At 48.0% G+C, this 68,795-nt stretch overlaps 3 protein-coding genes and 1 pseudogene across 3 annotated transcripts; 1 reads left to right on the top strand and 3 right to left on the bottom strand.

Annotated features, from left to right (window-relative positions):
- Positions 1 to 11,145: 11,145 nt before the first annotated feature.
- Positions 11,146 to 29,732, bottom strand: LOC128349840 (zinc finger protein OZF-like). Its single transcript, XM_053306909.1, has 2 exons — positions 29,571 to 29,732; positions 11,146 to 17,663 (listed from the first exon to the last, which is right to left on the bottom strand). The coding sequence occupies exon 2, from the start codon at positions 17,644 to 17,646 to the stop codon at positions 16,231 to 16,233; it is 1,416 nt and encodes a 471-aa protein (XP_053162884.1). The 5' UTR covers positions 17,647 to 17,663; positions 29,571 to 29,732; the 3' UTR covers positions 11,146 to 16,230.
- Positions 29,733 to 34,013: 4,281 nt separating this feature from the next.
- LOC128349837 (zinc finger protein 260-like) lies at positions 34,014 to 42,136 on the bottom strand (annotated as a pseudogene).
- Positions 42,137 to 43,847: 1,711 nt separating this feature from the next.
- Positions 43,848 to 50,101, bottom strand: LOC128349841 (zinc finger protein 570-like). Its single transcript, XM_053306910.1, has 2 exons — positions 49,802 to 50,101; positions 43,848 to 46,615 (listed from the first exon to the last, which is right to left on the bottom strand). The coding sequence occupies exons 1-2, from the start codon at positions 50,034 to 50,036 to the stop codon at positions 46,047 to 46,049; spliced, it is 804 nt and encodes a 267-aa protein (XP_053162885.1). The 5' UTR covers positions 50,037 to 50,101; the 3' UTR covers positions 43,848 to 46,046.
- Positions 49,901 to 66,805, top strand: LOC128349838 (zinc finger protein 420-like). The gene is made up of 2 exons (XM_053306906.1): positions 49,901 to 50,362; positions 64,375 to 66,805. The coding sequence occupies exon 2, from the start codon at positions 64,533 to 64,535 to the stop codon at positions 66,225 to 66,227; it is 1,695 nt and encodes a 564-aa protein (XP_053162881.1). The 5' UTR covers positions 49,901 to 50,362; positions 64,375 to 64,532; the 3' UTR covers positions 66,228 to 66,805.
- The last annotated feature ends 1,990 nt before the right edge of the window (positions 66,806 to 68,795 follow it).

Raw genomic sequence — 68,795 nt, 5'->3', positions numbered from 1 at the left:
GGCGCCCCCCAGGGGTGGGAGAGTGGTGTGCACATGCTGCACAAAATGCAGGTTTCTATTCTTCCCCACCACCACCACCAAGATTCAATAAAGCGACGGGGAGTGGGGCGGTCCTCTGAAGCCCTTTAGGTCAGGACTCCCCAAATGCTTAGGTGCGGCACTATTAACAGACCAAAGTGATCTTGAAAGACACAATGTTTGAACCCTGAAGGGGAAGATCTAGGCCTTCGTGTTTCCAAAAATATCCTCAAATAGTTTTCTAATTCTGGATGCAGCAAGCATGAACCTTCATCAAATCGGGATAGAGATGAGCTGTCCATCTCAGAATCACAGGCAGGAGAGGTGTGTGGCGATGGTGAGGGCTGGGAAGCATGCTGCTTTCTGGATCTCATACTGCCTTTCTCCTCACCACCACAGCATCTGAGGGGGAAAATTGGCTCTCCCGTTGTGACTGTGGCAAGATCCTATTGGAAGTGGCGATGGGCACTCATGCACCCTGATGCTATTATGAAGGTGCATGTGTGCCTGTTGTCAGTTTCAATGTCAGAGTAGGAGAATTGGTTCTCTTTCTTCCACAAGAGAATCAGTTTTCTCACTCTGGCTGTGGCACGACCCAATGTGGCAGCAGCGGGGGGAAGGCAGCAGTTGTTGGGAATTCTCTCTGGTAAGAGAAACCCTTTTTCATTATAGCAGAGTGTACAGAGGCACAACACAGCGGAATTTGGTTAGGCATGCATGTATGCTGAGAGTAAAATAACTTGGAGCCTGTTCATAGTTTCAAATCAATATAAGGAGTATTTATTATAGAACTCCATTCTAGATAGTAAAGTGAAGAGAAAGGATCTCTAATCTATCTAGTTACCTGGATGCAGATGGATTCTAAATCTCTGCACACATGGTGCAGGGAGAGAGGAGCTTGCATGTTCCAAGCAAGGGAGGGAGGGAAGAGAAAGCAGGAAGTGGCTGGAAGGAAGGAAGGAAGTCCATAAGAATAGCAATCTACATATCAAGGGATAGTGTCAGAGCTGTAGAGAAGGGATGACCAGTGTCTTGACCCTCTGACTCACTAGTCTATCCTCCTATGTCATCGAGACAAGAGACAGCGTATAGTCCTTCACTTCCAACAGCAGTGGAGGCAGGAAAAGGGGGCATGAGCAGCAGTGTGGGGAGAGACTGCGTGGCTGCTAGAAACAGCTGCGCAGAGGAGTAGAGTTTTGTGCGTGGGCACACAAGCGAGCACCTTAAAGGGAACACAGGCACCGAAGGAGAGCTAACTAACTAACTAATGCGCAAACCCAAGGACCCGGAGGAGGAGGGGACTGCTCGGTTCAGCTGGCTCTGTTCCAGCCAGAAAACAAGTGCCAACTTGGCCAAGAGGGGTGTGTGCTTCATTTTCTGGGCAGTGGGCAAGCAGTTGGTCAGAATCCAATAAACCCATAGCTAAAATTTTGGATCATGGCAAGCCAGACTACTCCCTGTTACTGAGATTTGGGTGGCTGTGGCAGGAAGAGTCCTAGCTCGATCCAAGATCATATGAGCCTAGGCCAGGTAGACAAAGACATCCTTTCGCTCTCACATCCACCTAAAATATTAATTAACAAATATTAGGATCAAAACACACACTTTAAAAACACCCTTCCCCTAGCCCAAGGCTCGCTGGTTGCTTGCTGAGAGTACTGGGACAACCTGGGCTTGGAGGAAAGAGCTCTTTCTTGCAAACCTGCCTGGCCTCCTCCTCCCCCACCTCCGCCCTCCAGGTTGAAGTTGCTGGCTGCCGCTCCCAGCAGTTCTGGGCCATTTTTCACTGCAGGAACAGCTGAAGGGAGACTAGATTAGACCCTCCCCTCCCCCAGTGTGCTGCCTCTTTCCTCTGGCCTTCCTCTTGCTCCAAAGGGCTTCGCAAACAGTAAGGAGCCTCCCGGGATGGGCGCAGGGGCAGTGTGCATGTCAAAGGACGTGCAATGCTTCCTGCAGCGCTGCCTCTTGCACCACCCTCCAGATCCAAGTGAGCAGCAGCTGCAGGGGACGGAAACTCTCGCTCTTCCTTCACAGCCGCCTTCTGCAGGTAGTGCCATTCCTGCGGGTTCTTTCCCCACCTCTTCTGGACTCTGGACTCCACCCCTTCACTTCCTCCTCCTCCTCCTCTCCACCCCACCTCCCTGTTGCTTCTTCCAATGGAACACCTTGTTACACACACACAATCCACAGGCACACCTTCACCCTCATGCCTTCCTCCTCCTCCTGAAGCTACTCAGGCCTTGATACTACTTCGTGGGGTCCAAGCCGCTGGTCACCAGAGCTTGGGTTGCCAACTGTCCCTCATTTCAGGGATGAAATGTTGGTCCCTACAGGGACAACATCTGTCCCTCATTTATTCAATAGCATACAGTTCAATTACATAAACGTCAATGATACTCAGGCTCTTGACTACACTGCAGACACCTCCCCAGAGGTGTCTTCTCCTGCTTCCACAAGAGAATCAGTTGTCAGTTTCAATGCCAAAGCAGGAGAATCGGTTCTCTTGCTTCCACAAGTTACCCCACTCTGGCCGCAGCAAGAGCCAAGGCACTCATGCGCCCTGATGCCATTACCAGACAGGCCCACCAGCTGCCTCCGTGTGTGGCTGCTTCCAGGGCTGGGGCCCGGCTTCAGGCTTGCCTGGGAAGGCACTCAGAGCTGACCTGCCAGCGGCAAGCACAGCACAAGCTCATGTGAGGCAGAGAGGGAGCAGTCTCTCCCCACACTGCTGCTCATGCCTCTTTTTCCTGCCTCCACTGCCACCTTCCCCAACCCCGATACTGCTGCCACATTGGCTGTGCTATCCTCTCCTACTGGGTAAGGTTGTTAAGCATACTCTGCTAGCCTGACTTTGTGTCCCTCGTTCTGGCAATGAAATGTTGACAACCCTATCCACTGCCTCCCTCTGATTATCTCATTCCCTCTTTGGGCCATGCTCTCTCATTGGCTAAGCTATAAATGATGAGGGGACAATGCATCTTGCAGCAAAATGAAAATTCCCTGGCGGCAAGGAAGCAGCTGGTCACTGGATCTTCCCATCAGCTTCTGAGGACAGGGAGATTAGAGGGAGCAGTTGGGAAGAAGGGAATGGTTTGCTTCGCTTTGCCAGGAAACAGCTGTCATGCCCTCGAGCTCCGACAGCGAGGAGGAAGGGGAAGCTGTCAGCTTTCCAGTTGAGTCAGGAATGTTTGAAGGGCAGAGCCCAGCTGTCAGCGTCCTTGAGACAGTTGCAGTAAATCCAGCTGATGATTTAGAACAGGCTCAGCAGCCTGAGTCAACAGAAAGCATGAGGAACCAATCAAAGGGTGAACTAGACATTGGAACACCGCTGACACCGCAACAACGCAGGTGTTCTAAACGCAGGACACAATTAGAAGCAGTTAGGAGGAGCAAACGGCTATTGTTGAAGGCTGACAAGCCGTAAATTCCTACCAGCTGGGAGCTCTCGGCTTGCTCCATAAATTACAGCTCCAAACTCCAACTCATTGCTGAGATTCAACGTTCGTTATTCAGCCGACAGCGTGCAGCCGAGCCGTGAACTTACCAGGCCTTGGGCCAGACCTTGACAGCAGCTGCCCATTCCCTGATGGAAGGGGGGTGCCAGGGGGGCACCTAAACTCTTCCACAACCTGGCCTCAGAGGGAGGGAGGGAGGTCAGTGGGGCCAGTGGTGCTCTTTGGACTGGACCTCCGGTCAGAGGTCTGGTCCTTCACTGGGGATGGGGTGGGGGCCCTATAATGCCCCCCCCCATGTGGTGGAGGCCCATGCTGCACAAGCGCAGCTGGCCATGTGGGGTATGTGCGGGGCCTATGCCAGCCGCCCGACATTTTCTAGATCACTTTGGTCTGTAAGAGTGCTGCACCTAGGCATTATGGGAGCCTGGACCTAAAGAGCTTCAGAGGACCTCCCTCCCCGCTGCAGTTTATGGAATCCAGAGTGGTGGTGGAAAGAAAGAATAGAGACCTGCATTTCGTGTGGCATGTGGGGGGCCTATGCCAGTGGGGCCTATGCCAGCCGCCCTGCCCGGATCTCTCTTCCGGGGTCAGGGGGCATTATGTGAACAATCTGTGCCCTACCCCCAAACCCTCTTATGCCAAGTGAGGGCCGTGGCACCCTGTCACGGGAAACGCCCACATGTCTCTCATCCCCCACACTCTGACCATGCACAAAGTGGCAAAAATGGGAAAGAGCGAAGTGGCGGCAGGGGGAACGGCGGAGCCCCCCAGGACAGCTGGCATCCACCGGGGGTAGGAGAGTGGTGTGCACATGCTGCACAAAATGCAGGTTTCTATTCTTTTTCCCCGCACACCCTCTCCCCCTGCCAGGATTCCATAAAGCGGGGTGGTGGTGGTCTTCTGAAGCCCTTTAGGTCCGGACTCCCAAAATGCCAAGGTGCGACACTATTACAGACCAAAGTGATCTAGAAAAACACAGTGTTAAAACCCTGAGGGGGAAGATCTAAGCCTTCATGTTTCCAAAAAAACTTTCGAACGGTTTTTAAATTCTGGAATGCAGCAAGCGTGAACCTTCATCAAATCAGACTGACTCCAGTTAGGTTAAAAAAACCACAGCTGTGGGATGCAATGTAGATTGGAACAGAGGAACCTAACAAGCTGCCCTGGATTAAGCCATGGTCCATCTTGCTCAGCACCGTCTACACCAGCTCTGTACAACTTAAGCCCTCCTGGTGTGAGAGTTTTTGTTGTTGCTGCTGCTGCTTTTAAAAATACAATGCCCAGCATCCCCAACAACAGTAGTCAACAGTCAGGGAAGATGGGAGTTGTCGGCAAACATCTGTAGAGGGCTGAAGTTGTGGAGCATTGCTTGGCCCTGACTGGCAGCAACTCTACAAGGTTGCAGGCAGAAGTGTTTCTCAGTCCTATTTGCGGATGCTCGGAACGAAGAAATCCCCCGTGTCAGGCTAATGGTGAAAAGCCTGAAGAATTGCAACTGACTATGTTATGAATCTGTAGGACTCTCTACAAAGAGCATATGTAAACCATCAATGAGAAAATTACCTCCCCTGAAGATGCCCCAAAATATAATATGTGAACTAAAACATTTTAATGCATAAATCAAATCCAAATTGTGAAAAGATCACAACACTAGGGAAAATAACAATAAATAATCAATAAATATAAACAATGAACAATAAGCATACATCAGGAGATGGCAAATAACGTTGCTACAAAGAATAATGCCCACCAATGTCCATGCTTGCTGGTGTGAACCACTGTAGAGGGACTCTGAAGAGTCAACACATGCTAGAACAATAGTCGAAATCTTCACTCCACCGGTATCAGTGTCCTCAAGTGAGAAAGCAGATAGCTCAGTGAAAGTGCCAAAGCCAACAGGCACCCAGGTTCTGAGCCAGTTTCGAGGTAACCCCTCTTCCTCATGGGCAAATATTTGCTACAAAATTACACATGCAAATTACAAATATCACATGTATTCATTATTCAATACCAAAATAATACCCCAAATTGCTCCATTGATACAGATACCTGATATGTCTCTTTATACCAGAGACAATGCCTTTTCCACAGAAAAAATCTTGACTCAGGCGGCCGCGCTCTCTCTCCTGCCTGCCTGCCCACCAAATCTTTGTGAGTTGTCCTTACCAATGTTATCTCGTTTTCTCGATACAGCCACAAACAATGATTTATAATGGGCTGTAGCTGGTGTGACTAACAGTCAAAATAATCAACCTCATCACATGCTCTCATAATTAATCCAAGCTGCATCCCGGCATCGCGCGTCTGTATAACCACTTGAAGAGATCATGTTACACAAATATGTGGCTTGTGCCAACTCAATAAAAACATAGCCAACTAATATCTTAACAGATAAATACATCAAAGGTACGGCAGAATCACGAAGTATCTAAACAAAGCCTGTGGACTAAGCCCTGCATATTATCATAGCTAACTCATCCCTATCTACTATGAATGCTAGTCTCTCCACATATAAAGAGCCACCCCACTGTCACCTGCAGATCTCTCCTACTACAAATACGTACTAAGGCTCTTAGTGTGCATAAAACTGCAAAAAGTACACACATCCTAAGATCTATTTTAAAAAAAAACACTAAATCATGGGTCACATTTAATCCCAAAGGTGTCAATGTCCTAAATTTATGCGTGAAAAAAGCTTCATGTCACAGTCTTTTGCATATCAATTCTATCGTATTTACTAGGGATGTGTCTATAGATGACCCACTATTTGATGTCATCAAAAGAGTGACCCATCTGCATATAATGGGAAACTAGGGGGGCCTCCTCAATCTTGTTTTTAATTTTTGAGTGATGCTCTCACACAAATGAGGAAGATTCCCAAGCTTGTCTGAAGTTGAATGTGTATGATTTATACTATGTATGAGTTTGCAATATGCAACAACGCATTGCTTCCTCCTGAAGCTCTTTCCACAATGGAAGCATGGTTTCTATGATGTATAATAAGTTCTTCATTCCAGCTGAAGATCTTTCTACACGCAAAGCAATTCAAATGAATGCTAGTCTTCTTCTGCATGATCCCCACCGCACATTAAGGTCATCTGAGGAGGTTCGTCTCCAGTTACCACCAGCTCGTCTGGTGGCGACTCAGAGGCAGGCCTTCTCTATAGCTGCTCCAGGGCTGTGGAATGCGCTCCTTGTGGAAATCCGTAATTTGAATTCTCTATTAGCCTTCAGGAGAGCCCTTAAAACGTATTTGTTTGGCCTGGCTTTCCAGGGTTTTTAAATTCTAACCTGATTTTGGGGCTTTTAATTACTGTAAATTGTTTAATTGCTGTTTTAAAATGTTTTTAAATTGTTAATTGCTGTTATATTGATTTTAATTTGTGTTAGCTTTTTATTGTTTTAGTGGTTTGTTTTAATTGTAAACCGCCCTGAGCCATTTTGGAAGGGCAGTATATAAATCAAACAAACAAACAAACAAACAAACGGTTTCTCCGCAGTGTGGATTCTATGATGCCTAGTAAGAGATTCACTCCTGCTGAAGCTCTTCCCACACTCCAAGTATTAATATGGTTTCTCCCAGGGTGGATTTGATTTAGATCAAATAGATTTAAATCATGATTTAAATCACTAGTCAGTAAGACTAGATTTAAATCATGGGGTTTTTTTACATAAAGATTCATTCTTGCTGGTATAATCTTAATATTCCCAAGCTTGTCTGAAGTTGTATGTGTATGATTTATACTATGTATGAGTTTGCAATATGCAACAACAGAAGCCTGCTGGAGAAGAGGAGAAGAGGATTCCATCTCCCCCAGGGTGTGAGACTGGGGTGCTTGCCTCTTCTCTTCTGCCCTCCCAAGTTGCCATCTGCCTCGCTTGTGGAGAGGCTTTGCAGGACTGTGGCTGTAAGGGTGAGTGGGCAGTTTTTCCTGGTTCCACCTGCTGAGCTTACTGCTCAGCCTATATAGGAAGGCTGCCAGTGGTGGGGGGGTCGCCACCGAAGGGGTGACACCAAAGGGGGTTGCCTCTTTGGGGGAGCCACTTCGGGGGAGAAACGAGGGCAAGGGCTGGACACTTTGTCCAACCATTTGTATAGAGGGAGACTTCTGTTTAATCAGTTTTAGGTTGTGCTGAGGTTGGGTTGATGTTGTAATGTGTGTGGGTTTGTCTGGAGATGGGGATCCAGGGAGTGCCTTCGTTGAAGGTGGGGCAGCTATTCCTGTGGTGGTGGGGAATAGAAGAAGAAACACTGGCAGGTCAGCAGGCTGTTCCAGGGGAAGGGTGGTCAGAAATCTAATAGCTGTCCCCCTTTCCGGCTCTCCTGCCAGCTCTTTGACCTCGGGGAGCACTGCCAACATCCCACATAACCTTACCTTGCTCCTCTGCAATGCCAGGTCGGTCCAAAATAAATCAGAACTCATCCATGATTTGATCATGGATGAAGGGGCCGACCTGATGTGTATTACTGAGACTTGGTTGGGGGAGGCTAGTGATCCAGCTTGGTCCCAGCTTCTCCTGCTAGGATATTCTGTAGAGGAGCGGGAAGGTGGAGTGGATGTGGTCTATAAGGATAACATCTCCCTTACCAGGGTCCCTATTAGGGTATCGGACCATATTGAATGTGTTTACTTGAGTTTGGGGACCAGGAATAGATTGGGACTTCTGTTGGTGTACCGATCGCCCCGCTGCCCAACGGAATCCCTTACTGAGCTCACCAACTTGGTCGCGGAACTTGCGTTGGAGTCTCCCAGACTTTTGGTGCTGGGGGACTTCAATGTTCATTTTGGGACCAATTTGTCCGGGGCAGCTCAGGAGTTCATAGCAGCCATGACGACTATGGGCCTATCCCAAGCGGTCTCTGGATCGACGTATATTGCAGGTCACATGCTTGATTTGGTCTTTTATTCTGATCAGGGTGGTGCTCCGTGGGCGGGGACTCCTACGATCTCCCCGTTGTCATGGACGGACCACCATCTGGTTAAGGTTGGACTTACAACCACTTCCCACCTCCGCAGGGGCGAGGGGCCTATTAGAATGGTCCGCCCGAAGAGGTTACTGGATCCGGTAGGATTCCAAGAAGCCTTGGAGGGATTTAATGTTGGCTCTGCTGGTGATCCTGTTGATGCCCTGGTTGAGAACTGGAACAACTTGCTCACCAGGGCAGTAGACACGATTGCTCCTAAGCGTCCCCTCCGACCTGCTTCAAAATTGGCCCCTTGGTATAAAGAAGATCTACGAGGGCTGAAGCGGCAAGGTAGGCGACTGGAGCGCAAGTGGAGAAAAACCTGACTTGAATCCGACAGATTACAACATGGAGCACATTTAAAGATCTATGCTCAGGCGATACGTGCGGCAAAGAAGCGTTCTTTTCTGCCCGTATTGCCTCTGCGAGTTCACATCCGGCGGAGTTGTTCAGGGTTTTCAGGTGACTAGTATCTGCTCCCTCTCCCTTGAACCAGAATTTGGAGGCATCAGTTACCCGCTGTGGTGTGTTTAATGAATTCTTCGCAGACAAAATCTCTCTGATTCGGGCCAACCTAGATGGAGACTCCAAATTAATTTGATGTCTGAACTAGAGATGTCCGACAACTCCTCTTATACGATTCGGCTGGATCAATTTCAGTTTGTGACTCCTGATGATGTGGACAAGCTGCTTGGAGCGGTGAGGCCTACCACTTGTCCTCTTGATCCTTGTCTAACATGGCTTGTTCTATCTAGCAGGGAGGCTGTTGTAGGCGGCCTGGTAGAAATCATAAATGCTTCTCTGAGGGAGGACAAGATGCCTCCTTGTCTTAAGGAGGCAATTATTAGACCTCTTCTAAAGAAGCCTGCGTTAGACCCCTCAGAGTTGAGCAATTATAGGCCAGTTTCCAATCTCCCGTGGCTGGGCAAGGTAATTGAGAGGGTGGTGGCCTCTCAGCTCCAGGCGGTCTTGGAGGAAACGGATTATCTAGACCCATTTCAAACTGGTTTTCAGGCGGGCTATGGGGTGGAGACTGCCTTGGTCGGCCTGATGGATGATCTCCAATTGGCAATGGACAGAGGAAGTGTGACTCTGTTGGTCCTCTTGGATCTCTCGGCGGCTTTCGATACTATCGACCATAGTATCCTTCTGGAACGTCTGAGGGGGTTGGGGGTGGGAGGCACTGTTTTACAGTGGTTCCACTCCTACCTCTCGGACAGATTCCAGATGGTGTCGATTGGAGATTGTTGCTCTTCAAAATCTGAGCTTAGGTATGGTGTTCCTCAAGGCTCCATACTCTCTCCAATGCTTTTTAACATCTACATGAAACCGCTGGGAGAGATCATCAGGGGATTTGGAGCTGGGTGTTACCGGTATGCTGATGACACCCAGATCTACTTCTCCATGTCAACTTCTTCAGGAGCTGGCATATCCTCCCTAAATGCCTGCCTGGAAGCAGTAATGGGCTGGATGAGGGAGAATAAACTGAGGCTGAATCCAGATAAGACGGAGGTACTTATTGTGCGGGGTCGGAACTCTAGAGACGATTTTGATCTGCCTGTTCTAGACGGGGCCACACTTCCCCAAAAGGAACAGGTGCGCCGTCTGGGAGTACTTCTGGATTCACACCTCTCCCTGGTTTCTCAGGTTGAGGCGGTGGCCAGGGGTGCCTTCTATCAGCTTCGGCTGATACGCCAGCTGCGCCCGTTTTTCGAGATCAGTGACCTCAAAACAGTGGTACATTTGTTGGTAACCTCCAGACTTGACTTTTGTAATGCGCTCTACGTGGGGCTGCCTTTGTACGTAGTCCGGAAACTTCAGTTGGTCCAGAATGCGGCAGCCAGGTTGGTCTCTGGGTCATCTCGGAGAGACCACATTACTCCTTTGTTGATGGAGTTACACTGGCTGCCAGTAGGTTTCCGGGCAAAATACAAAGTGCTAGTTATAATTTATAAAGCCCTAAACGGCTTAGGCCCCGGGTATCTAAAAGAGCGTCTTCTTCGCTATGAGCCCCACCGGCCGCTGAGGTCACTTGAAGAGGTCCGTCTCCAGTTGCCACCAACTCGTTTGGTGGCTACACAGAGACGGGCCTTCTCGGCTGCTGCCCCGAGATTGTGGAATGTGCTCCCTGCTGAGATACGATCCTCCCCATCTCTGGCAATTTTCAGAAAACACATCTCTTCAGCAAGGCTTTCTCAGCTTTTTAAAACTTGTTTTTAAATTGTTCTGATTGTTTAATTGTTGTTTTATGATGTTTTTAATTGTTAATCATTGTTTTATGATTTATAATTTTTATTTTAATTATTAACTGATTTTAATGGTGTTTTAATGTAAACTGCCCTGAGCATTTTGGAAGGGTGGTATAAAAGTTTTAATAATAAATAAATAAATAAATAAATACAATAAATATTTACAACCAGGTGGTTTCATTTTTGGAATAATAACTTTTCAGATCAGTTACAGTTATAGCAAAAATTACTGATTTGGTTAGACTATTAGAAATACATACATAATTATGACATTATTGCGAGGTGAACTATCTCCAGTTTAAGAGGTTAATCATTTATATTTTGGCAACTTTTCTGCTGTACTTTACTGAAAGGAGAAACATAGTCATTACTTTAATAATTGTATTGTAAAGAAAAAGAAAGAACAGGAGTAAATACGTAAAATAGATAAAATACATAAAACATTAATACCTTCAGATACCGTATACACAGTTACTTTAATAACAATTTAAATAGATTTGCAAAGGAACAATTGGATTGAGGTCTTTTTCTCAACTCTGTATTTGTTTATTTTATAACATTTTTGCTGTGAAGAAGAGGCATGTTATCTCTGCAGACACAAAATCAGTTTTGAGAATTGCAAAACCAAGGATCTGTGTTGATATCTTCTAGACAGAAAAACTGCACAAAATAATCCTACAGAGCATGACATTGTGAATGGATTAAGGAATTCATTTACCAAAAAATGTAAACATTGCACATATACAGACTCATGCTACATAATTAAAAATGAATCCTTATTTCATGATGAATAATCTTTGGACTATAACATATAATATAGAAAACTATCTAGAGATAGATTTTTCCACTAAAAAGAATTTTTTTAAAAAAATCTTGTTTAAATTTAAAATCAAATTTCTTTTATTTATTTTTAAATCATTGATTTTTATCCACTCTAGCTGAAGCTCATAGCACTCTCAAAGTATTTATATGGTTTCTCCCCAGTTTGGTTTCTTTTTTTTGTTTGTTTTTGTTTCAAATTTTTATTAACTTTTAACAATAATAGTAACCATAACAATCATAATAAACACAATTACAAGTTGACTTCCCACGTGCCTCCTTTCGTGATACCAACTATAAATTTTACCCTTATTGTAATATTAATTTAAAAAGAAAAACACAAATTTAAACCTTCCACCACCATAAATCTGCCCAACCTGCATTTCAAATTTCAAATCCTACTGTAAGATCCATAGCAGGAAAATAATTCTTTAAATAAACCAAAAAAGGTTTCCAATCTTCTTTGAAACGTTCTAAACTTTGGTCTCTGATCAGTGTTGTAAGTTTTGCCATTTCTGCATATTCTAAAGTTTTTATCAGCCAATCTTCTTTTGAAGGCAGTTCGTTAGTCTTCCATTTCTGTGCATATAATATTCTGGCCGCCGTAGAAGCATACATAAAAAAAGTTAAATTATTTGTAGAAATTGCTCCTTGTGTTATTCCTAGCAGGAAGGATTCTGGCTTCTTAGGAAATGTCACTTTAAGTATCTTCTTCAATTCATTATATATCATGTCCCAATAGGCCTTGACCCTTCCACAGGTCCACCACATATGAAAAAAAGTACCTTCAGTATGCCCACACTTCCAACATTTGTTTGAAACATTTTTATACATTAATGCCAGTTTTTTAGGCATTAAATACCATCTATACATCATTTTGTAATAATTTTCCTTCAAAGCATAACAAGCAGTAAATTTTAAATCACTTTTCCATAGCTTCTCCCACGCTGCCATTTCTATATTATGTCCAACATCTTGAGCCCATTTTATCATGGTTTTTTTAACCAATTCCTCTCTAGTCTCCTCCAAAAGTAATAATTTATACATTTTAGAAATTAATTTTTCATCATCTTGACATAATTCCTTCTCAAAATTCAAAATCTGATCTTCAAATGCAACTTTAAGGTCTTTCTTATACACCTCATTTAACTGATAGTACTGAAACCAATCTCTGACCACATTTTGTAATTCAGTTAAAGATTTTAACTTACAATCCTTTCCATGAAAATACAACAGATCTCTATACGTACCCCCAAACATCTGCATATTTGCTTCTTTACGTGATAAAGCTTCAATCGGGGATATCCATAACGGAGTTTTTGGTTCCAACCAATTTTTATATTTTAACCATACCCTCATTAAACTCCTTCTTACATAATGATTCAAAAAATCTTTATGTACTTTAGTTTTTTCATACCATAGATAAGCATGCCATCCAAACCTTCTATCAAATCCCTCCAGATCAAGGACTCTAGGGTTTCTCAATGTTATCCATTCCTTTAGCCATGTCAAACATACAGCATCAAAATACAACCTTAAATCTGGCAAGGTAAGACCACCCCTTTCCTTTGCATCTGTTAGATTCTTAAAATTTATTCTTGGTCTTTCCCCCTGCCAAACAAATTTAGTTATATCCTTCTGCCATTGCCTAAAACAAGTCAAGTTATTAATTATAGGAATAGTCTGAAAAAGAAATAACATTTTAAGCAAAACATTCATCTTCACCACTGAAATTCTTCCCATCAAAGATAAATTCATTTTAGACCATCTTTGCAAATCTTTTTTCATTGAGTTGCATGTTTTAACATAATTATTTGAAAACAGCACAGAGTTATTATTTGTTAACCAAACTCCCAAATATTTCACTTTCTTCTCCATTTTTAACTCACTTATTTCACCAAATCTGTCTTTAATTTTCTGATCAATATTTTTAGTCAGAACCTTAGTTTTAGTTTTGTTTATATAAAATCCAGCCAACTGGCCAAATTGCTGCATCTTGTCCAAAAGTCTTTCAATCTTATCCATTGGATCTCTAAAAATAACACAACATCGTCTGCAAAGGCTCTCAATTTGTATTCTCGTCTCCCGATTTTGGGACCATGTAATTCATCATCTTCCCTAATAGATCTACAAAGCACTTATAAAACCAATATAAAAAGCAATGGAGAAAGTGGACAACCTTGTCTAGTCCCTTTTTGTATTACACAATTGTCTGATAGTTCTCCATTTACAATAATCTTGGCATATTGTTCCGAGTAGATAGTTTTAATTGCTCTAATGAAATGTTCACCAGCAGTTATTTCCTCTAATAAACCCCACATGAACTGCCACGAAATATTGTCAAAAGCTTTCTCTGCGTCCAAAAAGATCATCGCCATCTGTTTATCATTATGTTTTTCATAATACTCCAATACATTCAAAACTGTTCTAACATTGTCTCTCGGTTGTCTCTTTGGCAAAAAGCCAGCTTGATCCCATGAATAAAGTCTCGTAATACCACTTTCAGTCTTCTTGCCAAAACCGCAGCAAAGAGTTTATAATCATTATTTAAAAGTGATATTAGCCTATAATTTTTGACTAATGTTAAGTCTTGATCTGGCTTTGGGATTATTGTAATATTTGCATATTTCCACGAATCTGGCATAATCCCTTTTTGTAAAATGTCATTCATAGTCCATTGTAGAGGTTGTAAAATTTGATCTTTGAGTAACTTGTAATACAAAGCTGAGAGTCTGTCTGGCCCAGGGGCCTTGTTGGGTTTAGCTTGATTTATTGCTTCTATTATTTCCATAACTGTTATTGGAGCATTCATAATTTCTATTTGTTGATGAGAAAGTTTTGGAATGTTTTTAGTTCTAAGAAACTGCTTAATTTTTTTATCTTCTACTATTTTGCATTTATATAATTCTGAGTAATATTTAAAAAATTCCATCCTTATTTCCTTTCCATTATAAGAGAGCCCATTTTTAGTAAATATTTTAGATATAAATTTTTCTTCCTCTCAAGTCTAATTTTCCAAGCTAGCAACTTGCCTGGTTTATTTGCAAATTCAAATGATCTTTGCTTGATATACTTCAGATTTTGCTCAAGTTCATTTGCTATTAGCATAGAGAGTTGTTGTTGTAAGATCTTAATAGCTTGAGAGATCTTCTTCTTATCTTTAGTCCATATCAATTCTCTTTCCTTTTTGGAAATCTGCATCAGTAGTACCTCTCTTTTCAATCCTCTTTGTTTTTTAAAATATGCATTTTGCTGTATGAAAAAACCTCTCATAACCGCTTTGCTTGCATCCCAAACAATTTTGTTATCCAATCCTTGATTTAAATTCAATTCAAAATAATCCTTTAACTTCTTTTTGGCTTTCTCAACCACATCTAGTTTTTTCAAAAGATATTCATTCAGTCTCCACCTAAATGAAGTCACTCCTTACTTCTTCCATGCAAAACAAATCGGATTATGATCTGAAAATGTCCTAGGTAGAATGTCCATTGTTTTCATATGAGTTATAGTGGTTTGGGATGTCCAGACCATATCTATCCTGGAATGTGACTGATATCTTTCCGAAAAGTAGGTATATGCTTTTGCATTTGAATTTTTAATTCTCCATAGATCATAAAGATCCATATGATCTACTAATTCAAAAAATGCTTTAGGAAGTTTACCTTGTAAATTCTTTTCCGATAAATCAGATTTTCTGTTCAAAGCTGTCGAGACAACTCCATTAAAATCTTCCAATAAAAGCAAATTAGCATTTGATAAATCTGCCATCTTTTGATCCAAATAGTTATAAAATTCAACTTTCCTTTCGTTAGGGGCATAGATTCCAATTATCACTGTCTTAACTCCAGATATTAAAACTTCCAATGCTAATACCCTACCTTCTTCATCTTTAAAGATCAATTTAGGTTCAAATTGTTGTTTGACATAAAATACTACTCCTCTTTTTTTTTTCTTATCTGAAGAAACAAATTCTTGTCCCAAGGCTTTATTTACCAAAAATTTTCGATCATGTTTTCTAATATGAGTCCCTTGTAAACACACTATATCCAAATTTTGTTTCTTAAGAAAATGGAAAACCCTGTTTCTCTTAATTTTTGAATTCAGACCATTTATATTCCAAGATAAAAATCTGTAAGATCGTTTATAATCCATATAGAGTGACTTAAGTTATATATTTATGAAGCAGGATGTTCAGAAGATAAGTCTTTTTTGTATTTCCGCCAGAATTCTTGTGCTTTAAGGAGCTCAGTGAATCTATTCCTCTTACTCTTGTAGAAGAAGGAGATTCCCTCTGGTAATTCCCATCTAAAACGTATTCCTTTAGCATTTAATGCATCAACCAAAAATTTGTAATCCTTAAGTTTTCTTAAAATTCTGGCTGGAATCTCTTTCAAAATCTTTATCTGATGAGTTTGAATTGTTAAGGTTGTAGTAAAGTGAGCCTGAATGATTCGCTCTGCTATTGATTTGGTGGAAAAATGTACTATGCAGTCTTTAATTAATTTATTTCTTGTTGCAAAATCCAAGTTTACACGAAAGACTGTCTCAATCTGGGCATCCATCTCATCAGCCGTAATTCCCAAAAGTGATGCAAGTTCCTCTCCAAGTAGTTTCCTAATGTTCTCATTAGGAATTTCAGGGAATGAGTTTGGTTTCTATGATGTTGTTTAAGCTGTCCACTCTGGCTGAACCTTTTTCCACACTCCAAGCATTCATATGGTTTCTACACAGTGTGGGTTCTATGATGTTGTTTAAGATTTCCACTCTGGCTGAAGCTCTTCCCACATTCATGACATCTGTGCGGTTTCTCTCCAGTGTGGCTTCTATGGTGTACAGTAAGATGTGCACTCCGGCTGAACCTCTTCCCACACTCCAAGCATTCATATGGTTTCTCCCCAGTGTGGCTTTTATGGTGTAATGTAAGATGTCCACTCTGGCTGAACCTCTTTCCACACTCCAAGCATTCATATGGTTTCTCCCCAGTGTGGGTTCTATGGTGTACTGTAAGAGCTCTATTACTGCTGAACCTCTTTCCACACTCCAAGCATTCATATGGTTTCTCCCCAGTGTGGGTTCTATGGTGTAATGCAAGATGTCCGCTCTGGCTGAATCTCTTTCCACACTCCATGCATTCATATGGTTTCTCCCCAGTGTGGCTTCTATGGTGTAATGTAAGATATCCACTCTGGCTGAACCTCTTTCCACACTCAAAACATTCATATGGTTTCTCCCCAGTGTGGCCTCTATGGTGTAATGTAAGATCTCCACTCCGGCTGAACTTCCTTCCACACTCCATGCATTCATATGGTTTTTCCCCAGTGTGGCTTCTATGGTGTACAGTAAGTTGTTTATTTCTGCTGAAGCTCTTCCCACACACGAAGCATTCGTGTGGTTTCTCCCCAGTGTGGCTTCTATGGTGTACAGTAAATTGTTTACTACTACGGAACCTCTTTCCACACTCAAAACATTCATATGGTTTCTCCCCAGTGTGGCTTCTATGATGTAATGTAAGATCTCCACTCCGGCTGAACTTCTTTCCACACTCCGAGCATTCGTATGGTTTCTCCCCAGTGTGGGTTCTATAGTGTACAGTAAGTTGTCCACTACTGCTGAAGCGCTTCCCACACTCTAAGCATTCATATGGTTTCTCCCCAGTGTGGCTTCTATGGTGTACAGTAAGATCTCTATTATTGCTGAAGCTCTTTCCACACTCCAGACATTTGTGTGGTTTCTCTCTATTGTGGATTCTTTGGTGTAATGTAAGATCTCCACGCTCACTGAAGCTCTTTCCACACACAGAGCATATATGTTTTTTCTCCTCAGTGCAGGTTCTATGATTCAGAGTAAGAGCTCCACCCCTGCTGAAGTCATTTCCACACCCGAAACTCTCACATATTTTCTTCTCTGTGTGCATTTCCCACTGAGGTTCAAAGCTTGGCTCAGGACTAAAGCCTTTCCTATGAGAAGAGCACAGGCTTTTCTCTCTTTCTTGATTCATTACGTCTTGGATTTCATGCTGAGAAGCAGGTGATCCACTCCTGCTCTTCCCTTCTGCTCCAGGTTTCAGTCTCTTCTGGTTTCTCTTTTTCCATCTGTCACCTCCTAACAATCCTCTGCTGGGTTCCCCCCCAGTTTTCATCTTCCAGTTGTCACAAGCTGCAGTGAAGAGAGAAAACTGGTCAGAGCCTATAACAGAAGAGGGTATCTTCTTAGAAGAAATGGTAGGAGTGCAAAGAAGAGTTTGGCAGCTTTCCCCCCTGTCCCCCTATATTTGATGTCTAGGTGATTTGATGTCCATTTCTGGAGATAGATGACCTTAAGCCATTTATAGTAGCATGCTGGTAAGCTCTAGGCTTGACTGCTGTAATGCACCCTACATGGGGCTGCCATTGTACATAGTCCAGAAATGGCAATTGGTATTGAATGTGGCAGCCAGAATGGAAGCATTTATCCAAGGAGAATATTTAATCAGTTGGCTAGATGCTTTCACCTGCCAGGTGGCGCCATGCAAAATGCTTGAAGTCGAGAGCGGTTAATGTGAATGGCAGCAGTGTAGGGGGCTTTAGGGCAGGCCAGGAATAAGAGACAGCTGGCAGCATACATGGCTGCCACACCTGAGGCAGGTTGAGGTTGGGGGCGTGGACACCACCAGGAAGATGGGATGTGAAGTTCTAATAGGGGAGCATCAATATGGAGCCTCCGATCCATCATCAGCCTCCAGTTACATGGCAGCTTAATGTACAGAGTGTTCAAAATGGTCTAACATGGCAAGCTATTGGCAACAAGGCATCATCATCGAGGATGTGGATGAGGAAAAACGTTACAGAAATCTGCATTCTATGGGAAGTCTGTGGGCTGAAGATGCTTCTTTGGAAAAGTGAGCTCTAACTCTCACTTGCCAAACAATGAAATTGACATTCTTTTGACTAAATCATGTTTTCAGTAATCAAATTATTACTGGGAGTAGTCAGTAAGAGGGGATGTGAATACCGTATCACCAGCTGTGAACGGTGAAAGATCGAATTAACCTTGGGGAGGAAGGTTGGGTCTAGGTATAAGATCACCGCCTCTTCCTGAAAAGTGCATAGTTCCTTTCGTACTGAAAGAGCGTTGAGTTTGGACACTCTGCGTGTGGAAGTGATTGCCACAAGGAACAATACCTGGCCTGTGAGCACTCTGAGGGAGGCTTCCTTCAGTGGCTCAAAGGGTGGTCCTGTGAGTGCATTGAGGACCTTGTTCAGGTCCCATGACGGAAATCTAGGTAATGTTGGAAGGGCCAAGTTAGTGCCCCCTCTCAAGAAGCATCTTATGTGGGGGTGAAGGAGAATTGAGCCCTTCCAGTTTAACTCAAGGATGGAGGCAAGTGTTGAAGTTTGTCTGCGTAGTGTGCTTGACTGAAGCCCCTGGTCAAGGCCGTCCTGTAGGAACAATAGAACGTCCTGAACCCTTGCTGTAGTGGGGGGCATTCTGCTTCTCCTGCACCACAGTGAAAAGGCCCTCCAGGTGGTCTGGTAAATTCTGTTGGTAGATGCCCTCCTGGAGGCCAGTATCGTCGTCTGTACCTTTGGGTTATACCCCAGGGCCGCTAGAGTTTCCCATTCAGGCAATAATCAGGATGGAGGACCGGGCCCTGGGACAGTAGGTCTGGTCGTTTCGGGAGAGGCCAGGGGGGCTGTACCGACATGGCGAGTAGGTCGGCAAACCATGGCTGATGAGGCCACCGGGGAGCAATTAGGATTATGTTGGCTTCCTCCTGACGTGTCCTTTGGATCACCCTGGCAATTATTGCTGTTGGGGGAAAAACATAGAGCAGGCCCGCTGGCCATTTGGTGGTCAGGGCGTCCGTCCCCTCTGCCTGTGGGTGGTGGAAGCGAGTCATGAAACGTGGTACCTTTCTGTTTTCGCGGGGGGCGTACAGGTCCATCTCTGGATAGCCCAGTGTCCTGGCCATCATCTCGAAAACCTCCTGGTTCAAGGACCATTCTGCCGCATCTACTTGTCTCCTGCTGAGCCAGTCGGCTCTGAGGTTTGAGGCGCCGCTTAAGTGTTCGGCTGTTATGGACTGGAGATTCTTCTCTGCCCACGTGAAGAGTCTGGCTGATTCCTGCATGAGTTACCTGGACCTCATTCCGCCTTGGTTGTTGATATGGGACTTGGCCATGGTGTTCTCCGTGCGTATGTGAACATGCCGGTGCTTTATGTACTGCAGGAAGTGAATCGGCGCCAACCATATTGCTCTTGAGTTCCAGCAGATTGATTGATCTTTTGCGTTCTCGTGGGTGCCATCTTCCCTGTACAAAGAGGTGCCCCAGGTGTGCTCCCCACCCTTCCAGACTTGCGTCTGTTGTAATTGTTATTCTGCCCTGGATGTTGAATGGGAGGCCTCTGGATAGGGCCCCTGACTTCCACCAATGCAGTAATACCCGTACTTTGAGTGGGATCTGGATTTGGGTTTTTGAGCATGTCATGATGTAGTCCTGGTGTGGAAGCAGTAGCCACTGTAGGCCCATGGGGTGCACTCTATGCACACTGTCATGGAGCCCAGTAGTGTGGCCAGAGTCATAATCTGACTGGAGTGCGCTTCCAGTACTGCTGAGATGAGGTGAGCAATCTTCTCCTTCCTCTCCTGGGCTAGGTAAATGATACCCCTGGCCGTGTCGAAGACCGTCCCCAGATGCCAGAGTTTTTCTGTGGGTACCAGTTGGCTCTTTTGCTGGTTTACTACAAAACCATGTAGCGCAAGGAGGTCCAGCTCTCTTACCACCTGTTTGATTGTCCTGTGGGACTCCATCCTGAACGTGCGTTTCCTTATGTAATGGTTCAAGGGTCTAAGGTTTAGGACTGCTCTCCATGATCCGTCTTTTTTTGGGACCAAGAATAAAAGCGAGTACATGCCGCACCCAGACTCGGTCGCTGGCACCTGCTCTATTGCCCTTATCTGGAGAAAATGATGTATGGCCTGTGTCATCTGTTGCCTCTTTTCTGGATTCTTGGGTACAGGGGTGAGACAGAAACTGTCGGGGGGTGGAGATGAGAACTCCAGGGAGAGGCCCTGAGAGACCATCTGGAGCACCTATTGGTCGGAGGTGGCCGTGGCCCAGGCTTCCTGGAATCGTTGAAGCCTGCCTCCGACCGGTGTGGCATCATTGTCTGCGTTGTTGGAATTTGGGGGATCGGAACTGTTTGTTGAAGTGTTGGCGTGCCCCTCCCTTTTGTCGCTGCTGCCAGCGTGGACGGCTTGCTGGCCACTGGTTTTACTGGCGATAGTCCCGAAAGGAGCCAGATGCTGAGTAGCTGGGCTGTCTGAAAGAGGGGCGAAATCTACGTGGGTGTGCCCCAGCCCTGAATGGCCTCTGGGTTTCCGTCCTGGAGGAGAGCATCGCCTTCTTCCTGTCCTTGGTTTCCATGAGTGCGGGTTCCAGCGAGTCCCCAAGTAGCTTAGTCCCCTTAAAGGGGGTAGAGGCCAAGTTTAGCTTGGACTTGGAATCCACCTTCCAGTGCTTCAACCATAGGCAGCGCCGGACTGCCACTGCCGATACCATCACGCTTGAAGCTTGCTGGATGCAGTCCAGACTGGAATCGGCCATGAACTCTGCAGCCTTGGCCATCTTGTTGATGCCTTGGCGTAGCTTGGTATTGTCAGGTGGGACCAGTTTGACCAATTCCTTGGCCCAGAGGACTGACACCCTAGTGAAGATGGAATTTGCCACTGCTGCTCTAACTATGTTGGTTGAGGACTCGTGAGCCTTCTTTAGAAGGGACTCACATTTTTTTGTCCTCAGGTGCCTTTAGTTGTTCATCCCCCTCTTTGCTCAGAATAGTTCCCGATATCAGTTGCGTGATCGGGGCATCTACCACTGGAGGGGTTAACAGTGATGTCACCTCCTGTGGCACCATGTAGTTTGTTATAAAATTGTGCCATAGACCTGTGAGAGAAAAGTGTGTTCCATTCGGCCATTAGTGTGGCCTGGAACAGCTGGGGAAAAGGAACTGTGGGTGCAGGGTTGGTGTTAGAGGGGAAAACCTGCTGTTCCAGCCCCTGACTAGTTTCTTGGGGTCCCAGTGGGGATACTGCGTTAATAGTGCACCATGCATTAGCCAGTAAGACCTCAAAATCTGCCTGAGTGAACAGGCAGGTGGAACTCGTTGCCTGTTGGGACAGCTCTTCCTCATCAGATCTCTCTCCTTCCTCGGACCCAGAGGAGGAGTGATCAGGAGTGTCTGGTTTTTTTGGGGGGTAGTGGGGCATCAGGCTTCCCCCCCCGTTCCCTGTGGCATAGGGGGTGGCATCCCCCCAGTCCCCTGCGGGACTATGGCTGAAGGGGTGATAGGAGGGACCTTTTGGGTTGGTCTTTTGGAGGGAGCACTCTCTGTGTCTGATGATGATGAGGTTGTGGGGGAGCAGTAGTGCCTCCTTTTTCTGAAAATAGGTGTGCAGAGGACGAAGTGGCCTCATTCTCCTTCTGGAATGGGGGTCTTGACAATGGCCGAATCTGGGGACGATGATGAAGAGTCTCTATTATGTCCTGGTCTTGCTGTATGTAGCTGAGCCCCCACTCCTGGACGTACCGGGGTTGGCTGGGCCCCCATTACTATTGCCAGGGCAGGCAACAGGGTCTTAAACTCCCTGACTATAAACTTCCTCAGCCACGTGGCCCCCTCCTCCGAAAGGGCCGGTTCTGCTCCCCCCTGCCCGATCGGGGAATTACTCATGTGTAGCGGTGAGTTGGACCCCCGAGTGTCCACTGGTTGGACTCCTGTGGCCATGGTTGGGTCTGGGGCTCCAATGCCCTCGTTCTCCACCGGTGCAGTTAGCTCTGCCACCGCGGGCAGGGATATGGCGCCTGCCACCGCTGCCTTCCCCGCTTGTTCTCCTCCCTAGTGTGCTACCAGTCTGGGAGAGGGGATCCGGCGAGGCTGCCGCTGCTGGCAGACCGCCTGCAAAAGCAGGTGTTCACTCAGCTGCGTGACCAGCTACTTCATCGACTTCCGGCGGCTGCCGGCAGCCTTCAGCTGCTCCGCCGCCCGCTTCTCTCTCTCTTTTGCCTTCTTTACTTTTTTGCGTGGCGCGGCCTCTGCCCCTGTAGAAAGGGTGGCGTTTAGGGCTATGTTCTGCTGCCCCGCTGCGGAATTTGCCCCCGTAGTAAGGGTGGCTATTGTGATTCCTGGCTCCCCCTCTGACAGTGAAGCCATGATGGCGTCAGCAGCATGGGCGCGCTCCATTGGAAATTGGAGGAGCTGAGCAAGGAGAGAGGTGAGGCAGGAGAGAAATCAAGAGGAAAAGGATCTGAGGAAGTGAGCAAGGCATTCAGTAGTTGCTGATCGGGAGGAGAGAAAGAAAAAAGGGGGGTTGAAGGAAAGAGGAGATTAGGAAGGAGCTCTCTCTCCAGCTGCCGATCCTGAGGCGACAGGAAAAGGAACTGGGGATTAGCGAGCAGCCTGGCCCTCCAGGAAATCGTTGCTGTGATAACTTCCTGTCAATTCTGATGGCATGCAGGAAATACCCTAACTAAAGGATGGCCTCCGATTACGGTGGAAAAGTCATTAAACACATCATAGTGAGTGGTAGATGGTTCCAGATTCTGATTCAAGGGAGGAGGGGCACATACTATCCCTCTCACAACGCTGGAGAAATCCGCCGGACGTGAACTTGCGGGTGCAACACAGGCAGAAAAGAATCGCTTCTTTGCCACACGTATCGCCTTAGCATAGGTCTTCAAATGAGCTCTGTGTTGCAATCTGTCGGATTCAAGTCGAGTCTTTCTCCACCTGCGCTCCAGTTGTCTACCTCCCCTCTTCAGCCCCCGTCATTCTTCCGTATACCAGGGGGCCAGTTCTGAAGCGGGTCGGAGAGGATGCTTAGGAGCGATCATGTCTACCGCTTGGTGAGTTTGTTGTTCCAATTATCCACCAGGGCATCAAAAGGATCACCGGCAGACCCAACACTGAATCCCTCCAAGGCTTCTTGAAATCCTAAAGGATCCAATAACCTTCTCGGGCGGACCATCCTAATAGGTCCCTCGCCCCTGCGAAGGTGGGGTGTGACTTTGAGTCCAACCTGAACCAGATGGTGATCTGTCCATGACAATGGGGAAATCACAGGATTCCCCACCCATGGAAAACCACCCTGAACAGAGTGAAAGACCAAATCAAGTGTGTGACCTGCAATGTGTGTTGGTCCTGAGACCACTTGAGATAGGCCCATAGTCATCATCGCCACTATGAACTCCTGAGCTGCCCCAGACAAATCAGTCCCAAAATGAACATTGAAGTCCCACAGCACCACAAGCCTGGGAGACTCCAACACCAAACCCGAGACAAGTCCGTCAGCTCAGTTAGGGACTCTGTTGAGCAGCGCGGTGATCGGTACACCAACAGAAGTCCCAGTCTATCCCTGGTCCCCAAACTTAAGTACACACATTTGACATGGTCCAACACTCTAACAGGGATCCTGGTAAGGGAGATATTATTCTTGTAGACCACAGCCACTCCACCTCCCCGCCCACGACCCCTCACCTGCTCCTCAACAGAGTACCCTGGAGGGAGAAGCTGGGACCACACTGGGCCCCCAACCTCCCCCAACCAGGTCTCTGTAATACATACCAGGTTGGCAACTTCATCCAGAATCAAATCATGGATGGTTTCTGATTTGTTCTGGATTGACCTGGCATTACAGAGGAGCAAGGGGAGGCTCCAAGGTGGTCGGCACTGCTCCCCAAGGTCAAAGAGCTGGCAGAACAGCTGGAAGGGGAAACAGCTATTAGATTTCTATGACCCCTTCCCCTGTAATGGCCCATTGACCTGCCAACATTACTTCTTCGGTTTCACACCACCACCGGGATGGCCACCCCACAGTCAGTAGACACGCCCCGTGTCTCCCCATCTCCAGGCAAGCCCAGACACATGCTAAAAGATCCTCACCCAGGACTAATTAAAACAGTAGCCCCATTATTAAATGCCCACTAAAAACAAAAAAAATAAAAATAAAAGTAAAAATAAAAATAAACCTGGGCCAAGAGGCCTGGCCCTCACCCTCGCCATCTACTGAGGTGGCTCCCCCAAGGGGCTCCTTCGGTGGCGACCCCCGCTGGTGGCAGGCCCACCACCACAGGCAGCATTCTTATATAGGGCCAGAGATAGCTCCTCTGGTCAGCTGGTAAGCAGGAACTGCTGACTCACTCCTGGCACTGATCCTGCGAAGCAGCCACTGCCAAGGCCACAGTTCTGCAGGTCAGGCAGGGGACTGGCAGTTGGAATCGCCTTCTCCCCCCCCCCCCACTCCTGCAGGCAGATGTTCAATGCAGCAGCAACAGGAACACAGACAGACAGCTCACACTAGTCTCTCACCCTGGGGGCTGTCTAGGAAGCAGGTGGTCTCTCTCAATGCTGCAGTGCTTCTGGCTGCATGCACTGCCAGAATAATAAAACTGCTACTATTATAATGCCCTTATACAAAACTATGGTGCGGCCACACTTGGAATACTGCATACAGTTCTGGTCACCACATCTAAAGAAGGACATTGCAGATCTGGAAAATTTGCAGAAGTTGGCAACCAAGATGATCAGGGGCCTAGAGCACCTTTCTTATGAGGCAGGGCTACAACACCTGGGGCTATTTAGTTTAGAAAAAAGACAACTTGGGGAGACATGATAGAGTCTATAAAATCATGCATGGAGTGGAGAATGTGGATAGAGAGAAATTTTTCTCCTTCTCACATAACACAAGAAGCAGGGGTCATCCTATGAAATTGATTGCCACAAAATTTAGGACAAACCAACGGAGGTACTTTTTCGCACAATGCATAATCTACTTGTGGAAATCTCGGCCACAGGATGTGGTGACAGCCAACAACCTGGATGGCTTTAAGAGAGGTTTGGATAACTTCATGGAGGAGAGGAGTATCAATGGCTACTAATCTGAGGGCTATAGCCCACCTCCAGCCTCAAAGGCTAGATGCCTCTGAGTACCAGTTGCAGGGGAGTAACAGCAGGAGAGAGGGCATGCCTCGAACTCCTGCCTGTAGGCTTCTCAGAGGCATCTGGTGGGCCACTGTGTGAAACAGGATGCTGAACTAGATGGGCTTCCTTGGGCCTGATACAGCAGGGCAGTTCTTATGTTCTTAAATCTACTTCCTGGGAATTTCACTCCACTGATTCAAGTCCTGCCCTCAGGAGCAGAAGAGAACAAGTGCACTCCTTCTTCTCGGAGAAACCCCCTTCTGATCTCTGAAGACAGCTATTCCATCTCTTCTTAGTCTTCTCTTCTCCAGGCTAAACATCCAACAGAGCTATCTGCTACCTGTGATAATGCACCATTCCCGCCCCCTCTCTCCTTTTTAGAAACCTTTGGGCTGGTTCGGATGAGACTTTCAACAGATGATTCTTCTACTAGAGTACAAATGATCATGAGAATTTAAAACCATGGATTCTCTACCCTGGATTTAAATCCTAGGTGTACTGAAGGATTTTGAATGTGGGCTTAGTCACAGGGGCGTAGCTAGGTGAGAGGTGGCCCCTCAGAGTGAGGGAGATAATGAATAGGGAGGGGTGGAGCTCCCCCCCCCATGTTCTTTTAACCCTTTCACTCAATTATAGCTACAGCCCTGGTTTGTCATGATCATGTGAGTAGATGAGCGTCTGTACTGCAAAGTGGTGTATTTTAGGGGTGTGCAATTCGGGTATTCGGGTGATTCGGCTCGGACCCGAACCTAATCACCCCTGTTCTTTTTTGTGCCCGAATCTGGGTCACCCGAATCACCCTTGATTCGGTTCGGATTTGGATTTAATCCGAATCGATTCGGGTAGGTAAAAAGGGGCCCAGGGGCAAAATTTTGGGGTGGGGTGGTAGTGCCCAATGGGTGGAGTCTACCACCCCAATTTCAGGGGGATTGGGCAAAGGGCTGATTTTTGGCGAATTTTTTAAGTTTTAGTGACTTTGGGGCAGTTCGGGGGCATAGCATGGGATCTGGGCAAAAGGAGTGGGGTGGGGTGGTAGTGCCTAATGGGTGCAGGCTACCACCCCAATTTCAGGGGGATTGGGCAAAGGGCTGGTTTTTGGTAAATTTCTGAAATTTTCATGTCTTTGGGGCAGATTGGGGCAGAAAGTGGGGCCTGGGGCAGAATAGTGGGGTGGGGTGGTAGTGCCTAATGGGTGGAGGCTACCACCCCAATTTCAGGGGGATTGGACAAAGGGCTGATTTTTTGAGAATTTTTGAAGTTTTCGTGACTTTGGGGCAGATTGGGGGCAGTAAGTGGATCTGCCCCAAAGGAGTGGGGTGGGCTGGTAGATAGTGCCTAATGGGTGGAGACTACCACCCGTCCCCAATCTCAGAGTGATTGGGCAGAGGGGTGAATTTTGGTGAATTTATGAGGTTTGTCTTCATGAGGTGAAGTGTGCTAAATTGATTACTTCCTCATATTATTCATAGTAATTGAGGTGTGAAAAAGTGAAAGTGGGGTCATGAGAGTTGTTTAATTGAAAAAAATCTCATTTGCTATGATAGAATGAGAATTCACACCTCAGAAAAAACTTCTGAAGTGTGAATTCTCATTCTATCATAGCAAATGAGATTTTTTTCAATTAAACAACTCTCATGACCCCACTTTCACTTTTTCACACTTACTATGAATATGAGGAAGTAATCAATTTAGCACACTTCACCTTATGAAGACAAACCTCATAAATTCACCAAAATTCACCCCTCTGCCCAATCACTCTGAACTTGGGGACGGGTAGTAGCCTCCACCCATTAGGCACTATCTACCAGCCCACCCCACTCCTTTGGGGCAGATCCACTTACTGCCCCCAATCTGTCCCAAAGACACCCAAACTTCAAATATTCCCAAAAAATCAGCCCTTTGCCCAATCCCCCTGAAATTGGGGTGGTAGCCTCCACCCATTAGGCACTACCACCCCACCCCACTCCTTTTGCCCAGATCCCATGCTATGCCCCTGAACTGCCCCAAAGTCACTAAAACTTTTAAAAATAGCCAAAAATCAACCATGAACCGAATAACCCGAATTTTTCGGGTCCAAAATTCGTGTGATTCGGCTCGTGCCCGAAAAATATCAGGGGACATTGGGGGTGATTCGGTTCAGCCCCGAATCACCCGAAATTCTTCGTTTCGGGCACAGATCGTTCACACTTAACCACAAAGCTTATATTGTAAATAATAATTAATCATCTAGTGATGCAGGTGGATGTGCTTTTGGCACAATCTTCTCTCCCTGCCGGAGGTGTTGTGAGAGAGTCGTTTTAATCTCTGACACAGGCAGAATAAGTGCTGCTTACAAGACAAGAGTGCTGTTTGCAAGTTTCATCCACTTTCTGGTATAAAAGAGGTGGAAAAATTCTGTATGTCTATATATTTCAAACATGAATTTTTGTGTTTTGCTCTGACGGGGGGGAAAGGGGGCAGTTTTGCCCATCAAGCCTGAAGGGTCACCCCTGTCGTCACTCTGGCACCATACAGAGCCCCACTTATAGCCTCTTCAGGCACTTCTGTCCCCCGATTTCTCCCTCCCGGGATCCGACAGAGCACTTGGCCCAGGTACCCAGTCAGGTTGGGGGTGAAGAATTGACCCCGAGATTTTGCAAGAGGAGAGAGACCAAGGTGGGGTGGGGGAAGCCAGACCCCCCAGGCAGGTCCCTTAAGGCTGGCTTGCTCACTTATTTATTTAACATATTTATATTCCACCCAAAACTTACATTTCTGGGAGGCTCACAATGAAATACAAGTTGCAACAAAATAAAAAGGATAAAATCACAATAGTTTAGAATTAAACAAAAACTATCAAAATGGTATTTAATTAAAAGTCTGGGTGAGCATATGTGCCTTGACTGACATTCTAAAAGTGGTCAGAGATGGGGGCGGGGGGGTCTTATTTCACCACGGAGAGGATTCCAGAGCCTCGGGGCACCAACAGGGAAGACCGGTCCCATAGGGGTCCCCCGTCCCTTGCCTCTTCTTGCCCTATCCAGCGCCCCACTTTCAGCTGCAAAACTGTCTCTTTTCATTCTCCAAGAGAAACCTGGGGTTGGAAACTGTGAGGACCCTTGCCTGAAATAGGGGTTTCCCCCAGTTTCTATCTATCTATCCATCATTCGTTGCTTTGGCTTCACTCACTCACACATACACACTCCCAGACCAATGCACAAAAGACAGCAACATCTATGTAGTTTTTGGAGATAGGTTGCAGATCTCACCTAGACTATCAAATAAGAAATCCCATACCAAACCAAAATGCATTAACTTTCCCAGGAAATGTGGGGAACTCTTCCATTGAAAAGCTTGGAGCATGATGCCTCGTAGAGGTAGGAATTCTAGAATTACAGAAAGAGATATAAGAGTTTGGAATTTGGAGGAATATTTGCAAACTGCAAGCACCGGGTCTACTATATACAGCTGGGGTGCACCCTGAGATTGCCAAACATGCCCATTTCATTTGTGGGCTTCAAGCGAGGAGGCAGGTAAGCATGCCTCCGAAAAGCATTATATTTCAACCACTGATCACTGTGCATGACTCTATCATTGTATGTACTTGTGTCTATGGTTGGAGCAAGAAATATAACAACGGGAGGAAGCCTGGGAACCATAGAGAGAGGAGGGAGGGATAGGCCTGTCATCAGGGAAAGGGAGATACATACAATAGGCTTCCAGATATGTCGTTGGAAGAATACACTCTACCCACGCGGGTCTGTGCATCTGAATCTGTTTCCCAAGTGGGTATAAAAAGCCAGACATATTAAAGGCAGGTTTAAAAGAATCGTCTGAACTGGCCCCTTTGCCTCCTTGCAGAGAGGAGGAGAAAGGAAAGAAGGATTACTTCAAAGTCGTATTTGCAAGGAGAAACCTTCCCCTTCCCGCAGCTCAAGACTCGCGGCTTGCTTGCTTGCTGAGAGCAACGGGAGAACCTGGCCTTGGAGGGAAGAGCTCGCTCTTTCTTGCAGCCCCCCCTCGCCCCATCTTTCTCCCCCCCCCTCCACTCTCCACTGAGGGAGACTAGACTAGACCCGACCCTCCCCGCCCCAGCCCAGCGCGGGGCGGCTGCTTTCCTCTCACCTTCCTCTTGAGCCAAATGGCTCCGCAAGCAGCAATGAGTCAGTGTGCTGCGTGTCAAAGGACGTGCAACGTTTCCTGCAGCGCAGCTGTTGAGCTCTTGCACCGCCCTCCGGATCCAAAGGAGCGGCTGCAGGGGACGGAAATTCTCGCTCTTCCCTCACAGCCGGCTTCTGCTGCAGCTCAAGCAAGCAGTTCCTGCTGACTCTTTCCCCACCTCTTCTGGACTCCACCCCTTCACTTCCTCCTCCTCGCTCCCTGTTGCTTCTTCGAATGCAACCCTGTTATACGCACAATGCACAGGATCGGGCCCTCTTGCCTTCCTCCTCCTCCTCCTCCTGCGCCTCCTCCTGTAGCTGCCCAGTCCTTGCTACTTCTTGGGTTCCAAGCCGCCGGCCTCCAGCGCTAGGGTTGCCAACTTGTCCCTCATTATACAGGATGTTCCTCATTTCAGGGATGAAATCTTGATCACCACGCCATTCAGCTCCCAGCCCACCCCCTCCTCAGCCAGCCTCCACAAACTTGTGTCCCTCATTCTGGCAACCCTATCCAGCGCCTCCCTCCAATGATCTCGTTCCCTCTGTGGGCCTCTCTCACATTGACTAAGTCATAAATGATGAGGGGATGATGCATCTTGATGGTGCATCATGAGGGGATGAGCCAGCGTGGTGACTCTGGGCCAGTCACGTCTCTCTCAGCCTAACCTACTTCACAGGGTTGTTGTGAAAGAGAAACTCAAGTATGTAGTACACCACTCTGGGCTCCTTGGAGGAAGAGCGGGATATAAATGTAAGAATAATAATACTATGAAAATTCCCTGGCTGCAAGGAAGCAGCTGGATCTTCCCATCGGCTTCTGAGGACAGGGAAAGAAGGGGAGCAGTCGGGAAGAAGGGAATGGTTTGTTTTGCTTTGCCAGGAAGCGGCTGCCCATTCCCTGATGGAAGGGGGGTGCCAGAGGTGCACCTAAACTCTTCCACATCCTGGCCTCAGGGATAGAGAGAAGGAGGTCAGTGGGGCCAGCCCAGTGGCACTCTTTGGACTGGACCTCCGGTCCGAGGTCTGGTCCTTCACTAAGGATGGGGTGGGAGCCCTCCACATGTCCCACCCGTGGTGCACCACCACATCTGGCCATGTGGGATCTGGTTCTTCGCTGGGGGTGGGAGCCATGTGTGCATGGGTGTGTGTGCGTGCCATGTGTGCAGCAAGACTGTGGTGAGGCCTATGCCAGCTGCCCTGCCCAGATCTCTCTTTGAGGGAAAGTTCTTTGAAAAAGGCCAATTCCTTGCTAGGGATCATTAGAAAGGGGATTGAAAATAAAACGGCTAACATTATAATGCCCTTATACAAAACTATGGTGCGGCCACACTTGGAGTACTGCATACAATTCTGGTCACCACATCTTAAAAAGGACATTGTTGAACTGGAGAAGGTACAGAAGAGGGCAACCAGGATGATCAGGTGACTAGAGCACCTTTCTTATGAGGCAAGACTACAACACCTGGGGCTTTTTAGTTTCAAAAAAAGACGACTGCGGGGAGACATGATAGAGGTCTATAAAATCATGCATGGTGTGGAGAGAGAGAGAAATTCTTTTCCCTCTCACAAAACAATGATTTTTGCTTTCCTGAAAGATATCGGGGTGGGCGGATGCATCCAGAAATATCTGATACAATATGCCAATGTTTATTAATGATATTTTTAATCGTGGAAGACAGAGGTGTATAGTCTAATGATCAACAAAGGTCCTTAGGTTGAGACCGTAGCCGATCTTGTTAAAGTGCTTGTGTGTCCATCAGGTCTGCTCTAGATCTTGCAGACTTGATAACATCACAAGGGTAGCCTCTACATCTCAGTTGTTGTTCCAATTTAAATGCTTCATGTTTATAATGGGATGATTGTGTACAGTTTCTTTTGATGCGCAGAAACTGGCCAGAAGGAAGATTTCGCTTTTGCTGATTAGGATGCCATGAATCAAAATGTAATAAGGAATTCCTCCACATAGGTTTCCTATATAGGGAAAATGCTACTCTATTCTGATGGTCTTTGTATACCCATGTATCCAGATAAGCGATTTTCTGAATATCATATTCACTAGTGAACTTGATATCTGGATGGATATCATTCATCCATAATACTAGGGCATTAAATGTATACTCTGATCTTTATAGATGATCATTATATCATCAATAAATCTTTTGAAAATATAAATCTGATCAAAAAAGGGATTGGTTTGTGGGTTGAGAATAATAGATTGTTCTAATTTTGACATAAATAAACAGGACACACTTGGGGCAAGAGCACACTCCATTGCCAATCCTCGAACCTGTTTCTAAAATTTATTCTCAAACCTGAAAAAGCTCTCTTCAAAGATAAGACCTACAAGTTCCATCAGAAAAAAAGTTGGAGGAGTGGGAATAGAGCAAGACAGAAACAACTCTTCAATGACTCTCCTAGCCTCCTCAAGTGGTATTGATGGATATAAGGAGGTGACATCTAAGGAGGCCATTACGGCATCAGGTCGAATTTCCTGGCCTTCCAGCTTATGAATGAGGTCCTTGGTATCATAGATATAGGTATCAATTATGGAAATTAAAGGTTTTAAATAGTGATCCACAAATATGGCCAATGGTTCTAGAACTGCATCATAGCCCGATTCAATGGGGCGTCCCTTGGGGGAAAGCCAGGTTTATGTATTTTGGGTAAACTATAGAATACGGGTACACGTGGATGAGTTTTGTACAAAAATTTGTATTCTAGATCTGAAATGATACCCATTAAATTGGCTTCATCCAGAACAACTTTAATGAGGGATTTGACGCGATCTGTTGGATCTCCAGAAATAGGCACATAATTGGACCTATCTTCAGTCGCTGAATGAAGTCACTGAACTTCTTGGATATAATCTTTTTTATCCATCACTACAACTGCCCCTCCTTTAGCAGCCTCTTTAATGACAAGCTCTGGATCACTCAAAAAAGAGTTCAAAGTAATATGTTCAGCCCTATTTAAATTAAAAAATTTCCTTTTTTCACTATAGACACCTTCTGTGCTTACTAAATCCCTTTCAACCAGTCTCTGAAAAACCGTGATGTTAGCGGAATCTACCGGTGCAACAAAAGTAGATTTGGAACGAAAAGGTGTATCTTCATTGGGGGTATCCCAAAAAAACTTTAACATAATAAGCCGGATGAGTTTGTAGAGGTCTACCCTAGTCTGAAATTGTTGATAGTGAAGGGTAGGAGCAAAACTAAGCCCATATTGCAAAACATGAAGCTGTTCGGTGGAGAGATTCTTTGAACTTAAATTAACAACTATATCCGATTCAGGCCCCGTGGCCGACGTCCCCTTTGAAAAAACTGGTCCCGACTATCATTCCGGTTTTTTACCTGTCTGTCTAACCTCACTCTCCTCTTTTGCTCTACCTCAGAGGGAGCCAATTCATCGGAATACTCAGAGGAGCTGATAGGGTTTTTCCATGTAACAAACTTTTTCGGTGGACTACTATTGGGCTGCCATTTATATACTTGATCTTTGTCATAATCATTCTCATCACGCACAAGTTTCTTGTTCTTGAAATTAATGAGTTGGTCTCGAAAGTCTCCAAGGGACTCTTCCAATTCCTTAATTTTGATATCATAAACCTCTCTGGTGGATGTTGTTTGTAAACAAGTTGTATACAAGGGAAGTTGTGTACAGAGAAGAATTCAGTATTGTGATTCTGCCCTAACAGACTGAGTGTGCTATGTAGACCAGACTTCTGGGATGAAGCCCAGTCCTCAGCACTAGGAAGGGGGTGGGTGGTTTCCCCAGCCACCCCATCACCACTGCAGCAATATGCAGGGCCGGAGGGGTGGGGGGGTGAAAGCTGAGCAGGCTTCCACTATGGCGACAGCGGCAGCTTGTGGGCCTCTCTGGGCCTGAGCACAGGAGACACGTTCCCACGTGCCTGAGCACTGTGAATCTCAAGCATCCTAGTCCATGACATCATGGGCTTGCAGTGCACAAGATTTGCACTGTGCAGGTGTGTAGGAGCATCTCACCTGTTCTCAGGTCCAGACAGGCCCACCAGAGGCTGCCAAGGTAAACGCACATATGGCTCTCATCCCCCACACTCCGGCCATGAACACGACAGAGAAAATTGGGAGGATTGAAGTGGCGGCAGGGGGCATGGCGGGGCCCCCCAGGACAGCTGGTGTCTCCCGGGGATAGGAGAGTGGTGTGCACATAATGCAGGGTTCCATTCTTTTTCCCCACCCCCCGCTGGGATGCCATCAAGCCGAAGCTCTTTAGGTCCGGACTCCCAAAATGCCTAGGTGCAACACTATTAGACACAATGTTAGAACCCTGAGGAGGAGGATCTAGGCCTTCGCGTTTCCAAAAAAATTTCAAATAGTTTTTTAATTCTGGATGCAGCAAATGTGAAGCTTCATCAAATCAGACAGACTCCAGTTATATATTTATTTAACTAACACATTTATTTAACTAACTTAACAACCACTAAAAATCTCTCGAGGCAGTTTACAATAAAAAACCAACCCCAAAATTCAACACATTTAAAACATATAAAATTTGAAGTTAATCAATACAATTCAACTAAAAAGCTTGGTTGAATAGATGTGTCTTCAGTTGTTTCCTAAAAGCCTTCAAGGATGGAGCAGCTCTTATCTCAGCAGGAAGTGCATTCCACCACCCTGGGGTAACTACAGAGAAGGTTCGCCTCTGAGATGCCACCAGTCTGAGGTGGCACATTCAGATGAACCTCCCCTGATGAACTTAATAGGGGGCAGGGGTCATAACGAAGATGGCGTTGTCTTAAATACCCTGGGCCCAGGTGGTTAAGGGCATTATAGGTCCTAACCAGCACTTTGGATTTTGCCTGGAAACTTATTGGCAGCCTGTGTAATTCTTTCAAAACACAGGTGATATGGTTTCTTCAGGACAACCTGGAGACCAACTTGGCAGCAGCATTCTGCACCAATTGCAGTTTCTGGACTATGTACAAAGGCAGCCCCATATAGAGTGTATTGCAGTAGCCAAGCCTGGAGCTGACCAGCACATGCACCACAGTCTTAAGGTCACACTCTTCCAGGAAAGGGCACAATTGGCATAACAGCCAATGCTGATAAAAAGCACTCCTGGCCACTGCCTCCACTTGAAATACCAGGGAGAGAGTTGGGTCCAGAAGTACTCTGAAACTGCAAACCTATTCCTCCTGGGGGAGTGTAACCCCATCCAGAACCGGTAGATCTATCCCATCTCCTGAACTGCAGCTCCCTACAGTGACCACTTCCATCTTGTTTGGATTCAGCCTCAGTTTGTTATCCTTCATCCAGCCCATTATCACATCCAGGCAGACAACAAGGGAAGTTATGCCATTCCCTGATTAAGCTGACATGGAGAAATAGATTTGGGTATCACCAGGGAACTGATAGTACCCTACACCAAATCTCCTGATGATATCTCCTAATGGTTTCATGTAGATGTTAAAAAGCATTGGAGACAAACTGGAGCCCTGAGGAACACCATATAAAAGCTCTAGCTTTGTAGAACAATAGCCTCCAAGCAACACCCTCTAAAATCTGCCCAAGAGGTTGTTGTCAATCATTTTTGAATTTACACATTTTAAATAAGTTTCAATTACAGACAGCCAGTTCAGAGATCGATTTCCCTCTATTAATTAACAACAAAGCAGAAAAGGTTTTAAAAATATTAAAACAGTTCTATTAGTTAAATAGTTTAAAGTATACCATTAACATACAATTAAAAGTGCTTGTCAAAAGAGTTGTGAAGAGAAGGTTCTCTGAGATTAAGCATCTCTTAGAAGCTGATGTTCTTTTTACAGGTTAGATTCTACAGTCTATGACAAGATAAAACACATTTCAAAGCTCGATGACAGAATTGGTTAATCATACTCACAACTCAGATTTCTAAGTTTCCCCACACTTAGTTCTGAACCTTATACTCAATCCTAAAAATAAAATCTAGTCCCATGATTTAATATACTTACAACCAGGAATGAACCTAAGCACCACCAGGTTCACACCTGATGGCAATTGGTTCTTGGAGAGATCCTTTGACCAATCAGCTAGCTCACCTGCACGCCATCTCTCCCTTAGTTTTGATGTTAATGCTGAGAGGCAAAGTACCAAAGTGCGTAGCATGATTTTATATCAATTTTACTGTTCGGGGGGTGTTTGAGCAAAATCAGAAAACAAACCTTTATTTTGACTAAATTTGGCGACGATGGCTCCTGGTCTTTGCTCTCCGATTTCTAGGGGGATTTCCGAGAAAAACGTAGGGAACTTATGAGAACAACAAACAACAAAATCCCCGTAATGCTTATGCACTGAACCTTCTTCCTTCATGTCAGCTTGAACTCTGAGATGGAAGCTCGACAGTCTGCAAATCACAAAATCGCAGAGACAAACAGATTCCTTCCCGAATGTGTACATCTGTTTTTCCTCACCATTTAAAAACTCATTGATCAGAACAGACTTCTATAACAACCAGGAGATGTGCAGATTTCACAACTTGGCCCAAAATGTAGGCCTGTTCACAACAAGGTATGAGCAGAAGCACAGTAAAACAGTGCCTCCTATACCCAGAATACTCAGACCGTCCAGAAGGATCAGGCAAAGCAGAAAACTCCTGAACTGCAGCTCCCTACAATGAACACTTCCTTCTTGTTTGGAATCAGCCTCACTTTGTTATCCCTCATCCAGCCAATTTCTGCATCCAGGCAGTATTGTTCTCTGTCATTCTTTTCATCTTTGAGCGGAATGAGTTTTGTTCTGGGTGGCAGCATCAAAGCACTGTGTGCATACCTGCATTCAGAATGGGGCTTTCCTGATTCAACCCGAGTGGGACCTAAAACTAACTGAGCGGACATCCAAAAATGTGTGAGTGCACGCACATGCCTACTCCTTAGAGGGAACACTTCCAGACAGGTGATGAGGGAAGTTATGCCATCTCCTGAAGAAGCTGACATGGAGAAACACCCTCTGAAATGTGCCAGAGAAGCATGAGACGAGCCACGGTGCCTCCTACATCCATCACCCTCAGATGGTCCAGAAGGATACCATGGTCGATGGTACTGAAAGCCACTGAGAGATCCCAAAGGACTAACAGAGTCATACTCCCTCTGTCAGTTCTTAATTGGAGGTCATCCATCAGGCCGAGCAAGATAGTCTCCACTCCATAAGTTGGGCTGTTTCAAAAGTACAGTTTCAGATGTATATATGAAACTGCCAAACTCAATCAGACCATTGGTCCAGACACCTCAGTATTGTCTACACTGACAGGCAGCAGCTCTCCAAGGTTTCTGATGGGGAATTTCTCAACTCTGGAGATGCCTGAACATGCCAGGGATTCAACCTGGAGCTTTCTGCATTCATGGCAGCTGATCTACCACTGAGCAATGGCCTCTACTGAGTCAGACCATTGGTCCATCTATCTCAGCATCTGGCCCCTTCAGAGCTTACTATGCCCCATCCTTCTTCTGGCCCTTTTGCATCTCCAAGACTGTAAGAAGCTCTGACTGAGAGCGGGGAAAATCCTATTCATTTGTGATTTACACCCTTCCCTAAAGAAGGCATGGAGAGAAGCTTTGAAGAGAAATCTCCTCTTGAAAAGGGTGATTTAGGGTATGTCACCAAGGGTCCACATTCCAGAGACCCACACAGTAGTGTATTCACAGTCAACGAAAAAGAAGCAAGGGTTGTAAAATACTAATATTCATTAACTGAGCTTATTATGCAGATTTATACATAACACGGACACATAGTATTTATATGTATTCATGGCTCAGGGTGGTTCACACAGAGAAATAACAAATAATAAATATGGATCCCTGTCCCAAAAGGGCTCACAATCTAAAAGAAACATAAGACAGACACCAGCAACAGTCACTGGAGATAAAATACATATCTGCCAAAACTGGTTCCAAAAATACTTCAAAAGTAACAAGGGAAATACAAATAATCAAAAGAAGAAATCTCATTATTTTTTATATTTCACACAATTGAGGAAGATTCCCAGGCTTGTCTGAAGTTTCATGTGTGTGATTTATACTATGTATGAGTCTGCACATATTCAATAAGGCATTGCTTCCTTTTGAAGCTCTTTCCTCAATGGAAGCATGGTTTCTATGATGTATAAGAAATTCTTCATTGCACCTGGAGATCTTTCAATACACAGAGCAATTTAAATGGTTTTTCCCCAGTGTGAATACATTGATGACTAGAAAGAGATTCACTCCTGTTAAAACTCTTTCCACACTCCAAGCATTCATATGGTTTCTCCCCAGTGTGGGTTATAAGATGTTGTTTAAGATTTCCAATTTGGCTGAAGCTCTTCCCGCACTCCAAGCATTCATATGGTTTATCCTCAGAGTGGGTTGTAAGATGTCATTTAAGACTTCCACTTTGGCTGAAGCACTTTCCGCACTCCAAGCATTCATGTGGTTTCTCCCATGTGGGTTCTATGATGTAAAGTAAGTTGTCCATTACTGCTGAAGCTCTTCCCACACTCCAGACATTTGTGTGGTTTCTCTCCAGTGTGGATTTTATGGTGTAATGTAAGATGTTCACTGTGACTGAATCTCTTCCCACAGTCTAAGCATTCATATGGTTTCTCCCCAGTGTAGCTTCTATGGTGGAATGTAAGATGTCCACTCTGGCTGAACCTCTTTCCACACTCCAAGCATTCATATGGTTTCTAACCAGTGTGGCCTCTATGGTGTAATGTAAGATCTCCACCCCTGCTAAATTTCTTCCCACACTCAAAGCATTCATACGGTTTCTCCCCAGTGTGGCTTCTAAGGTGTACAGTAAGATCTCTATTACTGCTGAACCTCTTTCCACACTCAAAGCATTCATATGGTTTCTCCCCAGTGTGGCTTCTATGGTGCAATGTAAGATGTCCACTCCGGCTGAACCTCTTTCCACACTCCAAGCATTCATATGGTTTCTCCCCAGTGTGGCTTCTATGGTGTAATGTAAGATGTCCACTCTGGCTGAACCTCTTTCCACACTCCAAGCATTCATATGGTTTCTCCCCAGTGTGGCTTCTATGGTGTACAATAAGTTCTCCACTCTGGCTGAACCTCTTTCCACACTCCAAGCACTCATATGGTTTCTCCCCAGTGTGGCTTCTATGGTGTACAGTAAGATGTCTATTACTGCAGAACCTCTTTCCACACTCCAGGCATTCATATGGTTTCTCCCCAGTGTGGGTTCTATGGTGTAATATAAGACCTCCACCCCTGCTGAATTTCTTCCCACACTCCAAGCATTCATATGGTTTCTCCCCAGTGTGGGTTCTATAGTGTACAGTAAGTTGTCTACTAGTGTTGAAGCTGTTCCCACACTCAAGACATTCATATGGTTTCTCCCCAGTGTGGCATCTATGGTGTACAGTAAGATCTCTATTACTGCAGAACCTCTTCCCACACTCCAGGCATTCATATGGTTTCTCCCCAGTGTGGGTTCTATGGTGTACTGTCAGACCTCCACCCCTGCTGAATTTCTTCCCACACTCCAAGCATTCATATGGTTTCTCCCCAGTGTGGCTTCTACGGTGTACAGTAAGATCTCTGTTAGTGCTGAACCTCATTCCACACTCCAAGCATTCATATGGTTTCTCCCCAGTGTGGCTTCTATGGTGTACTGTAAGATGTGCACTCTGGCTGAACTTCTTTCCACACTCCAAGCATTCATATGGTTTCTCCCCAGAGTGGCTTCTATGGTGTACAGTAAGTTGTTTACGACGGCTGAATATCTTTCCACACTCCAAGCATTCATATGGTTTCTCCCCAGTGTGGCTTTTATGGTGTACAGTAAGATCTCTTTGACTGCCGCACCTCTTTCCACACTGCAAGCATTCATATGGTTTCTCCCCAGTGTGGCTTCTATGGTGTACAGTAAGATCTCTAATACTGCTGAACCTCTTTCCACACTCCAAGCATTCATATGGTTTCTCCCCAGTGTGGGTTCTATGGTGTACAGTAAGTTGTTTACGACTGCTGAATCTCTTTCCACACTCCAAGCATTCATATGGTTTCTCCCCAGTGTGGCTTCTATGGTGTAGTGTAAGAGCTCCACTGTGGCTGAACCTCTTTCCACACTGCAAGCATTCATATGGTTTCTCCCCAGTGTGGCTTCTATGGTGTACAGTAAGATCTCTATTTCTGCTGAACCTCTTTCCACACTGCAAGCATTCATATGGTTTCTCTCCAGTGTGGCTTCTATGGTGTAATGTAAGATCTCCACTCCAGCTGAATTTCTTTCCATACTCCAAGCATTCATATTCTTTCTCCCCAGTGTGGCTTCTATGGTGCAGAGTAAGAGCTACACCCCTGCTGAAACCATTTCCACACTCCAAACTCTCACACATTTTCTTCTCTGTGTGCATTTCCAACTGAGGTTCAAAGCTTGGCTCAAGACTCAAGCCTTTCCTACGAGGAGGGCACAGGCTTTTCACTCTTTCTTCATTCATTACGTGTTGGATTTCATGCTGAGAAGCAGGTGATCCACTCCTGCTCTTCCCTTCTGCTCCAGGTTTCAGTCTCTTCTGGTTTCTCTTTTTCCATCGGTCACCTCCTAACAATCCTTTCCTGGCTTTCCCCCCATTTTTCATCTTCCAGTTGTCACAGTGCTGCAGTGTAGAGAGAAAACTGGTCAGAGCCTATAACAGAAGAGGATATCTTCTTAGAAGTAATGGTAGAAATGCAAAGAAGAGGCTGGCAGCTTTCCTTCCTATATTTGATGGCTATGCGATTACAGCCATTTCTGGAAGTAGATGACCTTAAATCATTTATGGTAACATGGTAATCAGCTCTAGGCTTGACTGCTGGAATGCACTCTACATAGGGCTGCCTTTGTACACAGTCCAGAAACAGCAATTGGAAGTGAATGCGGCAGCCAGAATGGTCTGTGGAACAAACCAAAGGGGCCCTATAAGACCAATTTTGAAAGAACTGCACTAGCTCCCAATATGTTTCTGTGTAAATGTTCAAAATGCTGGTTATTGCCACCCATCTCCTTCTATCAAGAGCAAGTGGGTGCGGTGAGTGGGTCTCCCAATAAATTTATAAAAGGGGTTAGGAGGATTTAGTAGACTAATTATGCGATGTGTGGAAAAGTACTTCGTTTTGATGAATGATCTCTGGTTAGAGGTGTACATGAACCCAAAACACCATTTGGTTTGAATAAAAAGCTATTCAACCTGAGTCATAGCTCTGAACTAGCCAGTTCAATCGAACTGATGGGCTGGTCCATTTCATCGAACAGGTTTGGATGCCAATATACTTGTAAAAGGGAATGTGGTGAGGATTCTCCATTATAAGTACAAGGGGAGAGGGCCCTTCCAAAGCTAAGTGGTGGCCAGGCGGGAGAGGGGAAAAGCAGCTTATCTGGGTGGCATGGCTGCCGGCTCCACCACTCACCACTACTGGCCCTCCTGGTGCAGCCCCAACCATTCTCCCCTTCCTTTAGTGGGCGAATGGCTCGGAGGCATCTTGGTTCTGGACTCCGCGCATGTGTGGAGCCAAGGACTGAGCTGCCGCTGCTGAGCACCGGAGCGAGGTAAGAATTTGGGAGTTAGAGGAATGCTTGCAAACTGCAAGCACCTGGTCTAATATATACAGCTGGGGTGCACCCGGAGATCGCCAAACATGCCCATTTAATTTGTAGGCTTCAAGCTAGGAGGCAGGTAAGCATGCCTCTGAAAAGCATTACAACCGTTGATCACTGTGCATGACTCTACCATTGTATGTGCTTGTGTCTATGGTTGGAGAAGGAAATGCAACCAAGGAAGCCTGGGAACCATAGAGAGAGGGGAGGGATGGGCCGTCATCAGGGAAAGGGAGCTACAATTGGCTTCCAGATATGTTGTTGGAAGAATACACTCTACCCACGTGTAAAAAGCCAGACATATTAAAGGCACCTTTAAAAGAATCGTCTGAACTTTTTCTCAGTGCAGAGAGGAGCAGAAGGAAAGAAGGATTACTTAAAAGTCGTATTTGCAAGGAGAAACCTTCCCCTTCCCGTAGCTCAAGACTCGCGGCTTGCTTGCTGAGAGCAACGGGAGAACCTGGGCTTGGAGGGAAGAGCTCGCTCTTTCTGGCAGCCGCCCCCCCACCAAGCCTCTTTCTCCCCCACCTCCACCGCCCCCCCCCCGCCCCCCAGAGTTGATGCTGCTGGCTGACACTCACTGCAGTTCTGGGACATTTTCACTGCAGGAGCAGCTGAAGGGAGAAGAGCGAAGGGCAGACCAGCCCAGCCCAGCCCAGCCCTCCCATCTCTTCGCCTTCCCCAGCATGCAGCTTCCTTCCTCTTACCTTCCTCTTGATCCAAAGGGCTCCGCCAGCAGTGAGGAGGAGCCTCCCGGGCTGGGCGCAGGGTCAGTGTGCTGCTGCGGGTCCAAGAGGACGTGCAACGTGTCCGGCAGCGCTTCCGACCTCTTGCCCCGCTCTCCAGATCCAGGGGACCGGCTGCAGGGAATGGAGGCTCTCCCTCTCCCTTCGTGGCGGCCGGCTTCTTCTGCAGCTCAGGCCGTTCCTGCGGACTCTTCCCCCAACAATTCTGGACTCCGCCCCTTCACTTCTTCCGTCCCCCCCCCCCCCCCCGCTGCTGCTTCCAATGCCAAAGCTTGTTACACATGCCGTGCACAGGAGCGGGCCTTCCTCTCCCTCCTGCTTCTCCTGAAGCTCCACAGGCCTTGCTGCTTCTTGGGTTCCGAGCCGCCGCCGGCCTCCCGCGCCTCCCTCTGCGGGCCTCTCTCTCTCTCGGAAGCAGCTGCAGCATCCTCCCCTACTGGGTCAGGCTGTTAGGCATCCTCTGCTCGCCTGACCTGGGGCCTGAAGGAGCAGGAGGCGAAGTCGGGGCAGAAGCCTTCTCTTCCCTCTGCACACATTTCCCTGGCTCTGTGAATGATGCCCTTGCTCCATCCCATCGGGACAGGGAAGCTGAGCACAGAGAAGGATTCAGACATGTGATCCTGCCCTTACAGACTAAGCCTGCTCTGTAGACCAGACTTCTGGGATGAAGTCCAGTCCTCAGCATTGGGGGGGGGCTCCCCCTCCCTCCCCAGCAGCCCCAGCCACTGCAGACAATATCTCCTGTTTTGGCTGCCATGCGCACGGCTGGAGGGGTGGGGTGGGGTGTGGGGTGAGAGCCGAGCAGGCTTCCACTATGGCGGGGGCGGCAGCCTGTGGGCCTGTCTGGGCCTGAGCACAGGAGACTCGTTCCCGCGTGCCTGAGCACTGAGAATCTCAAGCATCCTAGTCCGTGACGTGCAGTGCTCAAGAAGACTTGCACTGTGCAGGTGTGTAGGAGCATCTCACCTGTTCTCAGGTCCAGATAGGCCCACCAGGGGGTGCCAAGTGCCAAGTGCCACACCCACATGGCTCTCATCCCCCACACTCCGGCCATGAACGGGATGGACAAACTTGGGCGGACTGAAGTGGTGGCAGGGGGCATGGCGCCCCCCAGGGGTGGGAGAGTGGTGTGCACATGCTGCACAAAATGCAGGTTTCTATTCTCCCCACCACCACCACCACCACCACCAGGATTCAATAAAGCGGCGGGGAGTGGGGCGGTCCTCTGAAGCCCTTTAGGTCAGGACTCCCCAAATGCTTAGGTGCGGCACTATTAACAGACCAAAGTGATCTTGAAAGACACAATGTTTGAACCCTGAAGGGGAAGATCTAGGCCTTCATGTTTCTAAAAAAAAATCCTCAAATAGTTTTTAAATTCTGGATGCAGCAAGCATGAACCTTCATCAAATCAGACTGACTACAGTTAGCTTTAAAAAAACCCACAGCCATGGGATGCAATGTGGATTGGAACACAGGAACACAAGAAACGCCTTGGATTCAGCCATGGTCCATCGTGCTCAGCACTGTCTACACCAGCGATACACAGCTTAAACCCTCCAGATGTGTGTGTGTGTGTTTTAAATTCAACTCCCAGAATTTCCAGCCACAGTAGTCTAACCCCTGCTAACTTGACAAAGAGGCACCTTTGAATATGGTGATTCTCTTTATTTAGCAGGGGGAGAGTAACTGGCCCTCTCCACCCCCAGTACAGTACCTCCAGTGACTGTTGCTGGTGTATAACTTATGTTTCTTTTTAGATTGTGAGCCCTTCGGGGACAAGGATCCATCTTATTTATGTATTATTTCTCTTTGTAAACTGCCCTGAGCCATTTTTGGAAGGGCGGTATAGAAATTGAATAAATAATAAATAATAAAATAATAACAACAGTCAGGGAAGATGGGAGTTGTAGGCTGACATCTGTAGGGGTCTACAGTTGTGGAGCATTGCTTGGCCCTGACTGGCAGCAACTCTGCAAGGTTACAGGCAGAAGTGTTTCTCAGTCCTATTTAAGGAGGCTGCCAGGGACCAAACCCAGGACCTTCAGCATGCAAAGCAGGTGCTCAAGCTGTGAACCATGGATGCTCCACGTGTGGGCTTGGTTTTTTTAAAATTAAAAAAATTATATATTTAACTAACACATTTACCCACTACCAAAGTCTAGAGGCAGTTTACAATAACAAACCAAACCAAAAATCTAACACATGTAAAACATATAAAATTTGAAGTTAAATCAATCAATAAAATTCAACTAAAAAGCTTGGCAGAAGAGATGTGTCTTCAGTTGTTTCCTACAAGCCTTCAGGGATGGAGCAGCTCTAATCTCAGCAGGAAGTGCGTTCCACCGCCCTGGGGTAACTACAGAGAAGGTTCGCCTCTGAGTCGCCACCAGTCTGAAGTGGCTGAGTCTGAGGTGGCACCCTGAACGAACCTCCCCTGATGACCTTAATAGGTGGCAGAAGAAGGCGTTCTCTGAAATACCCTGGGCGCAAGTTGTCAAGGGCTTTATAGGTCAAACAAGCACTATGGATTTTGCCCAGAAACTCATTGACAGCCTGTGTAGTTCTTTCAAAACATGAGTGATATGGTTTTTTCAGGACAACCCGGAAACCAACCTGGCAGCAGCATTCTGCACAAATTACAGTTTGTAATTCCTTGTAATGAAATATCAGGGAGAGAGTTGCATCCAGAAGTACTCCCAATCTGCAACCCTATTTCTTCTGAGGGAGTGTAACCCCATCCAGAACTGGTAGATCTATCCCGTCTCCTGAGCTGTAGCTCCCTACAACGACCACTTCCATCTTGTTTGGATTCAGCCTCAGTTTGTTATCCCTCATCCAGTCCATTACTGCATCCAGGCAGGTAATTAGGGAAGTTATGCCATTCCCTGATTAAGGTGACACGGAGAAATAGATTTCAGTATCACCAAGGTACCGAGAGCACCCTGCACCTAATGGTTTCATGTAGATGTTAAAAAGCATTGGAAACAAAATGGAGCCCTAAGGAACACCATATAAAAGCTCTTGCTATGTAGAACCACAGTCTAGGGATGTGCGAAACGATTTGTACCCAAATCGACTTGTGCCCAAAATTGGCCGTTTGCGGCGATTTGTAGACAGAACGAATTGCCCGATGGGCAAGTCTGAATGTTTTGGAGCTGAAACGAATCAACCCTGTTTCGGCTCCGAAAGTTTTGTTGATTTGGACCTCCATATTGTGATTTCTGGAAAGTCCTTCTCCTTCCTTCTGCACTCTGAGTTTGACATCGGTTTGAATTTCCCACCTTTCTGCCTCCCATTGTTCTGATCTGCAGACAGGGTGCCCATATTTGGCTCCACAAGAGGCAGATTAACCCCCTTTGGCCAGTGGGAGGTGGATTAAGGGGCAAGGTTGGGGGGAATTTTCAGAGGGGTTTGCAGGAGGGTTCTAAAGGGCCAGCAGGAGCCATTTTCCTCCTTTCTGCTGCTTCGTGGAAGAGAGCAGAGAGAGCTCATTGCCTTGCTTGCTGCAGTGCTGAGCCTTGCTGCTGCCCCCGTCATCGTCCACCATGGCCTCCATTTGCTCAGCATTGCTGCTAATTTGCTAGTCCTATTATAGTTCATCAGCATTGCTGCCATTGCTCTGCCTCAAATTGGGAGAAAAGAGATTTTTGGGTTGTTGTTTTTTTGACTTTCAAAAAACTTCTTCCTGCTGCTGACTCTGAGAATCAGCATCACTGCTGCCTGCCTGTGCAAGCACCCAGCCAGCCACACCAGCCCCAGAGCGCTGGCCACCTATGGCCAGCCAGCCGCTGCCACCGCTGATTTTCAAAGGTTTTTTGAGGCTATAGTACTGACAGATAAACTTGAAACCCCTTTACTAACTGCTGGTCCGGGAAACTGCGCACAAAGAATGTAGTGGACCTTGAAACTCCACACAAAGAATCTAGCAGTCCTTGACTCCAAAAATCCAAAAAGGTTGAGAAACACAGATTTACACTAGGTATGAGTTTGCACATATGCAATAAGGCTTCTATGGTGTAATATAGGATGTCCACTCTGGCTGAACCTCTTTCCACACTCCAAGCATTCATATGGTTTCTCCCCAGTGTGGCTTCTCTGGTGTTATGTAAGATATCCATGCTGGCTGAAGCTCTTTCTACACACCAGACATTTGTGTGGTTTCCCCCCAGTGTGGCTTCTATGGTGTAACATAAGATTTCCACTCTGGCTGAACTTCTTTCCACGCTCCAAGCATTCATATGTTTTCTCCCCAGTGTAGGTTCTATGGTGTAATGTAAGATATCCACACTGGCTGAAGCTCTTTCCACACACAGAGCATTTATATGTTTCCGCCCCAGTGCAATTTCTCGGTTTCAGAGTAAGAGCTCCACCCCTGCTGAAGCCATTCCCACACTCCAAGTTCTCACATAGTTTCTTCTCTGTGTGCATTTCCCAGTGAGGTTCAAAGCTTGGCTCAAGACTCAGGCCTTTCCTACGAGGAGGGCACTGGATTTTCTCTCTTTCTTGATTCATTACGTGTTGGATTTCATGCTGAGAAGCAGGTGATCCCCTCCTGCTCTTCCCTTCTGCTCCAGGTTTTAGTCTCTTCTGGTTTTTCTTTTTCTGTCTCTCACCTCCTAACAATCCTCTGCTGGGTTTCCCCCCATTTTTCATCTTCCAATTGTCACATGCTGCATGGAAGAGAGAAAACTGGTCAGAGCCTAGAATAGGAAAGGATATCTTCTTAGAAGAAATGGTGGAAATGCAAAGAAGAGGTTGGCAATTCCACACCCCTATATTTGATGGCTATGTGATTATAGCCATTTCTGGAGGTAGAAGACCTTAAAACATTTATGGTAACATGCTGGTAAGCTCTAGGCTTGACTTCTGTAATGCACTCTACATGGCGCTGCCTTTGTACACACTCCAGAAACAGCAATTGGAAGTGAATGCGGCAGCCAGAATGGTATCTGGAACAACCCAAAGGGGCCCTATAAGACCAATTTTGAAAGAACTGCACTAGCTCCCAATATGTTTCAGTGTAAAAGTACAAAATGCTGGTTATTGCCACCCATCTCCTTCCATCAAGAGCAAGTGGGTGTCCCAATAAATTTATCAAAGCGGTTAGGAGGATTCATAGACTAATTATGCAATGTGTGAAAAAGTACTTTGTTTTGATGAATGATCTCTGGTTAGGGGTGTACATGAACCAAAAACATCATTTGGTTTGAATAAAAAGCTATTCAACCCGAATCACATAGCTCTGTACTAGCCAGTTCAGTCGAACTGACAGACTGGCCTGTTTCATTGAACCCGTTTGGTTGCCAATATAATTGTAAAGGGGAATCTGGTGAGGATTCTCCATTATAAGGACAAGGGGAGGGGGCCCTCCAAAAGCGAAGTGGCGGCCGGGCGAGAGACGAAAAAAGCAGCTTACCCAGGTGGCATGGCTGCTGGCTCCACCACTCACCCCCACTGGCCCTCCTGGCGCAGCCCCAACCATGCTCCCCTTCCTTTACTGGGCAAATGGTTCGGAGGCAGCTCACTTCTGGACTGCATGCATGTGCCGAGCCGAGAACTGAGCTGCCAACTTCGTAAAGCGGGGGTGGGGGGGACATGCTTGGGACCATGCTGGAGGGGGTGAGTGGTGGCGCTCGCGACTGCACCGCCTGGGTGAGCAGCTTTCCCCCTCTCTCACCCCGCCTGCCCGGCTGCCCCTTACCGTTCCAAACCAGTTCTCCCAAACCAGACCCACACTATACACTTTATATAAGGGCATTATGATATTAGCACTTTGATCTTTAATCCCCTTCCTAATGATTCCAAGTGTGGAATTGCCTTTTTCACAGCTGCCACTCACTGAATGGACACTTTCTATGAGCTCTACACCACAATACCGAGATCTCTCTCCTGGCCAGTCACTGACAGCTCAGACCCCATCAGTGTATATGTAATTTATTTTTTTTACGGGGGTACACTAGGATTAGAGACACCCAAGTTCAATTGAAGCTCAGGAGATGACTTTGGGCTAGTCACCTTCTCTTGTCCTAACCTCCCCCGCCCACACACACACAAGGAACCCACACTGACCCCACATGAATTCCTTCAACAAGGCTACAGAATCAGTCATAAAATCACTGCATGCAATCCTGTTGCATACAAGTACAGTAGAGAGAAATCGTGGATTCCCTTCCTTAGCAAGAAGAGCGACATGCAATGATACCCAAAAAGAACAAATACACAATTCACACAGATTTATAGAATGTTCGAATTGAAGGGACACCTTGGAGGTCTTCTAGTCCTGCCCCCTGCCTTGGGCGACAGCGTTCCTGAAGGATGCTTGTTTTTATTTGTAAACTTGCAGGAAAGGGAAGCCCACTACGGTGCTTTTCTGTGCAGCCTGGCTGTGACTAACTGAACTGTAGTCTACCAGACTACTTCAGATTCATTATCCGTGAGATCACGTGCATTCGAGAAAGAGAGAGATAACAAGCGTCCCACACAGACTATAATTTAAAGGGCTTTATTGGAAGTAGGATTACATTCAGGCAATTAAGCATGCAGGCATATAAGCAAAATACTTATTCATTGTAATGTAGAGTTCTCAACAGCATTAAATCATTCCTCCTCAATGGAAATAGTTAACAGCTAAAAGCAATTTCTGCTCTGAGTACAGTGGAGATACATTCCTTTCTAGTCCAGACTGGTGGCCAAAACTCAGTCTTATCTCTTCTTCTACGTAGAAACAAACCAAAACAATTCCCACAGCCCAGCTCAACTCCAACAGAAAAAGGCATATCTCTTCTACTTTTGCAAGCAGTTTAAGCAGTTTTTAAAATCACCCTTTCCCGTCTCTAATGCAACTCAATGAAGCTAGCAATGTCAGTTATCTCCAGTTCTCTAGCTAAGTCACATTAGGCAGTTTCAGTTTTCAAGCAGAAAAACGTAGGATCGCGAGTGGCAAGTGTGAGGTTGGGGGAGAGCAGATGCCCAGTCTATCTTTGAGTGAGCTGAAAGGCTGCTTATGTATTAATAGATGAGCCAAGAGCAAAGGGAGGGAAGGGCGGAGGGAGAGAGATGAAACGGGGGAAGGGAAGCGACGACAGGCCAAGACACGGATGCAGCTAGCAGGCAGAGGGAAGAGGAATTATTCTACAGGTGGAGGGGGTGGGGGAGAGACAGGATCAGAAAGGTACGTTAGTGCTGGAAAATCTGGACTGAAGGCCAATCCCAAGTAGATAAACAGAGTTACCTGTCCGCGCCATCTATATCTTCAGGAGGCTGTGTGGAATGTGCCTGGAGGCTGTCCAGGCAGCTTAGGTGAAAGGCCCAGGAGTGGCCTATTAATTATAATTATAATTATAATAATTATTATTATTTTGATTTCTATACCACCCTTCCAAAAATGGCTCAGGGCAGTTTACACACAGAAATAACAAATAAATAAGATGGATCCCTGTCCCCAAAGGGCTCACAATCTAAAAAGAAACATCAGATAGACACCAGCAACAGACTCTGGAGGTACTGTGCTGGGGGCGAATAGGGCCAGTTACTCTCCCCCTTCTAAATAAAGAGAATCACCATGTTAAAGGGTACCTCTTTGCCAAGTTAGCAGGGATCCCATCATTGACAAGGTGGGTCCCAGGCCTGGCATGTTTACAATTCCAGATGGCAACAATCCTGTTTACGCCTAGCTTGACCAGTCTGTGGTCAGTTCTCAAAACCTGATTAACACCTTCAGTTCCAAGAAATGTTACTGGAATATGGCATGCAAAGATATGTTATTAGGAAATAGCATATAAGAAATGTTATCAGGAGATATCTTATAAAAGCAATTCAGCAGTTACTGTGTGAAAGTATGTACTCCAATTGCATACATGTACTGATGGCTTCTGCCCCGACTTCGCCTCCTGCTCCTTCAGGCCCCAGGTCAGGCGAGCGGAGGATGCCTAACAGCCCGACCCAGAAGGGGAGGATACTGCAGCTGCCTCCGAGAGAGAGAGAGGCCCGCAGAGGGAGGCGCGGGAGGCCGGCGGCGGCTCGGAACCCAAGAAGCAGCAAGGCCTGTGGAGCTTCAGGAGAGAGAGGAAGGCCCGCTCCTGTGCATGGCATGTGTAACAAGCTTTGGCATTGGACGCAGCAGCGGGGGGGGGGGGGAGGAAACGGAAGAAGTGAAGGGGCGGAGTCCAGAGTCCAGAATTGTTGGGGGAAGAGTCCGCAGGAACGGCCTGAGCTGCAGAAGAAGCCGGCCGCGGAGGGAGAGGGAGAGCCTCCATTCCCTGCAGCCGGTCCCCTGGATCTGGAGAGCGGGGCAAGAGGTCGGAAGCGCTGCCGGACACGTTGCACGTCCTCTTGGACCCGCAGCAGCACACTGACCCTGCGCCCAGCCCGGGAGGCTCCTCCTCACTGCCGGCGGAGCCCTTTGGATCAAGAGGAAGGTAAAAGGAGAGAAGCTGCATGCTGCGGGAGGGGAGGAGATAGGAGGTCTGGTCTGGTCTCCCCTTCGCTCTTCTCCCTTCAGCTGCTCCTGCAGTGAAAATGTCCCAGAACTGCAGTGAGTGTCAGCCAGCAGCATCAACTCTGGGGGGCGGGGGGGGGGGCGGTGGAGGTGGGGGAGAAAGAGGCGTGGGGGGGGGGCGGCTGCCAGAAAGAGCGAGCTCTTCCCTCCAAGCCCAGGTTCTCCCGTTGCTCTCAGCAAGCAAGCCGCGAGTCTTGAGCTGCGGGAAGGGGAAGGTTTCTCCTTGCAAATACGACTTTGAAGTAATCCTTCTTTCCTTTCTCCTCCTCTCTGCAAGGAGGCCAAGGGGCCAGTTCAGACGATTCTTTTAAACGCGCCTTTAATATGTCAGGCTTTTTACACGTGGGTAGAGTGTATTCTTCCAACAACATATCTGGAAGCCTATTGCCCATCCCTCCCCTCTCTCTATGGTTCCCAGGCTTCCTTGGTTGCATTTCCTGCTCCAACCATAGACACAAGCACGTACAATGGTAGAGTCATGCACAGTGATCAACGGTTGTAATGCTTTTCAGAGGCCTGCTTACCTGCCTCCTAGCTTGAAGCCTACAAATTAAATGGGCATGTTTGGCGATCTCAGGGTGCACCCCAGCTGTATATATTAGACCAGGTGCTTGCAGTTTGCAAGCATTCCTCTAACTCCCAAATTCTTACCTCGCTCTCTGTGATTCTAGAATTCCCACCTCTATGAGGTATCCTGCCCCATGTTTTTCAATGGAAGAGTTCTGCATGTTTCCTAGGAAAGTAATGCATTTTGGTTTGGTTTGGTATAGGATTTCTTTTTTGGTAGTCTAGGTGAGGACCGCAACCTACCTCCAAAAACTACATTGATGTTTCTGTCTTTTGTGCATTGCTCTGGGAGTGTGTATGTCAGTGAGTGAGTGAAGCCAAAGCAACGACAGACAGACCAAAAAAAACTGGGGGGGAACCCTTTTTACAGGCAAGGGTCCTCACAGATTCCAACCCCAGATTTCTCCTGGAGAATGAAAAGAGACAGTTTTGCAGCTGAAAGTGGGGTGCTAGATAAGGCAAATAGGAGACAAGGGACCAGGGGACCCCTATGGGATGGGCCTTCTCTGTTGCTGCCCCGAGGCTCCGGAATGCGCTCCCTGGTGAAAGAAGAGCTTCCCCACCTCTGAACACTTTTAGAAAGTCAGTCAAGGCACATCTGCTCATCCAGGCTTTAGGAATATAAGAACAGCCCTGCTGGATCAGGCCCAAAGCCCATCTAGTCCAGCATCTTGTTTCACACAGTGGCCCACCAGATGCCGCTGGAAGCCTACAGGCAGGATTTGAAAGGGCCATGTCCTCTCTCCTGCTATTACTCCCCTGCAACTGGTACTCAGAGGCAGCCTACCTTTGAGGCTGGAGGTGGCCTATAGCCCTCCAACTCGTAGCTAATGATAGACCTCTCCTCCATGAAGTTATCCAGACCCCTCTTAAAGCCACCCAGGTTGTTGGCTGTCACCCCATCTTGTGGCTGAGAATTCCACAAGTTGATTATGCATTGTGTGAAAAAGTACTTCCACAAAGTACTATGTGTCTTTAAGGTTTTTCTCCATAGAGAAGAATGGAAGTTTCAGCAGTGCTGGAATGGCCTAGACTGAGTGGTGGTGTAGTGCACAACGGGTTCCAACCACCCCCGTGGGTTGCTAACTGGGGGTGTGCAATTCGGATTTTCTGTGTTTCGATTTGTAACCTAATTGAAACAGCCCCGATCCAATTTGGATCCGAATCTAACCCATCCGAATCACCTCAGATTTGATTCAGATCCTAATCGTGGCTAGGGATGTGCATAAAACCGGTTCTCCCGGTTCGGTTCGGGTCCGAACCGGGTCCGGACCGGACCGGGGTGGTTCGGTTTTGGTTTTGCCAGACCACCCCCCCCCCGGTCCGGTTCGGTTTCGAACCGGTTCGGATCCGAACCGAACCGGTTCGGATCACAAAAAGTGGCTGGTTTTGAAGGGGACATTGTGTTCTACCTGCCACCCAAATTTCAAGTCGATTGGACCTTCCTCTGATTTTTTACAAATTTTTTTCAAAAAATAAATTTTTGCCCATAACTCACAATGTGGAGCCCTTAGGGGCAAAAAAGCTGGGGTGGGTGGTAGCCACCCATGGGTGTCCTCCACCCCAAAAATCCCAAGGCAATTGGTGGCTCCTAGTATTATTGGTGAATTTCTGAAGAAAATTTTTTTTCCCATTGGCTAGAATGGGGGTTCGGGGCTGCCCCAGACCCACCTCTGTGGGGTGGCAGCACCCCCAAAGTGGGTCCGGGGCCATGGCAAAAATGCCCTCAGTCCCTCCCAGCAATCCCCGTAGAGATAGGAGTGATGGTTCTGTTGTTTTTCTGAGGTATTCTGAGTGTAGATTCTATGATAGCTTATGAGATTTCCAATGAGACACCATGAATCCACTCTCATTTGCTATCACAGAATCCACACTCACTCAGAACACCTCAGAAAAACAACAGAACCATCACTCCTATCTCTACGGGGATTGCTGGGAGGGACTGAGGGCATTTTTGCCATGGCCCCGGACCCACTTTGGCGGTGCTGCCACCCCACAGAGGCGGGTCTGGGGCAGCCCCGAACCCCCATTCTAGCCAATGGAAAAAAAAATTTTCTTCAGAAATTCACCAATAATACTAGGAGCAACCCAACAATTGCCACCCCATCTTTTTGGCCCCTCTCTCTGGGCGCCCTAACACGTAACACCTAGTCAGTCCATCTTAATGCCTACCTACTACCACCACTCCTATCCAAGCAAGTAAGAGGAGGACACTCAGAGAGACAACACCCACTCTCTGATCTAACAAAAAGGCCACTGCTGTGCTGCCTGCCAGCACAGCAGCAGCAGCGGAGCAGCACACTAAGCACAAGAGCAGCACACACAGAGAAGAAGCAGGAGGCGGAGCAGCAGAGCAGCAGACCTGCCGCTCTGCATGATGGGTGACGTGATGCCCAAAGGAACCACCGCCTCACTCAGTGCCTGCCACTGACTAGGCCCGACAGACAGAAGCCAGCCAACCTGCTCTGCTCTGCTCTGATGCTCCCCATGGATGATGCACACACACCCTACATCTGCATCCCAATGACCAGACCAGACCAGACCAAGTGCGCAGAGTCAGCACAGGCCAGCAGCCACCAGCCCAGCAACAACAACAGCTACTACTGCTACCACCACAACCAGTGTTGCCGCTACAATAACATTCCCAGTCCAGTCACGCGCGCCACAGCCTGAGCCTAGCACACAGCCAACAGCTGCTGCCAGCCAGTGCCTGGCAAGCCCAGCCAACATGAGGAGGAGAGAGCTAACAAGTAGACGGCGCACGCACATCACCAACCCATCACGACGGCGCAACTGCAAGGGGAGAGGGCACAATTACAGGCAGGAGGAGGAGGAGGAGGAGGAGGAGGAGGCGGGCGAGGCAATCTTAGCACAGATTTGAAAGTTTAAAATCCACCAGGACATCTTCTAGAATCTAGACTTCTGTTTTTTCTACCACCAGCTGTAGTGTCTAGTTAGTCAGTGTGCTGTGCAGCTGAGCTGAGCTGAGCTGAGCTGCATGTGAGGAAGGGTGATTGTAGCTAGTTCTTTAGTTTCAGCAGACTGAGCATTGAGCATGGGCAGTGGCCTTGGGAAGCAACACAATTACACGACACTCACCTGCTGCTGCTGGTTCTAGAAGTTGCCTCTTCTCGTCTTCACCTCTTCGTGTGTGTGTGTGTGCAGTGAGTGCATGCCTTTTGCCTTGCTGGAAAGAAATGCTTCTCTGGTCCACCACCACATATCTGCTCAAGGACACAGAGGCCCAAGGCAGAGGTGGTGGCACCAGTGTGAGTGCATGTGTGCTGGTGGTGTTTGCCACCACAGGTGTTTTGTGTGTGTATGTGTGCGCTGCTAGCTAGGAGGGGGGAGGGAGGCAGGGAGGGAGGCTGGGAGGCAGGGGGGAGGAAAGGGGAGGGGGAGAGGGATGTAGAGGGGATTGAAGGGGGGAGGGTCCGGCTCAGAGTTGGTCAGCCACATATTTGTGCACACACGTGCTCACGTGTGTGCTTCGGTGGGAGAGACCAGACTCTCATCATCTGCCAGACCGGGGTTGGGGGCAGGTGAGGCGGTGGTGGGCTGGAAGGGAGGGAGGATGGAAGGTGGTGAAGAGGAAGGGGAGAGGATGAGAGGGGAAGGATGGAGGGAGGCATGGGGGGGAGGAAAAAAAACATGTAGACAGACACACACCACACTACACACAGAAAGCATCCACACACAGAGACAGTGCTAGGCATCCATTCACACAGACAGACAGACAGACAGACACACAACAGGAAGAGACAGACTGAGCCTGCACCACACACACACACACAGACCCAATTCCCCCCCTGCACAGTTATCAATCAATATGTTGTGTTGGCAGCCAGTTCATTGCTATTCTGATGGTTTTGGGTTTTTTGCCATCAGCCAACATCAACAGTGACCACAATCAAGATGAACATAAGATGATAATAATTCATTCGTTTCATTTCAAAAAATCACCCAATCATCTTCTCCATGTAAACCAAGCCCCCCACACATGATTTCTGGTGACATTTTCAATAAAATCAATTCATTTGGCATTCATCATTTTGTTCTCCCTTTGTCACCTTTTTTTCTTTCTTTTGCATAATTTTGAGGCTTGATTTTGACATGGGGTTTTTAAAGAAAAAATTATTTACATGTTTATTTACATACAGTATTTACATATCTACACTGCATTTTTGAACGTATACCCGCCGCTGCCGCTAAGTCTAGTACTCCGTGGGCTGTGCTACTTTGGGGGGGTGTGCCGTGCCCACGCCAGGTCCCCAAATGCTGACAGGTGGATAGATAAAGGGCCTGTGCTGGTCAGCATTGGGTTTCTTTTTAGGTGGGCGTGGGCATTGTAAACATCTGGCCAGTCGCAGCACTACAACTACTACTACAACTGCATCTCTGTGTGGGCACACTACACGCTGCGACTGGCTGGCACGGCTCAGCATCTGTCACGTCAGCTCAGCTAGAGGTGGAAGGGGGAAGGGTAGGGATAAGCACAGAGTTCGAGCCAGGCAGGTGACCAACCATGGGGCAACCCACGGTAATCACTCGCCCGTCTCAAACTGCAGCTTGGGGTAGCCCAACAGGGGGAGGTTCACCTTAAGGAAGACCAGCTGCTCCACCAGACCAGGGTCCAAGCGGGAGCGAGAGGGTGTCACCACGTCCCCGGCACGTGAAAACACCCGCTCGCTCTGGACACTGGTTGGGGGGCAGGAGAGGAGGCGCACAGCCACCACCGCCAGGTCCGGCCAGACTTGGCGGCGGCTCGCCCAGAACTGTGCGCAGTCCACGCCGTCTCCCTCCACAGGCTCCTCCAAGTACTGCGCAACGCATTGCTCAGCACTGGAGGGGGGCCTGGCAGGTCGAGCCTCCCGCATACCAGGCATGGCGCCATAGCAGAACCGCTGAAACCACTGGGCGGATCTCGAGTCGGTAGCAAATGGCTGCTGCGATGGCGCCGCCTGGGATGCCGCGCTGCTGGACTGGGAAGAGGGAGGGGAAGGGGAAGCTGACGCCGGCTGGCCGCCCATGCTGCTGCTGGGTGCGGGTTGGGCCGCGAGGGCTGCCCCCGCACCACTACCAACACCCTGGTCTCTGCGGGCCCTAGCGGCCTCCTCCTCCCTAACCTTCTCGACCAGGATGCCCTTCCACCTGGGCAAGTCGTCGGCACTCACGGCATTGCCCTTGAGGGCTGGGTGACAGAGACAAGCGAGGACATACTCCTCCCTGTCTCCCAGCACATCAACGAGCCGCTTGTCAACCCCAGACCTCAGCCTCCCAGCCAGAGCACGACCCTCTGGCGTGGTCAGAGAGATATGGAGTCCACCCATCAGCTTCTCGAGACCAACAGCTGTGGGCAGCGCCTGGCTCAAGGGAGTGGTGTCGCCACACAAGCCCTTCGTGGCAAGCTAGAAGGGCTCGAGTGCCGACACCGCCTCGGACATCTGCTTCCACTCTGCGTTCGAGAAGTCGCAGACATCCAAGGACTCGTCCCTCGCCAGGGCGACAAGGGCTCTCTCCTGCTCCAACAGGCGCTGGAACAGGAGGAAGGTGGAGTTCCACCGCGTCTCCACATCCGTAGGGATGAGATGGCGAGGAAGGCCAAGGTCATCCTGCTTCTGGCGAAGCAGTCTCCTGGACTTCTCGCTGCGGTGGAAGTGGGCGGCCAGCTTGCGGGACTTATCCACAAGCGTAGCCGTGGCAGCAACAGCACCTGCGATGGGGCGGGCCCCCTTCTCCTGGGATGCCCTCAGCTCCTTAAGGCCAAGGGCGTCCCTGACGGTCAGATGGAGCGTGTGTGCCATACACCGTATGTTCACACAGTCCATGACTGTCTCGACAGCGGCGGTAACGTTGGCTCCATTGTCGGTGACAATGAAGCCGCGGGAGAGGTGTGGACACCCGCCAATCCACTCCTCTATCTGGCGGTCGAGTACGGCCGCCACCTCCTCCGCGGTGTGCCTCGTGTCCATCGTTTCCACGTGCAGGACGGCCCACCTGTGCCGTAGTGCATCGGGAGCCGCGCCGGACCCGGAAGCATCGCCCGCGGAGGTCCCCTCACTCTCCGGTCCCCACCAGTGGGCAGTGAGGGCCAGGAAAGAAGCGTGCATCCCACTGACACTGGTCCAGAGGTCAGTCGTGAAATGCACGCTTGTCCCGGCCGGAGCTGCACGCAGCTCGGCCGACACGAGCTCCCTGCACCGGCGGTACAGGGAGGGGACCACGTTCCGGCTGAACGTCGTCCTTGAGGGGATGACGTATTCGGGAGCCAGGTATTGGAGAATACGGCGGAAGCCGTTGTTCTCGACCACCTGAAACGGCTGGTCATCGGTGGAAATCATCTCCCCTATGAGGCGGGTGAGGTGATGATGGTCCACGCGAACAATACGCTGGCTGCCCGAGGACTGCGTCCACCGCTGGACGGGCAGTGTAGCCTGCCTGCTGGCTGGCACACTGCCGCTGCCCGCCCTAGTGGCAGATGCACAAGGCGCACTAGCGCTGCCAGCCTGTCCCCTGAGACCTGGGTGGTGACGCTCTAGGTGTCTCCACATAGGCGTCGTACCCAGGTGCGCAGGGTCCCTTCCACGGCTGACAAGCATCCTGGAGTGGACACAGCGGGCGTGGAATGGGGCATCTTGAGGGACCTCAAAATGCACCCATGCACCACTGCCCTTGGCCTCCTGCGCCCTGGGCGCCGTCCTAGGCCGTTTCTCGCAGGGTGGCTGCAGTCCTAGGGGGGGGGCGGCCGCCGCTGCCTGCCCACTGCTGCCACCCAACCCGCCCCTTCCGCCCTCCACAGCGGAGGAAGGGCCCGGCTCAACTGGCATCGGAGAGGCAGGCCTCTCCTCCACCACCTCGCCAGACCGCTCCCCACCAGAGTGTCGGGCTTCACGAGGGGGGGCCCCACTGAGCGGCGAAAGGATAGGGGGAAGGGGCCCCAGAGGGAGGGAGAACCTGGCTGCATCGCTGCCAGCCGCACGGTCCTCACCGCCCTCTACCTGCTCTTCCAACTCCACAGTCTCCTCCACCTCAACAACTGGCGGTAGCTCAGCAGCACCTGGTGCCGCCGGCGAGGAGGGACCCGCCACAGCCCTAACAGTGCCTCTGCCTCTGCCGCGATTGGCGGCAGCAGGCGTGGGGAACTGAATCCTGCGCACCAAAGATGGGGCCGGAGCAAAGAATTCTCCAATGGGGAGAACTGGGGTGTCCTCAGGCTCCCCGCGTCCTCTCCCTCCCCGTGCCGCAGGCGCACCCCGCACCTGGCCTCTCCCACCTCTGCCTGCCAGCCTTGAGCGAGCCCTGCCCGCCACACGGCGCTCAGACATGCTGCTAGGTCAGAAGGAGGGAGACTTTAGGAGGAAGGCCAGACAGGGTCAAAAAAATAATTTGGAGGGGCTGAGGGGCCAAAAAAAAGGCAGCTGATTTGGAGGCGGCGGGGGGGAAGTTTGTTTTCAAAAAAGGAAGCCAATTGGGGGGAAAGGAAGACTTTTTGATATGGGGGGGGAAGCCAATCGAAGTGAGGGGGAGGGTGTCCTTTTTGAATTTGGGAGTCAACCACCAAGCCAATTGGGGAGATGGGTCTGGGAGGGTTTTTTTTTAGAAAAATAGGGGGTTAAAGGGTGGAACCCCGGTGTGGGAGGGTGGCACGGGCAGTTGGGTGGAGTAGTTGTGGTGTGGGTGGCAAGTTTTTAGCTTTTTTGGGGGGGGGAAGTGGATGGGGGGAGGGCACAGCACCTACCGGGGGTGGGGGAGGGATGCAGTCAACGCTTGGGAACCTGCAGATCAAAGGAGGAAACCCTTATTTAGTGAACTGGAACACAAAGTGTGGGTTCTGGGGGGTGGTTCTCAAGTAATGCTCCTGTGGGGGGAGCATCAAACTCAATGCAGCCTATTTAGTGACTCTAAATTGCACACAACCAAAACCAGAACCCAGTCACACCAACACAGAGGTTGAACCCACCCACTCTGTGACTCTGCCTGCCCAATGCCATGGCAAGCAAGCAGCAGCAAACACTTGATGGCAGCCTCATGGATTGAACATCATGATCATCATCATACGTGTGTATTGGCCCAGCATGTAGTGGCAGCATCAGAGCCCAGCCAGGACCCCACTCAGACTGCCCCAGAGGCAAGGAAGCACTCTGGCATGGCATGGGCCCAGCATGTAGTGGCAGCATCAGAGCCCAGCCAGGACCCCACTCAGACTGCCCCAGAGGCAAGGAAGCACTCTGGCATGGCATGGGCCCAGCATGTAGTGGCAGCATCGCATCAGAACCCTGGACCCCACTCAGACTGCCCCAGAGGCAAGGAAGCACTCTGGAAGGCACCTGTTCAAAAACCACCTGCAAGACGCATGCAATGCAACGCAACACACAGCAGCAATTTCTTTACTGGGCATGGGCATGAAGACACAAGTTTTACAACAGTACATCTCCTCTCCAAGGTTCCCTCCCTCCTCCCCACACCCAAATGCATTTCAGAATAGGGGTGTCCCTATTTAAAACCGCCAGCTAGGGAGAGAAAGGGGCAACAAAAGGTGCACAATCGCACACGCACTAACCCCTCTTCTTCCGGTCCTTCTCCTGCCACTCACTGCTGGTCACGGATTCGCCGCCGCCAGCCAGCCACCCTGGGCTGAGACACAGCAGGGCGGCCGCACGAGGCACACAGGCAACCGGGGTAGTTCAACAACGATGGAGGGGCAGAAGTGAGGAGACAACACTATTTGTGTCGCTCAACTCACCCCCAAGCAGAGACAAAATCAACCAAAAACTATAAAAAGAAAAAAAAAACCGATGGCAGCCGCCAGGTGGGTAGGCTACTGTGTGCGGCTGCAGCTGTGGGAGAGGAGGTGGAAAGTGAAGGGGAGCAGAGAGAGAAAAGACTAAGAGAGAGAGAAAAGAGAGGGGGGGCAGGGACAAAGAGAAAGAGAGGAGAGAGAGAGAAAAGAAAGAGAGAGAGAGGAGAAAGAGAGATGATAGAGAGAAAGAGGAGAGAGGAGAAGCGCAGCGCAGCAGGGAGGGGGGATTCAGGTGTGGGGGGAGGACACAGCAGTAGCAGCGGTCCAAAGAGGTGGGGGGAGCAGAGAGGGTGTGTGTGGTTGGGGGCTAGTGTGTGGCAGGGGGCCTGGGGTAAGTGGAGAGAGTCGGGGGCAAGGAGGAAAAGAGGTGGGGTGGGGGGAGCAGAGAGGGTGTGTGTGGTTGGGGGCTAGTGTGTGGCAGGGGGCCTGGGGTAAGTGGAGAGAGTCGGGGGCAAGGAGAAAAAGAGGTGGGGTGGGGGGAGCAGAGAGGGTGTGTGTGGTTGGGGCTAGTGTGTGGCAGGGGGCCTGGGGTAAGTGGAGAGAGTCGGGGGCAAGGAGGAAAAGAGGTGGGGTGGGGGGAGCAGAGAGGCTGTGTGTGGTTGGGGGCTAGTGTGTGGCAGGGGGCCTGGGGTAAGTGGAGAGAGTCGGGGGCAAGGAGAAAAAGAGGTGGGGTGGGGGGAGCAGAGAGGCTGTGTGTGGTTGGGGGCTAGTGTGTGGCAGGGGGCCTGGGGTAAGTGGAGAGAGTCGGGGGCAAGGAGAAAAAGAGGTGGGGTGGGGGGAGCAGAGAGGGTGTGTGTGGTTGGGGCTAGTGTGTGGCAGGGGGCCTGGGGTAAGTGGAGAGAGTCGGGGGCAAGGAGGAAAAGAGGTGGGGTGGGGGGAGCAGAGAGGCTGTGTGTGGTTGGGGGCTAGTGTGTGGCAGGGGGCCTGGGGTAAGTGGAGAGAGTCGGGGGCAAGGAGAAAAAGAGGTGGGGTGGGGGGAGCAGAGAGGGTGTGTGTGGTTGGGGCTAGTGTGTGGCAGGGGGCCTGGGGTAAGTGGAGAGAGTCAGGGGCAAGGAGGAAAAGAGGTGGGGTGGGGGGAGCAGAGAGGGTGTGTGTGGTTGGGGGCTAGTGTGTGGCAGGGGGCCTGGGGTGAGTGGAGAGAGTCAGGGGCAAGGAGAAAAAGAGGTGGGGTGGGGGGATCAGAGAGGGTGTGTGTGGTTGGGGGCTAGTGTGTGGCAGAGGGGTGTTGGGGGGAAGGGGAGGGGGCAACAACAAACAGCAAAGGAGAAACTGGAACAACTCGGGCAGCAGCAGCGATTAGGCTGGATGGGGTGGTTGGGGGAGGAGCTGGGCCTGGGCTAGGGTAGGGTCTGGGAGGAGGGAGGGTGGGGGGGGCAGGCAGGGGGGGGAGGAGGAGGAGGAGGGTAGCAAAATATATAAAGCAATATATATCAAGAGAACACAAGCCAGAAGTTTAAAAAAAAAATTAAAAGAAAGACTATAACCAGCAGAAAAAACTTGGGGGTGGGGGTGTGGGGAGGGGGAACCAAACACAGACTCTGAGGGGGGCCACTAAGTGAACAGAGACAATGAAACCACAATTGCTGCAAATTAATAATAGCAAATGAATAAGTGGAACCAAGCAAAGAAAACTGGACTCGGTTTGGCAGCAGCAAACTTGGGAGAAGGCTGGATGGGGTGGGGTTGGGGTGGGGTGTGGTTGGACTTGGAGGGGCAAGTTTGGAGCAGGGAACCAAAACTGATTATATGGGACAACAAGAAACAACAACAGAATCCTCTGGGGGTGGGGGGGAGGGATTCAGGGAACCAACTCGCAGGGCAGCAGCAGTCAGCAGAAACAAACAAAATGGTACAATTTAAGCAAAACCAGCAAGCAATATATAACTGAAACCAATGGAATGCAATGTGAAAATCAAAAAGTTGGACAACAACAAGGCAGGACAAAGAGCAATAATTAATGGAAGAAGATTTAAAGCAATGAGGATGCAGTGGGTGGGAGTGGGGGAGGGGGAGGGTAGGCCCAAAGGATGAGAAGGGAAGGGGGGGGGGAGAAAAGCAGACAGACAAGGAACAGGGAAAATTGGGGGAAATTAAGAAGAAAGTAAAGTGAAGTAACACACAGTATACAGACAAGAGACAGACAGAGAGAGGAGACACACAGAGAGTCACAAAGGGCAGGTGGACAAAGGATTAGACAGAGCACACACAGAGAGACACAGGACACAGTCAGGACTCACAGAGACACCAGAGCAGCCAGCAAAGGGCAAGCAGGTCTCAGAGATGATCCCACAACTGCAGCCAAGAGAAGTTTCCAGAGAAGAGGCTTGGGTTTATATAGGTTTGAAATTCCCTCCTTTGGGAGCCCCCACCTTTGCACTCCCCCCACGGCCAACAGGGTGCCAGCTCTCAACAGTGCAACAGCCAAGCAGCCTACCAGACCAAAGGACTCATTCTGGCCAATCAAGGATCAATAGCGCAGCCAATACAATGCCTGGAAATAGCATCACAAAATGGATGCAAGGAGGAGCAAAAGTTTCGGGAAGGAGACACAAAATGGAGGACACACTTTAAAGAGACACTGAGTGAGACTCAATTTCATTCCCGAACCGGCTCGAATTCGGTCCGGCTCGGTCCCCGGGAGGGCCCGATTCGGTCCGGGATCGAGCCGCCGGATCCGGACCGGTTCGGACGAACCGGTCCGGATCCGAACCGCACCGCACATCCCTAATCGTGGCTGATTCGATTTGAATCGATTTGGGTTTCAGATCTTTCCTATTAATTTCCCCAGATCCCCAGCTTTCATTTTTTAAAAAAAAACTAAGCTCTAGCCCATATAGAAGTGGAGTTATGGAGCAAAATGTGTGGTCACTATTTTTCAAATGTTCATACTCTGTTGTATAATAACTTTCACTCAATGAATCCTTATGAGGATTCATTACATACCTTCATTTCTTCTATTCATTTTGACTGTCTTTTCGACAGCGCCAGCTGTCAACTGCCATGTGCCAACTAAACCCTACTCCCACCCACAAGACAGTGGGGTACTACTCAGTTTAAGTTAAGTGCCTAATGGCTAGAGGCTGCCACCCAAATTGCAGAGGGATTGGGCAAAGGGCTGATTTTCGGTGAATAGTTAACGTTTACGCATCTTTAAGGTTTTTCCTTATAAGATATAATGGAGGTTTCAGTAGCCCCATAAGTGCACTTGGGGGGCGCTGGGATGGCCCAGAGCGAGTGGTGGCGTAGTGCACATAGGGTGCCAGCCACTCCCATGGGTTGCTAACCCATGGGGTACAGGGTTCTGTTGTTTCTGAGGTGTTCTGAGTGTAGATTCTATGGAAGCAAATGAGATTGGATTCATGGTTTGTATTGAAAATCTCATGGTAGCAAATGAGAGTAGATTCTATGGTTTGTACTCTATGGTATTGGATTCTATGGTAAATTCTATGGTAGCAAATGAGAGTGGATTCGTGGTTTGTATTGAAAATCTCACCCTATGTGGTGGTTTGGAACAGTAAGGGGCAGGCAGGCAGGGGTGGTGAGAGGGGGGAAGCTGCTCACCCAGGGTGCGGTTGCCGGTGCCACCATGTGCCCCCTCCAGCACAGCCCCAAGCGTGGTCCCCCCTGCTTTGCCAAGTCGCCAGCTCAGCAGCGGCAGCTCAGTCCTTGGTTCCACACATGCACGGAGTCCAGAACCAAGATGCCTCCGAGCCCTTCGCCCAGTAAAGGAAGGGGAGAATGGTTGGGGCTGCACCAGGAGGGCCAGTAGTGGTGAGTGGTGGAGCCGGCAGCCATGCCACCCGGATAAGCTGCTTTTCCCCTCTCCCGCCTGGCCACCACTTAGCTTTGGAAGGGCCCTCTCCCCTCGTACTTATAATGGAGAATCCTCACCACATTCCCTTTTACAAGTATATTGGCATCCAAACCTGTTCGATGAAATGGACCAGCCCATCAGTTCGACTGAACTGGCTAGTTCAGAGCTATGGATCAGGTTGAATAGCTTTTTATTCAAACCGAATGGTGTTTGGGGTTCATGTACACCTCTAACCAGAGATCATTCATCAAAACGAAGTACTTTTCCACACATCGCATAATTAGTCTACTAAATCCTCCTAACCCCTTTTATAAATTTATTGGGAGACCCACTCACCACACCCACTTGCTCTTGATAGAAGGAGATGGGTGGCAATAACCAGCATTTTGTACTTTTACACAGAAACATATTGGGAGCTAGTGCAGTTCTTTCCAAATTGGTCTTATAGGGCCCCTTTGGTTTGTTCCACAGACCATTCTGGCTGCCGCATTCACTTCCAATTGCTGTTTCTGGACTGTGTACCAAGGCAGCCCTATATAGAGTGCATTCCAGCAGTCAAGCCTAGAGCTGATTACCATGTTACTATCAATGATTTAAGGTCATCTACCTCCAGAAATGGCTGTAATCACATAGCCATCAAATATAGGAAGGAAATCTGCCAGCATTCCACCACTTTGCATTTCCACCATTACTTCTAAGAAGATATCCTCTTCTGTTATAGGCTCTAACCGGTTTTCTCTCTACACTGCAGCACTGTGACAACTGGAAGATGAAAAATGGGGGAAAGCCAGGTGAGGATTGTTAGGAGGTGACCGATGGAAAAAGAGAAACCAGAAGAGACTAAAACCTGGAGCAGAAGGGAAGAGCAGGAGTGGATCACCTGCTTCTCAGCATGAAATCCAACACGTAATGAATGAAGAAAGAGTGAAAAGCCTGTGCCCTCCTCATAGGAAAGGCTTGAGTCTTGAGCCAAGCTTTGAACCTCAGTGGGAAATGCACACAGGGAAGAAAATGTGTGAGAGCTTGGAGTTTGGAAATGGGTTCAGCAGGGGTGGAGCTCTTACTCTGCACCATAGAACCCACAGTGGGGAGAGAGCATATGAATGCTTGGAGTGTGGAAAGAGGTTCCGCAGTAATAGAGATCTTACTGTACACCATAGAAGCCACACTGGGGAGAAACCATATGAATGCTTGCAGTGTGGAAAGAGGTTCAGCCACAGTGGAGCTCTTACACTACACCATAGAAGCCACACTGGGGAGAAACCATATGAATGCTTGGAGTGTGGAAAGAGGTTCAGCCGGAGTGGACATCTTACATTACACCATAAAAGCCACACTGGGGAGAAACCATATGAATGCTTGCAGTGTGGAAAGAGATTCAGCAGTAATAGAGATCTTACTGTACACCATAGAAGCCACACTGGGGAGAAACCATATGAATGCTTGCAGTGTGGAAAGAGGTTCAGCCACAGTGGAGCTCTTACACTACACCATAGAAGCCACACTGGGGAGAAACCATATGAATGCTTGCAGTGTGGAAAGAGGTGCAGCAGTAATAGAGATCTTACTGTACACCATAGAAGCCACACTGGGGATAAACCATATGAATGCTTGGAGTGTGGAAAGCGATTCAGCAGTCATAAACAACTTACTGTACACCATAGAACCCACACTGGGGAGAAACCATACGAATGCTTGGAGTGTGGAAAGAAGTTCAGCCAGAGTGCACATCTTACAGTACACCATAGAAGCCACACTGGGGAGAAACCATATGAATGCTTGGAGTGTGGAAGGAGGTTCAGCAGTAATAGAGATCTTACTGTACACCGTAGAAGCCACACTGGGGAGAAACCATATGAATGCTTGGAGTGTGGGAAGAAATTCAGCAGGGGTGGAGGTCTTACATTACACCATAGAAGCCACACTGGGGAGAAACCATATGAATGCCTGGCGTGTGGAAAGAGGTTCTGCAGTAATAGAGATCTTACTGTACACCATAGAAGCCACACTGGGGAGAAACCATATGAATGCTTGGAGTGTGGAAAGAGATTCAGCCAGAGTGGACATCTTACATTACACTATAAAAGCCACACTGGGGAGAAACCATATGAATGCTTGGAGTGTGGAAAGAGGTTCAGCCAGAGTGGAAAACTTACTGTACACCATAGAAGCCACACTGGGGAGAAACCATATGAATGCTTGCAGTGTGGAAAGAGGTTCAGCCAGAGTGGACATCTTACATTACACCATAGAAGCCACACTGGGGAGAAACCATATGAATGCTTGGAGTGTGGAAAGAGGTTCAGCCGGAGTGGACATCTTACATTACACCATCGAAGCCACACTGGGGAGAAACCACATGAATGCTTGGAGTGTGGGAAGAGCTTCAACACTAGTAGACAACTAACTGTACACTATAGAACCCACACTGGGGAGAAACCATATGAATGCTTGGAGTGTGGAAAGAAGTTCAGCCAGAGTGCACATCTTACAGTACACCATAGAAGCCACACTGGGGAGAAACCATATGAATTCTTGGAGTGTGGGAAGAAATTCAGCAATAATAGAGATCTTACTGTACACCATAGAGGCCACACTTGTTAGAAACCATATGAATGCTTGGAGTGTGTGAAGAGGTTCAGCAGAAGTGGACAACTTACTGTACACCATATAACTCACACTGGAGAGAAACCACACAGATGTATGGAGTGTGGAAAGAGCTTCAGCAGTAATGGACATCTTACTGTACACCATAGAATCCACACTGGTGAGAAACCACATGAATGTTTGGCGTTTGGAAAGAGATTCAGCCAAAGTGGAAGTCTTAAACGACATCTTACAACCCACACTGAGGATAAGCCATAGTCGGGACTATGCAGACTAATAAATAGTATAAATCACACACATGAAACTTCAGACAAGCCTGGGAATGTTCCTCATTTGTGTGAAATATAAAATATAATGTGATTTCTTCTTTTGATTATTTGTTTTTCCCTTGTTGCTTTTGAAGTGTTTTGGGAAGCAGTGTTGGCAGATATGTATTTTACCTCCAGTGACTGTTGCTGGTGTCTGTCTTATGTTTCTTTTAGACTGTGAGCCCTTTGGGGACAGGGATCCATCTTATTTATTTGTTATTTCTCTGTGTAAACCACCCTGAGCCATAAATAAATATAAATACTATGTGTCCGTGTTATGTATAAATCTGCATAATAAGCTCAGTTAATGAATATTAGTATTTTACAACCTTTGCTTCTTTTTCGTTGACTGTGAATACACTTCTGTGTGGGTCTCTGGAATGTGGACCCTTGGTGACATATCCTAAATCACCCTTTTCGAGAGGAGATTTCTCTGCAAAGCTTCTCTCCATGCCTTCTTTAGGGAAGGGTGTAAATCACAAATGAATAGGATTTTCCCTGCTCTCAGTCAGAGCTTCTTACAGTCCTGGAGATGCAAAAGGGCCAGAAGAAGGCTGGGGCATAGTAAGCTCTGAAGGGGCCAGATGCTGAGATAGATGGACCAATGGTCTGACTCAGTAGAGGCCATTGCTCAGTGGTAGATCAGCTGCCATGAATGCAGAAAGCTCCAGGTTGAATCCCTGGCATGTTCAGGCATCTCCAGAGTTGAGAAATTCCCCATTAGAAACTTTGCAGAGCTGCTGCCTGTCAGTGTAGACAATACTGAGGTGTCTGGACCAATGGTCTGACTGAGTTTGGCAGTTTCATATAAACATCTGAAACTGTACTTTTGAAACAGCCCAACTTATGGAGTGGACTGTCTTGCTCGGCCTGATGGATGACCTCCAGTTAAGAACTGACAGAGGGAGTGGCACTCTGTTAGTCCTTTGGGATCTCTCAATGGCTTTCAGTACCATCGACCATGGTATCCTTCTGGACCATCTGAGGGTGAGGGATGTAGGAGGCACCGGGGCTCGTCTCATACTTCTCTGGCACATTTCAGAGGGTGTTTCTCCATGTCAGCTTCTTCAGGAGATGGCATAACTTCCCTCATCACCTGTCTGGAAGTGTTCCCTCTAAGGAGTAGGCATGTGCGTGCACTCACACATTTTTGGATGTCCGCTCAGTTAGTTTTAGGTCCCACTCGGGTTGAATCAGGAAATCCCCATTCTGAATGCAGGTATGCACACAGTGCTTTGATGCTGCCACCCAGAACGAAACTCATTCTGCTCAAAGATGAAAAGAATGACAGAGAACAATACTGCCTGGACGCAGAAATTGGCTGGATGAGGGATAACAAAGTGAGGCTGATTCCAAACAAGAAGGAAGTGTTCATTGTAGGGAGCTGCAGTTCAGGAGATGGGATAGATTTACCATTTCTGGATGAGGTTACACTCCCCCCGAAGGAACACGTTTACAGTTTGGGAGTACTTCTGGACCCAACTCTCTCCCTGATATCTCGGGTGGAGACAGTGGCCAGGAGTGGGTTTTTTCTGCTTTGCCTGATCCTTCTGGACGGTCTGAGTATTCTGGGTATAGGAGGCACTGTTTTACAGTGCTGCTGCTCATACCTTGTTGTGAACAGGCCTACATTTTGGGCCAAGTTGTGAAATCTGCACATCTCCTGGTTGTTATAGAAGTCTGTTCTGATCAATGAGTTTTTAAATGGTGAGGAAAAACAGATGTACACATTCGGGAAGGAATCTGTTTGTCTCTGCGATTTTGTGATTTGCAGACTGTCGAGCTTCCATCTCAGAGTTCAAGCTGACATGAAGGAAGAAGGTTCAGTGCATAAGCATTACGGGGATTTTGTTGTTTGTTGTTCTCATAAGTTCCCTACGTTTTTCTCGGAAATCCCCCTAGAAATCGGAGAGCAAAGACCAGGAGCCATCGTCGCCAAATTTAGTCAAAATAAAGGTTTGTTTTCTGATTTTGCTCAAACACCCCCCGAACAGTAAAATTGATATAAAATCATGCTACGCACTTTGGTACTTTGCCTCTCAGCATTAACATCAAAACTAAGGGAGAGGTGGCGTGCAGGTGAGCTAGCTGATTGGTCAAAGGATCTCTCCAAGAACTGATTGCCATCAGGTGTGAACCTGGTGGTGCTTAGGTTCATTCCTGGTTGTAAGTATATTAAATCATGGGACTAGATTTTATTTTTAGGATTGAGTATAAGGTTCAGAACTAAGTGTGGGGAAACTTAGAAATCTGAGTT

This window comes from Hemicordylus capensis, chromosome 3 (assembly GCF_027244095.1).
Source record: "Hemicordylus capensis ecotype Gifberg chromosome 3, rHemCap1.1.pri, whole genome shotgun sequence".
NCBI lineage: Eukaryota > Metazoa > Chordata > Lepidosauria > Squamata > Cordylidae > Hemicordylus > Hemicordylus capensis.
The sequence above is the reverse complement of the archived record's forward strand: the minus strand, read 5'-3'. Positions and strand labels throughout refer to the sequence as shown.

What these genes read in the sequence shown, in the direction of transcription:
- LOC128349840 (XM_053306909.1), bottom strand. Translation starts at nt 17,646, where the DNA reads ATGAAAACTGGGGGGGAACCCAGCAGAGGATTGTTAGGAGGTGACAGA.
- LOC128349841 (XM_053306910.1), bottom strand. Translation starts at nt 50,036, where the DNA reads ATGCCATGCACAGGAGCGGGCCTTCCTCTCTCTCCTGAAGCTCCACAG. An exon ending in GGCAGAAGCCATCAGTACAT is followed by an intron (nt 46,616 to 49,801) that starts GTATGCAATTGG and finishes TCTTCCATGCAG; the next exon opens with CATGTGACAATTGGAAGATG.
- LOC128349838 (XM_053306906.1), top strand. Translation starts at nt 64,533, where the DNA reads ATGAATGAAGAAAGAGTGAAAAGCCTGTGCCCTCCTCATAGGAAAGGC.